Raw genomic sequence first — 70905 nt, 5'->3', positions numbered from 1 at the left:
AGCAGTCAAAGCAGCAGCCTTCAGCGAAAGCTCGTGAGAGCTGCAACGACCGCGTGAGCTGCAACGAAGAGCCTTCGGTCTTCACGCTTCATACCGGAATGAAGCACGTCAATGGCGATAAAAGCAAGGCGGCCACAGCCACAGCGGAAGCAGTAGGAAAAAGCAAGCCGTCGACTACGAGCAGCAGGAAGCCCTCGACGACGGGCGTCAGGAAGCCCTCGACGACGGGCGTCAGAAAGCCCTCGACGACGGGCGTCAGAAAGCCCTCGACGACGGGCGTCAGAAAGCCCTCGACGACGGGCGTCAGAAAGCCCTCGACGACGGGCGTCAGAAAGCCCTCGACGACGGGCGTCAGAAAGCCCTCGACGACGGGCGTCAGAAAGCCCTCGACGACGGGCGTCAGAAAGCCCTCGACGACGGGCGTCAGAAAGCCCTCGACGACGGGCGTCAGAAAGCCCTCGACGACGGGCGTCAGAAAGCCCTCGACGACGGGCGTCAGAAAGCCCTCGACGACGGGCGTCAGAAAGCCCTCGACGACGGGCGTCAGAAAGCCCTCGACGACGGGCGTCAGAAAGCCCTCGACGACGGGCGTCAGAAAGCCCTCGACGACGGGCGTCAGAAAGCCCTCGACGACGGGCGTCAGAAAGCCCTCGACGACGGGCGTCAGAAAGCCCTCGACGACGGGCGTCAGGAAGCCCTCGACGAACCATCTGTATTCAAACCCTCTGCAGCCCTCCGCAGCCCTCTGTATTCACCGCCGTGTAGTAGTACACGGCGGTGAATACAGGTCGCTCGCCCGAGGTTTGGTCGCGTTTGCAAAGGGCTTGCTGGTGCTCGCCTACGGCTTACTTGTGAAGCAAGCCGTGAAGCAGATTGCGAACATGGAGGCCTCCATGTCGAAGGCCAGCAAGCCCTCGGAACAAAAGTCTGACACTGGAACGGGCCGCCCAGCTTTGAAGGATCTGGGGAACGCCCCCCAAGTGAAAGGTGCTGGTTCGACGGCACCGAAGAAAGCCCCAACTTCTCGGCAGGAGCGAGCACAGCCGGGCTTGCACTCGAGCGCGCAGCAGGGGACGAGTACAGCTCCGTCCAAGGGGCCCAAGGGACCGAAAAAAAGTTCAGCTGAAGGTGAGTGCTTCCGACTGGGGCAAACGGGCCTTAACTTTTACAGATTTGGGGAGGCACTTATGAGTGCGAGAGCACTCATGCGCTCACCAACACAGACCAGGAATCTTGGACCTGTAGCTCTTTTGTCACCGTACGCTTTCGGTCTTGTGCTGTTGCCTAGCAACCCGAGTTGCCCCGAGGGCAATACCAGTAAGCTCAGGTATAGTTCGGAGGAGCGTCGCGCCGGCTGCGCGAGAGGGTGCTCGGGAAGACCAACATGGGTCGCACAATCCCTATAGGGGTGGCTGTGACAAGAACAGCCACCTGCCAGTGCAGAGGCGCGTCGCTTAACCGCTGCGCTGGTAGCAGTATGAGGACTTGCCAACAACCAATTCTACATACATGCGCATTATTAACCCGATATGAAAATATCGCGTCATACCCTCAGGGCGGAGCTTGTGTCCCGTCCAATTGAAGAATGAACACCTGCTTTCGCATGTATATGTGGTTTAAATACGTTAAACCCCTACCAACTTTCAGTTATAAAGTTTAGATATGATAGCGTGCCGTCGTGTACACTGTAGCTATACGCTTGTGTGTGGCACCCCACTGCATGGCCCCTGCGCATAGAAAAAAAATCAGTCTTCACAATTTAAGCCGTGTCCAATACAATTGGTGGCTGATTTTGCGCTTCGGTGAACGTTGCACGGTTAAATCGTTTTCTAGCCTACTTAAAAAAAAAATGTAGAGCTAGACCGCAGCCCTCGCTCCTGCGCGTGACGCACAGCTCGCCAGAAGGCAAATGACTTTGCAGCGGAATGGATGGAATTCGTGGGATTCATGAGGGAGTGTACGAGTGCACCTCAGGTCCAGATTACCACGTTCCCTGCAGCAGCGAGAGTCTAATCTGTGCGCCGTGGCCGGCCCAACGGCGGCCCACCTTTAATTTTCTTCGGTGCATTGCGTGGCGACCATGAACAGGGAGTCAAGGCGAAGCCAACTTTTTGAAACTGCCGATAAATAGCAGTTTAGCTACCTGGCGTGTGAGCTTGATATGATCTCAGGCTTGATCTCAGGCTTGATAGCGTGACTCGGTATTCGTTGCCACACGACGTGATACACCGCGGTAACCCACTTCGCAGTGAACACCAAACGGCGAGATCTCGAGACCAACTGTACAATCGTTTGCTTCAGCAGATTCACTTGCAAGCGCTTTAACTGCTGTCCTCCCAGTCATCTGCACGGTGCCCTACCGACAGCTTCTAGATTGGGGAAGAGCTGTGTTTTAACGTCAGTGATGTTGTATTAACCTAACCGCATGCTTTCCTCCACACTCTTCAGGTGCCGTCCAAAACTGGCAATTGACTCCATCAGGTCCAAGTGAAGGTTCCCTCGCCGTGGGAACTACTAAAAATAGGCGCAACTTTCTCCGGGAGCAGTCATCTGTCAGTGACAAGACAGCCACAACTCACTCATTATTTTAGCTCTTCCTTTTAAATGTGACTCGCCTGGTGTGTGGATGGCGAATAAAATTTTTTTTAGTGCTGAGAAGTTGGGGGCGAGTTGTTTGTGCCCATTTCGTTTTTTTATTGCGAATGCAATACTGCTTGCACTGTTTTGGCATCGATGGTCGTGGCGCCTCCTTACACAGCGGCGCACCTTGTATTGCGCTCCTATCAGTGCGCTATGTCGGATGATGTGTACAAGGCGAGGCTGGAACGATCTGCTGCGGCCAAGCGACGGCGCCGCGCCGAAGAAACAGACGAAGAACGGGAAGAACGGCTAGCTAAACAACGTGCGTATGCAGCAGCCTGGCGAGCACGCCGGTCATCATCGCTTGATGCGGGTGCATCTACAAGTGCAGGGCCAAGTTTAACCCCTTAACCGTTTTGGACGAGCTGGGCTCGTCCCTGCCAAGCTGTCCCCAAACTGTTTTGGACGACTGTAGCTCGTCCTCGCTGAATATATGTTCTTCCCTTCAGCGTTTCGGACGATCAGCGCTCGTGCGTGGCTTAGATGGCATTTTGGTCGACAGATGGCAGCACTGTCCTGTTTATTTTAAAGCCCCTCGATAATTTGAAAGTAGCGTCTTTCTGTGAACTATGCCGCCGCGCCGCGCACCCTCGCCGATCCTCCTCTCTCACCTCTCCCATCGGCGCTTTTCTCAACGGTGATTGGCTCCGCGGGCGGTCTCCGGGAAAAGCGCGCGGAAAGTTCGCTCTTTTTGTGTTTTCATTTTTCGTCGGCGCCATATTTTGGCCAGCCGCCGCTGCTGCGACCGAGCTCCCTGGCATTGCGCGCTTGCACTTCGCGTTATTCGCGCTCTTTTAGTGCAGCACTATGCCGAGTTGCTGCGCATTTCAGTGCACAAGCCGGCCTGAAAAAGCCTTTGTTCTTTTCGCGATTCCGAGCGGCAAGAAAGACAGCATTAGAAGAAAAAAGCGGCTGCGCAACATCGGCCGCAAGAACTTGACCCTGACGAAGACTGCCCACCTCTGCGAGCAACTGTGCATTTCTTCCAAGCGACTGTGTATACTGAAACTGCATGCATGCGCATCACAAAGCCAACAACCTCACTTAATTCACTGATCATTTTTCGTCGTTATACGTGTTATAGTTGTCACTTCATGGTTACGCTCAACGTGCTATAATAGCGGCGGCTGATGCATACAATGTGTGTGCATGTGTTAGCAAGTGTGGAAGCAAAAGTGCTGGTATGCGTGCAGCGGTATCCGCGGTGCGGTAAATTTTCCGAACCTCTGGTAATGGTGCACATCGCAGTAATGCGGCGCATGTCCCGAGCGAGATTTAACCTAGATTTTTTTTATTTATGCAACTTGTCTAACGATCTACGCTTATTTCTTGTTTTGCTGAACCGTTACGCTTCTACCAGGTGAGATTATCAATGCCACATTCTAGGAAAAGACCTCATATTGCATTCACATAAATAATTCGTTTTTTAATCACTTCAGCGCTTTGCATTGTTACCTGAATGTACTCAAGTATTGTAAATATGTAATGCATGCCATTTTTCTATATTCATTGCTACAGTTTGTGATCTTTTGCTTTAGCAGAGCATGGTCGCGTAGCCTTTTGTTGAATACATCACCCGCTCAAAAACTATAGGCCTACATCTGAGCTGTTTCATTTCCCTAAGTATGTTTTTGTTTTCTGTGTTTTGTTTTGAGGACTGCACCCAACGGGTGACAGATGTCCACAGCTGGCTTATTCGTGTTTTTTATGTGTATTTTTGGCGTAAAACTGCACGACTCCTCTGTAATAAACATTGCATCTGAAAAACTGTGTGTCATATTGTGACTGTATTTATACTCAAGACTTATATTAGTCAGGCACTTGCTTTGGCATAGCCTTGACTGTGGCTGACCAAATTGCTAAGACCCTATAACTTTCTCTTGGGTTTTTTCACGGTCGTTGCTATCAGTTTTTTTTCTTTCCTAACGTAACATCTCTTTAAGCGGATTTAAAAAGGAATAGAATGTGGGCGGAAAATGCCCCAGTGTGCCAAACTTTGGGGGTGGTCTACCTAAATTTTTAAGTCAACACTGAGTTTCCCATAGTCAAATTAGGTTGGACCCCAATGTTGGTCAAGTATGGACGACGTCAAATTTATGGGTTCCAGAGAGACAAATTTTGGGGATAGCCCACCTAATTTTGGATCTCACCATTGAATTGGTCATATTAAAATTACGCTTCACACCAATTTTGATGAAATTCGGACAAGGTCAAATTTCGGTGGTTGAGAGGGCCAAATTTTGGGGTGCGGACACTTTCCTTGGATGACGGAAAATCGGTGCGCGGATCTTTGGCTCTCGGCTCGACATCACCTCAAGGTCGCCGACAGCGGGAGCTGAAGTCGTTTCATGCTTAATAGAAAAAGTTCGTATTCGTTTTCAAAACGATTAGGCCGTTGCATGTGCACTGCGCGGTGCCAAACTCAGACTGAACCTTAATAAAAAAATTTAGGACGGCCATCGAAGTAAATGGCCCAGCTTGTTCCCAGCAACCATCCCACTTCTGAAACTTCACTCGTGAACAACTTCATAAACTGTGCTTCCGCAATAATTAGTTCGAAGTGAATCTACATTTAACTAAACATTGGTATGCTGAAAATATTCAGGAATGTTCAAACATATTGTAAATATTACGCTTCATATACTATGCCGTGTTGAGAATGACGGTATTGAAAAGTCAAAAAGAATGTGAGATGTATGCAGCAAGTGGTTTTGTGTGCCGCAAGCGCTCGTAATTGGCACTTTCATTGCGCGTACGAGACGCTAATTTATGTGGCTCGTGGTAGTCACGCGTTCGCATGTCTTTCTCGTGTTTTTATTCAATAACAGAGCGTGGAAAAAGCGCGAACTTCAGAGCGCGCGCATCTGTCAACCAACTGCCCGGACGACGAGCGAGCGACGCCCAAAAAAGCGTGCCGTGTGCAGCGCGCGCAGCCGGCGGGCGAGGATATTCGAGGAGGAAAACGCCGGAGTGGAGGAGAGTGTCGCTACTTTCAAATTATCTAGGGGCTTTAGTTTATTTCGTTTTCTACCGCATAAACGTTTTTTTCGTATGGCAACCTGGGTTTTAAAAATGGCACCCAGCGGAGGCGACGCGTGTATTCCTGGCCCGTCTTCGCGGAAAAGACGCTTTTCTTCGTCGTCATCTTCTTCAGACGATGGTGACTTAGACACCGAAGTGTACATTGTTTCAGGGAGCGAGGACGACAGTGATGACGTTATGCTGAGAAGTTTTTCCGATGAAGTTTTTCCGATGATGAGCAGTTTTTCCAGGATCAACAGTGGGTTCTGGCTTGCCATATCGCTGGCTTGTTTGAACAGTTCGTGTATTCTGGGGTTCTTTTGTTTTGTATACAGCCCCCAAAACAAAAGAACCCCAGAATACACGAACTGTTCAAACAAGCCAGCGATATGGCAGGCCAGAACCCACTGTTGATCCTAGGAGACTTTAATGCGGCAAACCCCATTTGGGGGTACCAAAAACTCAATGCCAAAGGTAAAAGCATAGCAGAAAGCGCAGAAAAATACTGCATGGAGCTAGCTAACGACCCCACAACTACGACGAGGATAGGAAACAGCGTCTGCAAAGACACCACGCCTGACCTAGCCTTCTCAAAAAACAACGAGAATATCCAATGGGAAAATACAATGGAAACCTTAGGGAGCGACCACTTCATCCTTAACTTAGAAATAGCCGCAGGAGAAATGAAGAGATGCCTAGGGACTGCCAAAATCACAGACTGGGAAGCCTTCAGAAACCACAGCGACGAAATAATAAAACCGATAACCAACATAGAAGAGTGGTGCACGGAGCTTATGAAGGTCAGACAAAAATACACGAAGATGATCGTTCGCACGGAACAACACCCAGACGTAGACAGCCACCTTCTTCACCTATGGGAAGCACGAAGAAGCCTTATCAGGAGATGGAGGCAGCAAAAATACAACAGGAAACTCAAGCTGAAGATCGCAGAACTGACTAAGAAGGCATCAGAACACGCAGACAACATCGCCACGCAAAACTGGCAACAGTTCACGGAAACACTTAGAGGAACACTAGGCACGGCCCGAACTTGGAATATACTAAGAGCTTTGATAGACCCCACAAAAACCAAAACGGAAAGCGGCAAGTCCATGAAAAGACTACTACACACCTTCCCTGGAACGGAAGACCAACTAACACAAGCACTGAGGGAAAAATGCTACGGCACAATCATGCACCCAAAACAAGACCAAGTATACACCGGCGAAAACAACCCCGCGATGGATAGGCCAATCACCGAGGAGGAAGTAAGGGCAGCCATAGGGGAAGCAAAAAAGAATACGGCAGCTGGAAAGGACAAAATAAATAACGCTACCATTAGAAACATGGGAGACACGGCCATCGCCGAGCTTACGAAGTACCTAAACGCTATCTGGGAAAAAGGAATCGTGCCGGCGGAATGGAAACATGCAGAGGTAATTATGATACCCAAGCCGGGTAAAAGACTTCAAATTGAAAACCTAAGACCAATCTCCCTAACCTCCTGTCTAGGGAAGATATACGAGAGGGTGATTAATGAAAGGATCACAAACTACATGGAGGACAAGGGATATTACCCTAATGCCATGTTTGGCTTCAGAAGGGGACTGTCCACGCAAGACGTACTCCTACAATTAAAGGAGGATGTCCTCACTGAAATACCAAGAAGCGGCGAACACATAGTGCTAGCACTCGACATAAAGGGAGCCTTCGATAGCGTGGGACATGCGGCCATCATGGAAGGTCTCAATAACATAAACTGTGGAAGCAGAGCCTTCCGTTATGTCAAAGCCTTCCTCACGGAACGAACAGCTACGATAGGCATCGGAGATACAAGATCGGAGAGCTTCACGGTGCCAAACAAGGGTACCCCGCAAGGCTCAGTAATATCACCGCTACTATTCAACATAGCGATGATAGGACTCACGAAAGTACTGGACGAAATAGAAAACATCAGCTACGCAATGTATGCAGATGACATAACAATATGGACAACCACAGGCTCCCTAGCAGCTAAACAAGAGCGGCTACAAAAAGCGATTGACCATACTGAACAATACGCCAGGTTTCTTGGTGGGTACAGCCGAAATAACAAGACGCAGACACAGAAAGGAACACGTAGAACGTAGACGAAGGGCCAGAGGATTATCGTGCTCAGCAGAAAAATCAGAATACGTAAGAATCAAAAAAGGTACACGAAAATACGACTCCCAAATCATCCTGAAACTCGGAAACGAGACAATACCTGAGAAAACGGAAGTCAGGGTACTTGGAATGTGGCTGCAAAACACAGGCCGATGTAGCAAAACCATTGCCTCTATTAAGAATACAACAGAGCAAGTCGCCAGAATCGTGCGAAGAATCAGCAGTAGAAAGAAGGGGATGAGAGAACAGGACACCCTAAGACTCATTGACAGCCTCGTCACGAGCAGGGTTACGTACAGCCTCCCCTACCACGAACTAAACAAGCAAGAGACTCTACAAATCGACACCATACTACGCAAAGCGTACAAAACGGCGCTCAAACTTCCAATGTCCACACCAACCGAAAAACTAATGGCCCTGGGAGTATCAAACACCTTCGACGAACTACGAGAAGCGCAACGTAGTGCGCAATTAGATAGACTCACTCAAACCAGAACGGGAAGACACCTACTGGAGAAATTACGGCTACCTCTAGGCACACAAAGAAACAAGGAACAGATTAATAATTAAGACAGAAACAACATCCGGGTAAGACCAATACCACGACATATGGATCCGAATTTACATCATGAAAGACGACAAGCCAGAGTCCGAGCACTCACCAGGGAACTAAGCGACAATCCCAACGTAGTCTACACGGACGCAGCAAAGTACCGATACCAACGCAAAACAATCGCCGTTGTAACAGACGAAGGAGGGCAAGAAATAACCAGCGCAACGATAAACAACCCAAACATAGAAGCAGCTGAAGAAGCCGCCATTGCTCTGGCAATATCGCACGGCAACGCAACAGGACACAACCTCACTATAGTGACGGACTCCAAACAAGCATGTAGAAACTACACAAGAGGCAGGATCGACAGCATCGCCAACCATATTCTACACACGACGAGAAGACACAAAAACACTAAACATAGTATAGTGTGGGTTCCGGGACATGAGGGGATGAGGGGCAACGTGGCAGCAGACGAGTTAGCTCGAGGATACGTCAACCGAGCAGACTCAGCACTTTGCACCACAGGCACCTTTGACCCAGTTACCCCCACGTACTCAGATATACTCGATCATTACAGGGGTGAGCGGAAACGCTACCCAGCCCCGCACAATAGGCTCACCAAAGAGGAGGCGGTAGACTGGCGCAGACTACAAACCGGTACCTACCCACACCTTCACAAACTACACAAGATTTTCCCTACACAATATGCAGACGAATGTCCGTGGTGTCAGGGTAAACCTACACTAGAACATATCACATGGACCTGCCCTAAGGCAGACTTAGAGCCAAGAATAAACCCGAGTGTGATGCAGTGGGAGCACTTGCTGGCCAGCGAGGACGAGGAAGCGCAACGATTCCTAGTGCGCCGAGCCAAGATGGCAGCAGTCAAGTGCGGCATCCTGGACCAAGGATCGACCACGGCGCCCAGTGACCCGTAAGGGTCACGAACACCAATTTATTGACAATAAAGTTTTTTCCATCCATCCATCCATCCATCCGATAAAGAAGAGGAGAGCTCAGAAGCGAACTTTGTGGGCGCGCGTCAGTAGATGAAGATCAACGCCAGTAGCATTCCAACGCAACCCCCTCAGTTTCCTTTTCTGGCAGTTCTGGTAAGACGTTCACTGTAAGCTAGCCTGATGATGGTCATTCTTTAATTTTTATCGCTCATTACCAACCACAAGTTGGTTTTCTGTATTGTGAGGAATAATAAACTTCAATATGCTAATTTGACTTTGTGTTTGCTCCAAATATTTTTCAAAGATCGAATGCATTCTTTATATTGCAATAATAATCGAAATCAGGAATAAAAAAATAAGCAGTTTTGTTATGAAATTCGTTGATATAAAAAAACGGTGAAGGGGTTTTAAGGAGCGGTGTTAACGGTAGCGAAACTATGGAGATAGCCAGTTTGGAGACAAGTTTCATGGACGCTCTTAATGCCGAATATACTTCAATGGGTGAAAAATCTATGAATAGCATGGAACGACACAATTTCAACATACCTGTTCTATAAACCGAGCTCCAGCTCGTGCCGTCGGCGCAGAGCGGCGGTAGACACGGCGGATGCGGGCTGAAGAAACGGATGAAGTTGCTTTCGCAATTTCCGGGCTTAACCAAGCTGATCCTCTGCCTTTTTTGTTCCTTTACCACCGTGGTGACAGTGGTGTTCGAAGATAGTCAATGGTTATGCAGGTATCTAGGGATTTTGAAAAAAAAAGAAAAAACACCACGGAAAGCGCTGGCAGTGTTTCGAAGTGTACACTGCCCTGACACACGGATTTCATGCAATCCGAGCCGTGTGTTTGCTTCTGACGACTTCACGACGTAACAAAAAAAAAAGTTGGCAGTGGCTTAGCTCTGCTATGCCCCCAGTAAACCATCGCACGTCACATGGACATCAGCGAGATATTTACGCTGGACATTAGACACCTCCACTAGACATCCATTTTAGTACCGTTTATGAAAAATCTACGTACCTACAACACGAAAATTGGGATCCAGTCCACGGTATAAGTACGTAGTGCAGACATCCAGCTCGACATTTATCAGATATTTGTGAACTGTGTAAGTACGCCCAGTCTACGTAGTCTAGACGTCTATATAAAGAGAATATGACTATGCATAGATCAATACCCAGGTGAAAATTTCTAACCGGTTGCAGTCCAACTGTTTTAAGCGACACATTTCCAGTTGCTGCAACTGGAAATTTGTTCCTTAAACCAGTCGCAATACGAGATGCAGCTGACACCTGTTGCAATTCCAGATGGAACGGAGACCCACTGCATCCCAGCCACATACTTCCCTATGGAGTCGTCGGGACGTTCAATAAGCACTCCAGCTAGCTCAAATACAGTTGAGTAAGCGAGTACATGGCCACCACTGGAGCCCAAACTGTTTTATTGCGCTCGGCGCTTTCACTGAATCTTGAATAATCTCGTTGAGCATAATCGTCAGGTTTACAGCTGCGGTGGCATCAATACTCTTCAGCCGAGCCCAAGAAGTCAGGGTTGCTGCAAAGGAAAGCATAGCCCAGCAACCACAACATTACCGACGCAAGTATATGAAGCGTCAAAGGTTGCCCTTGCGGCCCTAAAAGGCAGAAGTGGTGAGCCTAGTGTGCTTGCACACGCACTTCGGCACACCATCCGAACGCATGCCCACATTTCGGTAGTAGAGGCCAGTTGCATACATCACCAGCCTTTGTTTCAATACACAGCGAGTTTGGCAAAACAGCCAAACGAGTGAGCGTAAAAATATAACTTGCCAATAAATGCGTTAGATTTTTTTCATTACGAACGCAAAAACAGCATAAAATACACTTCAATAAGTGAACTGAGACTGAATACGCACCAGGAAAGGTCACGATTCCAGCCGGTGAAAACGACTTGTAGTCCTAATTCGTACTGACTGGTCCACTTCGCCGAGTAGTAAAAGCAAGCAAACTGTCTTCCTTCAGCTCCATCAAGGAAAGAACTGTTGAACAATCTCGCCAGCAATAATAGGCGAATAATTAATTCTATGTCGAGGTTCTTCAAACACAACGTTCCCACGGAACACGATGAGAAATCGCTCACGCCGTGCGCTCAACCCTGGCTCAACCACTGCCGCATTTCCTTCTTTCCTCCATGCACTGCCGCCATGGCTGGCTGATCCTCATGCCGAATGTGCGAAACTGACGCATGTTTGTATCGTCTCTTTTTTATACTTAGTAGTCTGCTTGCTGTGGCGCAAAAAGTAAGCTAATAATTTTTAAATTGTAGCATATTACTTTTTTCACAACTTCAATTGCCATGCGCAGTTCGCGCTATTATTGATAAAATACGATACGAACGTCAACGCGATGGCGGCGTTGACAATTTCACCGCGGTTTCCGAACCGCCGCCGGTCCGCAGCAGTCACGGCATGTCTCGGTGTCTCAGCATTAGAAGTTCGTTTCGGTGGTTGGGCAGTTATAAATAAATAATTATAATGTAACCCTGCCCGAAACGCCTGTCACAACTGGCTGGAGATAGAAAGAGAGCGGCTTAATAAAAAGAAGAAAATAGCATTGCTATTAACGCGGGCACACGATATGTTCGCTGCAGTGCGACCCACGCTAAACTCGCAATGCAGAGTTTTGAGGGAAGTGGCGTTATCCGCCAAGAGAGCGCCTACCGGCATTTTCGCATGTAGTGCACGCAGTGCTATCGGATTGATATTCGCCGATAAGCCAGCTTCAATCTAATTTCACAGTACGTTCATTTCTGCACCTAATGACTGCTGAGCCACAGCAGCATTTATTTCCTTCTCATCGTCCCTCCAAGCCGTAAAAAAACTTCCCATTTGGTTTTTACCCACGACTAGTTCTGCCCAGTTGGCCCTCAATTGGGAATTTTTGCTTCCCACTTGACCCACAAATGGAACCACTTACTTTCCAGTTGGTCCCCAGTTCCTCCCATTTGGCCGCCTACTGGGGAACGATGTTTCCCAACCCTGTTTTCCGATGTTTCTCAGTTTCCAGCAAGTGGAAAACGATGTTTCCCAGTTGCTGGAAAACGAACAATTTGCCTCCCCCTTGGCCCCAATTGGGACCCCAGTTGAATTCCCACCGAGTTTCAAACGGGTACCATGTTGGCTTCCAATTGCGTTGTTTTCCTTGACCCATGCCGGCTTTGTTATTTCAACTACGATGTTATCAACCTAAGTTAAAAACATCATAGTCGAAATATGGGCAGCGCATGTAACAAGAAGGCAAGGCAACTAATTATCATTAGGGTAACGGGCTGGATTCAGAGAGAATGCAAGCGCAGCAGAGGGGATCAGGTCAGGTGGGCAGATGAGGTTCGGAAGTTTGCTGGGATAAGGTGGCCGCCGCTGGCAACGTAACGTTGGCCGCTGGCACAGGACAGGGTTAACTGGAGAAATTTTTGGCCACCAGTGGACATAGGCTGGTGATGATAAAAAGTCGGACTCAAGAAGTTTATTCCCAAAAAATATGAGGTCACACATTCAGATACACAAATGCCAAGCAAAGCTTTCCTCAGTTCAACATTCCAATAGTTAGTTTTATTTGCTACATCGATTAGCAGATTTAACACATTTTTGAGAAAAATTAACTCCCAAAAAGTTGAACTGAACCAATTTTTGTACTTTAAATAGTTGGATAAGTTGAATAAAACATGCTTAATCAGAAAAAATGGTTCTTATAGTCCTGGCTGCTCAATAACAACAAAGTTTTTCAGTGTGTCCTCACTTTTCAGTGTGGTTGAGATAGCTTGCATTGGCTGTAGCACAAGGTATAAATTGAATGTAAGAATAGTAATGAAATAACAATGCGAATCCTCCCCAAAGTGACTGACATTTTAAACCAACTGCGTACAGTTGAGCCAGAAACCTGATGGGTGTCATTCAGATTTGTCTTTACTACTTCCCGTATTTTTCTTCTTTTTAGGTAGGATAATGCTGCCGTGAAGCGAGCACGAAAACACACAAAAACACAGGCAGCGCTGGTCATGCCTCCAATTTGTACTCAACAGCAATTTCCAACTTTAAATGCAGTAAGGCAACACGAAATATCGAACGATTGAAAAATATGGAATTCTTAAATTACACCTCACTTACATTCCCAGGACGTGACAAGTAATATCTACGAGGAGTCTAGGTTAAGGCAGATATAATGTCGTGGGTACATCTCCAGCTTTTCCACGAAAAAAGGTTGGTAAATAAGACGTCTGAGAGATTGTGCCTCGGTACATATACAGGGTGTCCCAGCTAAATGTAACCAAGGTTTTAAAAAATACGGGGTGTCCTAGCCGTGTGAAACCAAATGAGGGTTGTTTAGAGTCGCGTGACCTAGTCTGCAGTATTTTTTTCGTTCTTCAAGGTTGAATAATTAGTGAAGCTTAATTAACTAACTTTTTAATTATTGACATGAGGAACAAAGTGTCAATCGAAAAGTTGTAGATCGCTTTGAGAAACAGCTTACTGAGACATTTGCAGCAAAGTAATACTTACGTATAGTAGTTTTTTTACCGGCCTTTAGCCATAACCCGCACAATAAGAAAAAGCTTCCACATGACAACTGTGCCACTTCAACGTCCCAAGACGCGCCTTAAAGAACAAAATCCATTTTTTCTGAAGTCCTCTCCTCGATGAGACTTTGGGTGCACATCGGGGCAGAGAAGTGAGCGAGCAGCTGGTCACGTGACAACTTTCTTCTAAGGCCAATAAATGAAGCTACGTAAATCGTAACTTCACGGAAATAGCACTACTAGCGGTTTTTCGAGGTGATCTAAAACTTTTGCATTGACACTTTCTTCCTGAAGTGAATAATTAAAAAGTTAGCTAATTAAACTTAAATAATTAATTAACTTTGAAGAGCGAAAAAAATACTCAAGACTAGGCCACGCGACTATGAACAACTCTGAGTTGGTTTTACTGGACTAGGACACTTCGCATCTTTTAAAAGTTTGGTTACATTTAGCTGGGACACCCTGTATACGTTCAGACTTAATCTGGACATATCTCTGGGAGGTTTGTGGTTTGCTGGGCCAGGATATGCGTAGCGTGAGCAGTGACGTCACGTGGCTCTGCACCGGCGGCAGCGGCGAGCGCGCGCGGCGAGGCGCCAGCTTTTCGCAGTGACGTCACTCGCTCCTCGCGCATGCGCAGTGTGCTCGACGGAGGGAGCACGCCATGGAGCACGCGAAAAGGCGAGACTGTGGCCAATAATGTAGCTCATGCTACAAAAAAAAAATATGCCGCGCACTGACGGATATAGCCTTATTACTGAAGAAAATTTAGTTTTCCTTCCTCCATGTCGGCGCTCCTCCCACGGCCCCGCCGCGGGAATTCCCCGGGAGGCGGAGCTTCCTGACCCACCGGAGCGACGCTGCTGACTGGCCCGCGGCCATGGTAGCTGCGTAACGCTTGAAAGAATCCAACCAACAGCCATCTTCGGACAGAATTACGCAGCAGCGTACGACGGTGGAGGGCGCCCGAGCATAAAAAATTCGGCGGAAAGGACTCAACTTTCGCGCGTGTTTGTGGGTTATCTGCTGCCCGTAGAAGTGTATTCTTTGGCTCAAGTGTTCATGACGTGAGAATGTAGTGATTGATCGAGTTTATGTACTCTCCTCAGAATGTGTTTCAAGCTGCCACAGTGGGCGGTTTGCTCACAATCCGGCGTACAGTGGCTATGCGGTTGGCGGGTTGTGACGACACCACACGGTCACGTGACCTAGGAGGCCCATCTACCCAGGTAGCACCAAAACATTACAATAATGTCACTTTTTTGTTTTGGGGAAACGTTATATTTCAACGTTCGTAATGTCCTTTTTATTGCGAAAGCAATACTACGCCAGGTCTAACCGCTCGACGCGTGGTCCGTGGACCCCCCATGCTCCTCGAGGAGCCGCCGCCGCGCCTAACAGAAGGTGTGACGTGAGCCTCTCCTTTCCAATGTCGTCGCGTGACGTCAGCTTGCTCTCTTTACCGCAGCAAAGGGCAACTGAGGAGGTTCAGGTAGATGACTCCCAAGATAGAATGGACAGCAGGCTCTTCAGCATGTACAAAAGGAAGGAACAGCTAAATAACCAGCTGAAGCGCCAAAGGTGGAACAGAAACCTAAGGAGGGAAATAGCTAGACACAATGTAGAATTAGAAAGGTATGCTCGACAGTTGGAATCTCAGAGATGGGATAATAGATGCGAGGAAATGGAGAAAAGCATGGGAAAATCTAGTACATGGCAGTTGCTCAAATTTCTTATAGACCCAAATAAATCTAAGACGGCTACGAGAACTGAGCAAATAAAAGCTAGGTATAAGTTTAATGGCACAGATGAGCAACTTATTGACACGCTCAAGTCACTGTATATTGCTCCCCATGGGGCCGCTAAATATGACGACTATAAGGGACAACCAGATGAGGAGTTGGATGCCCCCATATTAAGAGCCGAGGTCAGAATGGAACTGCTGAAGCTAAAACGAAGGTCAGCCCCGGGGCTCGACAGAGTAGAAAACAGAATGTTGAGAAATCTGGATGAAGAATCAATAAAAAGCCTCACTAGGTATCTCAACCAAGTGTGGAAAGCAGGCGCTGTCCCCGAGGACTGGAAGAAGGCCAAGATCACGCTTATACACAAGCAGGGCAAACCTCCGAGCTTGGAGAACCTCAGGCCGATCTCACTAACATCATGTGTAGGGAAACTGCTTGAGAAGGTCATCCTGACCAGACTGACCAAATACATGGAGGATAACGGCCTCTGGCCAGATGAAATGGTCGGATTTAGGCCTGGGCTCACCACCCAAGATACAATGCTAAGACTCTATGGAGATATAGTAGATCAGCTGGACCTCGGCAACCTGAAGGCGATCTTAGGTATAGATCTTAAGAAAGCCTTTGACAATGTCAGCCATGACGCCATCCTTGATGGGTTAAATGAGATAGCTGTAGGAAAAAACACCTATAACTACATCCGATCGTTCCTAAGGGACAGGACTGCTATCATTACCTTTCAGGGCATCATATCCGATGAGTTCCCCATGGGATGCAGAGGAACCCCACAAGGGGCTGTCCTCTCCCCATTTCTCTTTAATCTGGTAATGAGGGACCTTCCCCGCAAGCTTAGAGAGATAGAAGGCTTAAACATCAGCCTCTACGCAGATGATGTAAATGTCTGGCTAAACAAAGGAGGCGAATCAGAAATGAAAGAAAAGCTACAGAAGGCAGCGGATATCCTTAACGAGCATGCGAAATGCGTGGGTCTCAGCTGCTCTCCGCAAAAGTCTGAGCTATTTGTAGCAATGAGCAAGCGCAGTCAAAGGATACCGGCAATCGAGGTTACACTTGAAAATAGAACGATACCAATTGTCGAGGAAATAAGAATCCTAGGCATGTATATTAACAGAAAAGGGAAAAACAAAAGTACGCTAGACAAGCTCAAAGCGCAAGCTGAACTTGTCGTCAGAGCCTTCAGAAAGGTATCTAGAAGGGGGGAAGGACTCTCAGAGTCCAGCAAACTAAGACTCACGCAGGCCTTCATCGTTAGCAGGATATGTTACGCAACCCCATTCCTGAAAATAAACAAAACCGAAGAAAAGGCATTAGACACAATCATCAGAAAATGTGTCAAACGAGCGCTAGGGCTGCCCATTTCCACGTCCAATGATATACTGGAGAAAATGGGCCTGCATAACAATTGGAGAGAACTGACTGAAGCGGTTAGAACATCGCAAATCGAAAGGCTAACATCCACACCCGCAGGAAGGAAATACCTAGAGCTAGCGAAATGGGCAACCGTAGATAGCACAGTGAACACCAGAACAGATCTGGGAAGAGAAATAAGAGAGCATCTTATTATCGCTCCCATACCTAGAAACATGCATCCCATCCACGACAAAGGCAGAAGGAAAAGCAGGGTCGCACAGCTGACTGCTAAGCTAGGCAAGATGCCACAGGGAACCGTGGCCTACACTGATGCCGCGGTAGGCACGCTAGGAGACACCGTCTCCGTAGCCGTCGGGGACTCAGGCAGAACGTTACGCGTTGTAAGACACCTTGACTTAAAACCCCTTGTGGCGGAGGAGGTTGCAATAGCGATCGCTCTAACTCAGCCAGGTACCAAATACGTAGTAAGCGACTGCAAAGCCGCAATTAGAAATTACAGCAAGGGACGCATCCACGAAATGGCGGCTAAATATCTAAAAGACTTTATCCCAGCCCACAATATTCTAATTATCTGGACCCCAGCCCACTCGGGTCTGGTTGGAAACGAGGCCGCCCACAGGCTCGCCCGCTCCTCTTTACCTCGGGGAGCCGTGGACACCTCATACGAATTCAGCACTAAAGAGGAAACCAATACCTTTAATAGCATCACAGACATTCAGAAAAAGAACAAAAGGATCTATCCTCCTCCGGATAGATCGCTTAGCTCGGCTGAGGCCTATGACTGGAGAAGACTCCAAGCTAGAAACTTCGCATCCCCGCTCTGGAGGAGCTGGACAGGAGGTGACACGAGGGAGGATGCGGAGGTGTGCGAGTTCTGCGGGCATACCGCTACACTCGAACACATACTATGGAGATGCCCCAGTGCCCCAGGATATGGCAGAATCAATAATGCAGAGGAATGGGAGACCATACTCAGAAGTGCCGACCTTAGCATACAACGATACGCTACCCGCCTGGCAGCAGAAGCTGCGCGACTATACCGTTGCTAGTCTTCCAGCTGCGACGCTGCCCCTCCCCGGACGCCTGCGTGCGGACCCGGAGGAGCACGGGTCTTCTTCTGGCGGAAATAAAGTTTCTTCGCTCGCTCGCTCGCAGCCAGGAGGAGCCGGTCGTGCTGCGCTCCCCGAGGAGTCTCGCCACGGAGGTCACCGACGAAGAGTCTATATCTGAATCTAGTTGCTCTACTGCTTCTGCATTGTATTGCTTTCGCAACCAACCAGGTTTAACCAGAGCTAAAACAAACCAATGTTTTGTAACATTTGTGCAGTGTTACAAATAAATGTCCAAATAACCTTTTCCTAACATTAATTAAACGTTTAAACAACATCAATGTGATATTCTCGAAGTCAGTGTTTACTTTGAATGTTAATTTAATATTTTAATATAACATCACGTTATGTGTTAATTTTTAACGTTAATGTAGCATGCCATTGTAACGTTACTGCAACGTTACTGCATTTTTCGTGGACATTTCGCTGCAAACGCCGACGTCGACGCTGGCTTTCTGCGACACGGGCTTTTTAACGCTGTCGCGTTAAAAGCAACGCCCAGAAGCTAAAAGATGTAGTCGTCATGACAAAAAAAGCAAGTACACGAAAACACGCGTAAAATATAGATCTGAACTGCGCCAAAACTCGGAATTTAGCTGCCAGTCACGCCACCTACTGCTGAGATTGAAAACATGACAACAGTAAACGAAAAAAAAAAGTTAATAGTCGGCGTCAGTATCTACTAATTTTCAAATATTGGCTGCAGGTTATTTAATTTCTATTTGGAGTCCCATGACTACTGGACTTACAGAACTCGCGGATTCGGGGCCTCGGGCTACCTCGGGGGACTAGGTGAAATCCAGGGTGGAGCACTACATCCATGGCGTGAAATAACCATGGAGGAAGAAACGCGTCTGTGTTTTGTTGCGAGATGAGCAGGTTTAATGAATAAGGAGTTCGATCTGATTAAGGACATGGATTCGGATCGTAATAAAGCGCTTCACGAAGCTTTGGAGCAGTATGAGGAACAAGTAAGGGTGTGTAATTTCTGTGCAACCTTTCGCTGCTAAGAGCCCCATTCATTACAGCTTGCCGCAGTCGAACTTTCGTTAGCGTCAAGCACCTGTCAGTCCCAAGTAGCCGAACTTTTGGAGTTAAAACAGAATTTGGAAGAAGTGATTAGTCTTACAAAAGGTACGTATCACAAAATGCTCGATCGGAAGCAAGTGGTCTTGAAATGTGTTTCTGTATTCACCAGCGACGTTGCATGGAGTGGTGGACGAAGCATCCACAACTGGCCAAGAGCAAGTTCGCAATGCCACAAATGATAACATCGACGAAGAGTTCGCAAAATTTCAAGTGAGTGCTTTTATATAATGAACTGAGATTGTGTTTATTGTTTTGGAGGCTGCTGCCATCGAGAGGTCATAGTGGCAGGAACATCCAGAACGCTGCAGCGCATTTTCCACAGATCTCCACGAAAGACCAGCAGATATTGTTAGTGTGCTGCGTTTCCTGCCAGCAACTGTGCATATGCTGGGCGTGAATTCCTGTTTGTATTTCTTTGGTATACCTTTCTGTAGTGCAATGAAATGGGCTGACGCGCGCAGCGCTTTCGCCGTGCGTCTTGACCCGCCAGTAAATTTTGGCGTAAGCGCAAGCAGAGTACGTTATGTGTAGTTTCCTTTTAAAGTAGCGCAAAATCAAAATTTTAACGTTCTTAACGTTGACAGTTCGTCTTATTGGAGTCACCACTTACTACCGATTGTTGTGAAGTTGTGAAGGGTGCTCAGATTCTGAGTAGAAGTCCAATTTTTGCACCATAACAACAGCATCACTTACCGTTATTTTCGGGCTGTTTCAATGACTGACATTTTGATTACTTCCCATCAAGTTTCAGTGAAGTCCGTAAAGAGGATGGATGCGTGTAGGGCATTTCATGCTTCTCAACCAAGTTCTTTACTGAACCTGATCTGAACGAAAAAACATAGCGTTGAAACAGGACACAGAAAGATGAGGACAGGACGGGGCTACGTACTGCCAGTGGACTTTACTTTTACGGGGCTTTACTGAAGTATGAAAAAAAAAAAAAGCCTCTGAGATGCACTTTGCAGCAGCGTGTGCTGTGCATTGCGTGACTCCTGGTGCACCTCAGCGTTGCTACCAATATGATTTTTACCAAATCATGTTTGACACGAGTGCCGGCAACCAAAAAATTGGGTTTGTGTGCCACTGCTGCATTGTTGAAGTATCCAGCTAGTGTTTGCACCGGCACCTGAGTGGTGGCACCCACCTAGCGGGCGTCAAACAGACTTCCCTATTTTTATTTTTACTAAAGCGTGTTGAGTCAGTAAATCTGGGTGTGTAAACTAATGGTGCACTACCTTCTCTGGCATTTTCCCACGAACTCAAGACTTGAGGTGGCTGTTGTTTCCTGCCTCATTTGCAAAGAGCCTCAGAATTTTTTACTAAAGTACGGGTGCATTATCAGATAGTGCATCACGGTCCAATTATTCTTTCTGTTTAGGCACAGTACTACTTCATCAGACCATTGACCATGACTTTCATGTTTTGTTACTGGCTGTACTTTGACTGCTGGCTGCAAGTGTAGAGCTCAGTACTGAAATATTACGTTTTGGTATTAATTTCAATTTTGTCAAACAGTTTATTCTCAGTATGATTTGATATGAACTACTCCATGCTGTCATCTCACTGAGGTGACTCTTAGTAATACTAACTAGCTGATCTGCACTGATTTACCCACAGCATTTATAGGTGTGGGCAGTGAAGTTTGAAAAGTTTTTGAAGTTTTTACTGGAAATTTGACTGTGTTAATATGTTGGGTACCTGGGTTAAATTAGTGTCCAGGTTAAATTTACTGGCGCTTAGATTATTTTAGGTAATATTCCGACTGAAGTCAGCTGGAAAACTTGTACATGAGCATTTTTGTGGGATGGTCCGTTGTAGTTTTCAGTTACGTCACATTTTTTTGTTACTGTAACACATTTTGTTTGGTTTGATGCGTTTTATTCTGCCCATTGTGTTCACCTTTTTTGTGAAGATGAAAAACCATTATTATCTGACGAAACAATTCACCAGATTTCTTTATTGCAAAATGCAAAAGGCGCCTGTGCACGTGGGATATCAGTGCATGTTAAAGAACCCTGCGTGGTCTAAATTAAACTGGAGCGCTCCACTCTGCATTCCTCGTAGCCCATGTGTCACATGGGGACGTTAAACCCTTCAATTTACATTTCTTTTTGTATTTGTGTCTTTTATAGGCAGAAATGGCTAGCCTTGGGGCTTCATCAGAACCTCAGGCTGCAGCCCTTTCTGCTGCCGAGGACCATTCTAAAGAGCTTGCTGAACTTGTGGACCACTTAGAAGGGTCTAAGGTGCGGGCACCTTTCTCAAAAGACTGGGGACAAATGTCGTACCACAGTGCCATTGTTCTCTCCGTGGACGCTTCAGACATCATGCACATCGATGATATTAAAGTCAACGTAAGTCTGTATTTGAAACTCCATAGTTCATTGCCAGACTCTTATAGACCTTTTTCAGATGCGCGCGGCCATCTTTCGACAGCAGCGCCGTCTTGCGTCTGGCCGATTTCTCCGCCATGTTGGCTTGGGCGGCCGCCGCTGCGATACAGGCAGCGAGTACTCGCCGCGCTGTTCAGCCTTATCCGAGTGTTGATTTTTGCATGATTTTGGCCTGCAAAGTGTTGCACTGTATGCACTGAACAACTGTGAACAAAATGGCCCGTGTTTCGGCAAGCGGCGACGCGGATGTTTCCCTGCAAGTTGTGCCGAAAATCGGCATTGGAGGTGCGCTTCTACGCAAGTGTGCGCAATTTCTTTAACGGCTTTCTGGTATCTATAATGGAGACATTTATTAATGCGAGCACGGAGCTTGCTGAGCGCTTCTATGTTGTAGTTATAATTATAAAAGAAAAACTGCTCCCTTCCGAGCTAACAGCAGTGTTGCTGTCAAGCGCTCAAGCGGTCTGATCTGCGTTGCGCCGGTGACACGAACTGATTGAAATTGCGCTCGACCGCGTCTTTCACTACATTTTCCCTCCGCACTGTCCTAAAAAACGGTACTTTCTGTAGTGCTACATGGAGAAGGCAGCGCTGGAGCGCATAAGCGCACAGAATTCTGTTCCGGCTTTTGGCTTTGCATAAATTCCTTGATTACTTCGTACTAACGGTAAAATAACTGGTGAAGCGTGCACATGTAGGGTGGTCCACTCTTAGCGTGGACATGCGAGTGTGTGGCAGCGCTCTTCGGAGCACCAGTGCATCCGTCGGCGGCGTGCGTCGAAGCGAAGTGTCGCAGGAACAGAGGAAACTGGATTTGGAGCTTCGCGTCGTCTGACATTTCGCTAAACTCAGAAAAAGAAGTAGTAGAGAGTCGTGGCCTTTGAACGCGATGTAATTTATACACTTGAAACTGGTGCACCTGCTGTGACAGTTATTGAGGAGCATATCTGCTTGGTCAGTCTCGGGTGCGGCCGCTGATTAATGCCGAAAGAGCGAGAAAGCGCGTGCGTGTGGTCGGGTGGGCACTGCGTGCCTGCTGATTGCACGTCCCTAATAGACACATTTTTTTTAAACAATCGGGACTTTGCATTATGGCGTCAGTTGAAAAAAAGAATTTGGTCGAAGCATCAGGTGTCACGATGCAAGGTGGACACGCCAAAGCTGCGGCCTTCAGTTTTTTAAGTCCTGCTGGTTTATCGGATGTTTACTGCAAGCAAACAGCTGTGGCATTTGCGCAATGCATCATGGCTTTCAAGTACTGTCAAATAGCTATGTTTACAGTGCCGTTGTCTTTATGTAATCAGTCGCCAGTATCGGCAGTTATAACAGAAATGTTTCACGTAACCCGCCGTGCTGCTGCATCATTTACCCAAGTTATTACTTATGTTTTGATTTTGCAAGGGTTACAGACAACACATATCTTAGCGACATCAGCAGTAGGTGCTCGCGTGTAAGGTATGTGTAGCTGAAAAAGCCCGCAACCGCACTGCCGCCGTGGCTCTCTGTGTTCTTCACACTGCTCCGCTTCAAGCCGCCTTCGCTTAATGTAGTTGTTTGAACAGCAGACGACTGCGCAGTGGTTTCCCGAAGACCTCGTTGCAGCTTTAATCGCACATACACCCAAATCGGGCTAATACAGCTAGGCAACCGCATACAGTAAACACGGAGAACCGCAGAGAACGCACGGGACGCAAGGACACCGCCTTTCCGAACCAGCCAGAGAGGAGGAAAGCAACATGGCGGTGTTCGGCGCGCTGGGAGCGAGGCTAAAACTGAAAAAGGTCTATAAAATGTGTATGAAAAGGTGCTCTCAAAGTGAGGTTGCAACATGACGTGTAGCTGTGATGTCAGTACTGATTACATTATTTTCCGGTGTGTATCGTGGGTTTTTTGTTTCCTGTGTTTTTTTCGGGTGTAAAAGTGCAAAGCCACCAAAAATTATTTTTAAAGTTATATTTGATGTGAACTTCTCGAGGTATGGTTTTCATGGACTTAATGAAAGGCTTTTTTCCATGTTTTGCAGTAAGCGTTTGTTAAAGGGTCCCTGAAAAGGGTGTTCCAGGTTGCCTATAATACGCTTGCATCACGTAGGGTACAGGACACCGAGTGTTCGTGCCGCCTATTGGACCTCAAAAACGAACCGATCATTTACAGTATAATTGTAAAAACCCGTACTTCCACGCCTTGCGGCGACCTGCAGTGCCGAGCTTTTGCCCGAATCCGCGCGCAACGAGTCATGCTGCGCTCGTTACGTCAGCAGCGAAGGGCTGCCATTGGTTCGCCGTGACACTTCATGGCTGCGGCTGCAAGCTCCGCCCCCTCCACCCCTCCTCCCGCGCACGTCGGCAGCCGGTGGAGGGACTGAGTGGTTGGTGAAGGCGCCAACATGTCAGCATGCAAAAAGTGACGAGAGGAGAAAGGCGCAAAGACGCGTAAATTCAAATTTTGACGGAAGATAACTCAGCTTCCACAAAACGCATTAAGAAAATTCTTGCTGGAGCATATTTGTGAAGCGGCGTCCATTAACATCCTAGGCATACCGCAACATTATTGGGAGGCCCTTCAGAGCCCCTTTAAATAATTGTTATGGCTGCTGATTGAAGACGAGAAACGACAGCAGCTGCTTTTTTTAGGCGACTGCTGTGTCGTAGCATTTGACTGGCTGGGCATTAAGACCCTGGTGCCATTTGCCCCCGACAATCTCTTCGAAACCCTTGTATTGTTCTTCAATCTGCCGAGCATGTTTGTTTATAGTATTCCGTAATTTGACGTTAAGTATGCTTCACTTTGTCTACACGTTCGTGCATGCATCTTGTTGTATGCATTGGGCATGTGTGTACTGGCACAAAATGAAAAACTGGCTTCCACTCATGTATGTTTCCCAACTAAATTGCACACACTGTACATATTTATCAATTCACTTGCATTATGTGAACTGTGTAGGGAAGTTTAACTTATTTATGAAACATTCTGGAAGGAAAGGTAGCATATGAGGCGTTAAGACTTGCGTAAAGATGTGACTTATAGGCTGGAAAAAATAGTCAAATCGAGCTTGATTGGACTTTGCTGGTGCTGGCATGTTGCTGGTTGTATAAGCATAGCATATCTGCACTGTTCAATGGCAGTGGGAGTGCCGGATGATTTCTTCTTGAAAGAGCTCTGCAGTTATTGGTCTCCATGATATGGGAAAATGCAGTGCAATGTTTAGCATTTATTTCAAATAAGTAATGTGGCAAAACTTCAGCCTCTGAGTCTTCTTATTTCTAGCGGTGACTCTCTATTTTACGTAGCTACATAATCTCATCACAAAGAGGCTGGAGTGCCAAGAATTCTGCTTCATCCGAAAAAAGCAAATACATAGACTCTTTTTATGCACTTTTGCAGCAGTCTAATCTTTCGGTCTTTAATGCCATACTGTCACCTCACTAACTGTAGGTGCTTGAAAGTGCAGATGTTTTTGCTTTTTCCTGTTGTACGAGTACAGTGCACTTATGGAACTTGTGTCCAGTAGGAGAACTGTTTAAGCCATGTTTTCAGCCTCATGTAGTGCGTGCTTCCTATGAGGATGTGCTCTGCAATGGGATAAGGACTCTTTCGCTTGTGTTCTAAAGCGAGTAGAGTGCCAGGAGCACCACACAATCCTACGTTGTCACTTTGGTGATTCTTCCTATCTCGTCCAAAGTGATGTGAATACTTTTGATAAATGTGTGCAAAATTGACATATGGCACTGGTTTTGCTGAGCTTACCTTGTACAGCAGAAAAATGCATTCCACTTCTAAATGTTCTCACTGCTCAAAAGGGAGTGCTCATTTTGTGATATCTTTTGGAAATAATTACGCATTGGAATGCCTCCCAGAAATGTTTTATTTATTGCTCAGCTGCTAATGTATTGGTTGAATGTTCTTGCATCTTTTTTTGGCTTGAGTGTTAAATGTGTAAGCTTAGTATGACTGTTTCCATGCATGAGGTAAAAATTTACGTGGTTATTAGCACAGCTTTTGTACTATTGGCCTGTAAAGGATATTGTGGGAGGTGAGGTTTTGTATGCTGTGTGTGCTGCATAAATGTAGCATTGTTGTTTCGATATCGCCTGCTCTTTTCAAACCGGCAAGAAATTGTCCATATTTTTTGAGAGAGTTTCATATTGTTGATTCCAACATATAAATTATCAGTTTGACTTATTGCTGCTGCTCTCATTGCTTGGTCCTTTTGCATGCTGCTTTGTTTCTTTTCTGTATGCCTCATCTGCTGCCTTCTCCTGTTTTAGTGTCTGTTTTGCAAATATTGCAGGTCATGTTCACGCACCCAACTGCACCAGCCATGAAGCCATGTTCGTTCTTCCTAGAAGGTCGTTGCAAATTTAGCCCAGAACGATGCCGCTTCTCTCATGGCCATGCCGTTGCACTCTCTGACATTCGCGAGTATTCTGAGCCTAGCTTCAGCAACTTGAAACCTGGCTCACCGTGTCTTGTGCGGGTTGAGGCTGATGGCTTGTGGCAGCTGGCTGCCATGGATTGTATTGGGCAGGAGCCAGGCAAGATCGTGGTTCGGCTTTCTCACTCTGGGAAGACAGCATCTGTCAGTGTTGAGGATGTATTCCCCTTGGACGATGATGGAGCAGAGGAAAGTTCAGATGTGGAAGATGACTCTGCATTAGCAGCAGAGCCTCCACCCATCACTAATGGCTGTGAAGATGAGGAGGACAATGTCCCTGTGGTTGCTTGGTCTCCAAGCACTGCCGCTGGCCTTCCTCTTGGTGCGTGGGAGAAGCACACAAAGGTCAGTGGTTTGTTCTGGCTTTTTGTTTCAGCTCTGCAGACCCTAAAGCAGGGAACTTAATATGCTTGCTTCACTGTGTCTGATTTGCAGGGCATTGGTTCCAAGCTAATGGAGAAAATGGGCTACGTCTGGGGGTAAGTTGGCTTATGTGTATGTGTTTAGACTTCTGTTATGGCATTTGGTGCATTTGTAATGGGTTAGAAACAGTAACTTGTGTGTTGAACATGGGGCTACTGCAACCAAGTTTGTTGTTTGTGGGTGGAGGGTATAGGTGAGCAGATTGAGTGGATTGAAGGGTATCTCCTGTAGCACTACACTATAATATATGAGAGAATGAAGTTCTGTGGTTAGTCTGTACAATTCAGATGTACATATCTGGCAGTGTGAACTTCTTATACCCATGCCCGAGCCCACAGTGCACATAGAATGTGCCTAATGTTCTCAGTTTTAATCACATTTGTGTGGTTGCCACACTAATGAACTTAGTTATTTCATTTACTCTAATGCCAATCAAAATCTAATGAATTCGCTACAACTCATTCATGCATAAAATGCATACTTTCAGTTCCGTGCACTGAACAGCATATCACTTTGTTAGAAACAAGTGTTTGTCACTGTGGTAAATGGTTTATTCGTAACTTTCAGGCAAATACTGTATTTACTCACATAATGGACGCGCTTGCATTATGAATGTGTGCACAACGTGGGCTTTCAAAAAATGAATTTTTTTCCCCCTCGCATAATAAATGTACCCCTTTGTTTTGGTGTGCATTCAGCAGGTGATGATAGTAAATTCTATCAGGTGCCCTTTTTTTTATGCTGAAACAGTTACGAAATAACATGAAGCATCATCTGTTGAATATCAAGGCTGCTATACCTCATCCAAAGGGACAAGCAGCTATTAAGAATGTTTGGTGAGGAATCTGCGAACCAGTAGAAACTATACCTTTCCATAAAGGGTTTCTCTGTTCGATCTGCCATATTGTCATGTGGTGACGGCGCCATGGACAACAGATGAGCAGGCTTAATGTGCAGCTTGGTGCCGCGTTATTACAAAGGGGACTATTCTTCACAGTGCATCTGGAATTATAGCTCTCAAATAGTTTTGGTGCGCTTGGGAGATGTTCTGGTGTGCTGTGTTAGAATGAATTAATTTTTTTGCATTAGCGTGTGTGTCACTTTGGCTAGAAAACCTCCAATTAAAATCAGTACTACAGACCGTTCATTGCGGAGCATAACCACACGATGATCACAAGCAAGCAGTGATGCAGCAGTTGATAAAAATAATGTTATATTTTTTAGTTTTCCGTGACATTGCAGGAAAAAAAAACAAGCATGTAATTGATAGCACTGTTACAGGTTTTGCTTTGATGTATTTATTTTTGTCATGCTATTTTTTACTTGTCATGATAAAAAATGTTCTGTTATGCTAAACGTTTTCTACCAGTAAGTCACTTCAATTCTGATATTCTAGTATTTCAAGTAGCATGTTTTCACTTGAAGAACCAACAAGTGTGAACTGCTTTGAGTTATTTTCCTGTACTCCGTTTCATACATGAAGTGCAACGCTGTCAAAGCTAGCATTCTTGTTTGCGCTGCCTATATCTGTGATCAAAAAGTAGTGGGTTCCTTGTGGTGAGTGAAAAATAATAAATGCTTTGCCTGCAGGCTTATTACATGATAAATTTGTCATGAGCTTGATTAAATGTGTTCTTATTGCTGATGACAGGCTGCCGCTTTCTCGTGCCTTGGACCACTTGGCCATAGGACAAGCACAGAGTAGCACGCCTGCCTTCATTTTTTATGCTCATGACTTCCATACCTTTCACAGCATTGCATTTGATGTATGAAATGGAGTATAGTCATAGATAGCTGTTTAACATATTTTGTTTACAAATAGATCCTGATCCTGCCATTTCCTTTTAGCTTTTCATGTGTCTGATAATCCTTAAAATAATTTTACTTTGTCAGGCAAGGCCTTGGAATTAGAGGCAATGGTCGGACTGAGCCAGTTGAAGCTGTTGTACTGCCTGCTGGTAAGATGGAAGTCAGTCCTTTTTCCTTTTTGATGTAGGAAGTGTTCTGAGCATTATTCTGTGTAATGTTGTCGTCATACTGCTTATTTAAGACATGTACAGCGCTGCACATCGAGCCTTGTGTTGAGAGCTTTTGGAGAGATTTCACTGGTGTGGCCAGCATATAGTCCTACTTACAGTTGCAGTACTTCATCTAAAACAGAGTCTAGTAAAAGTAGGCTTGAAAGTCAGAAAGGCTTCTGGCTGTGTAGCAAGCCTTTCCCTCCATGAGCCCCTTGTAGATGATGGCAAGTACTGCCTGTCATAAAATGATTCTGAGGGCTTAATTCAAACTTTCAGCATAGAAAGGTGGTTCATATGAATAGGAGTTCTAACTAAATTGAGCCTCTTTTAATTATGGGGTGGCATTTTTCGTGGGTCAGCATACGGTGACCAGGTCATGCGTGCACTTGTGCATGCGTGATCTCGAGCTTGTGTCCTTGCCAGACATCTTCTGCCACATGAGTTTGAATTATGCTGTGGTGCAAAGGTCAAACTGAGTCTCTTCGTTAAAAATGCTTGAAGAGGAAGCAGCTAAGCACATGAGAAGCACAAAACAACGCTGAACCCATCAGTGAAGGAAAATAGCGGTGCTCCTTAAGACAAGGACCTGCATGCTTGGCAAAACGGTTTGTTGCGAGAGGTGTGGCCATGTTGGATTTCAAGAAGCCAGTGCTATGGCATGAAATGACGATGGCGTGGCCGCCCTCATCCTGCGTCAATTCCTGTGACTGGTGGCCTTTTTATTCATTCTGTTTTTCCCCAACAGAGTTCCTTCAATAGGAGTGCCTTTGGAGCACCTTTGAGAGCGCTAGCATTGCAACGCAGGAGTGCAGTCGCGTGCCAGTTCTTAAATCTTGCGGTTTTAAAAAAGAAGCTGTGCTAAAGCGACATGGAAGAAAACAACTGAAATGGGCATTTCTCAACATTCTCTGCGAATTTCACGCAGAAACATTTCACAGATTTGTTTTTTTTTTGTTGAACAGTAAGTAAATTTGGGTGCATTAAAAAAAATGTACGCAGACCTTGCTAAGACAGCCCTGCTCCAGTCAAATCTTTGCACAGCACGTTGCCATTTTTTAGACTATGGTATAAGATACAAGCGCTTTTGATATTTGCATTGTTATCTTATTCCTCAGTATCAGGCTTCTGCTACAAAACTTGAGCTGCTCCAGATTGAATTTTCGCCTGCTACAAAGCCTGCTCCAAAGTACTCTTGGCCATTCCCACCACTGGATTAACAATGTCATGACAATTGTTCTGATGCCATAGGCTGGAGGGCCTCCTTAGAAGATTTCTGAGAAAGTGTAGCACACCTTCTCTAAAATAATTAAAGGTGAACCTTTCCATAACGACATAACACCTTGTATTGTAAACTGTAGACTGTTCAGCTGTACCAAACACAACTGGTACGATGTTATGATGAAGCTGGTGGACCTTAAGTGCATTGTACATTTTAGCTTTACTGCATAATGAGAGAAACGAAGGCTTTTGTACAGAATGAATGACTTATTCTTAACCTGTTATGTTTCAGGAAAATCGCTGGACAAGTGCATGGAACTAAAAGAGCTGGGCATGGAACAGGATTCAGCCAAAGTACAAAGAAAGATGCTGCTTAAGATGAAGAGAGAGGAAGAGAAGATTGAAAGGCGGTATCATAAGTCTGCAAAGTCTGAATCAGTCTTCGACTTTTTGAATGGCCGCATATTTATGAAGCAAAGTGAGTGCATTTATTTCGGCTGAGCCTTTGGAAGCATTGGTTCATGGCATTTTACAAGGTGTATTTAATACAAAACTGTAGTTATATATCTTCAGCATTTTTATAGAAAACACTGCAATAGCTACACTTTTGCTGTTCAGAGTGATCCGCTTCTGTCTTAACTCTTCACTTACTGTGGAAAACAGGCGAGTTCAGGGTGATGTACGTAAGAAATTTATTCGACTATAAATATAAAAGCTTGCTTTATTACAACACATCACAGTGTAGCTCAAAGAGCTGTTTTTTAATAATGTAATGATAAAAGCAGGGTATATACTGCTCAAGAAAAAAGCAATATCTTTGATTGGCAAAATTTGAGACTTGCACAAAAATTCACAGTGTTAAATATATTGAGTCAGAAGTAGGAGAATAGAAAATCTAGAATACTATACGTTCTGTGTGTTACTACGCCAGAAAGGAGTATTTAATGTTGCACAACTCTTCATGTAAATTTTCCATAAAAAAATTGCTTGCACAAAGTGCTTTGGGCTACTCCGCAGTGCAGTGGGCTAAGGTCAATCCTGGACCGTCTTGGAGAAAACTCAATCTGCCACACTGCTACTGGCATGGGATCATTCAGAATATGCCCGGTACCTTCAGAGAGTATTGGAAAGCAGCAAATCCCCCCGGTAACGGTGAAAACGAAAGTTACAGACTTGCGCCTGTCAATAATCTGGGCTAGGCGGAGTAGTCATCCCTCTCCGAACTAAAATCGGATGAATAAACATCTTTTGACACAAAGCTGTCGCTTGCGTCTGCAAAGTCAACTGTCAATGCTGGAGAATTGTGAGAACACCACCGTTGCTGAGCAGCATCAGCACAATGTGAGGACACCACCTTGGACACATTGATCGCTCTGCATTGGCAGGTATTGCTGGAAGTTTAAAAAACTTGAGGGTCACTTAAAGGGGCTCTCATTAAAGTTGCGATATGCTGGGATGTTAAAGGACGCCTCATGAATATTCTCCAGCAAGAATTTTTTTAATGCACTTGTCAGAAGCTGAGTTATCGGTAGTCAAAATTTGAATTTCAGCTGGATTTTCTGCATAGTGAGAGCCTTAACTTTGTTGTGTTAAAATACTCCTTCGTGGCTGGTGAAAAAACTGTACCTGAAACTAAAGTGTAGTTGTTTTACAACCCACTGGATAGTGTTACTTGTCCAGAAGCGGTCTGGATCATACAGAGTGGGCAGTTTTACACAGTCATTCAGATTGGACAGTTTGAATAGGCATGGTAAGGAAAGAGTTAATGCGCTTAGTTTAGCACTTGACTACAGCATAAATTCTGCAGGGAAAGAAAAAAAAATTTATGATCAGTGCACTGCCACTCGTTCACCAATTGACAAAAACCTCACCATCATTCTAGACGTATTGGTACTTAATGCGTTTTTCAGATGTCCAAAGTCTGTCTGTGATTGGTGAGGCAAGTATGGAGGGTTCTGGGCACAATTTTTCAGGCTGGATCACACATGTATACAGTTTCAGTATTTAGGGCATTTGCCGCTGCATTATCTTTCAGTGACTTCAATGTTTGGGCCATTTCCAGCACCGGCGGCTATTCTGAACAGCTGTTAACTGTAACCGCCTAGGGTTTTGCTTTCATGTAACAGTTTCTTACAGGCTGCCTGTACTGCAGTTGTTGGTTTATGTTCCTTGCTTGCCACTGTTCTCAGTAAATGCAGTGAGCTCTGCTTTTTAGTATATATTTCTAGTTTAAAGAGGTGGAGACACCAAATTTTGAAGCTATAAAAAGCCTGCTATGGGATTTCTATGTATGCAAGGACACTTACCGCTAGGTGTTGGGCACAACAAACATTTCAAAAATATTTTAATTTGGTTCCAAAGATTACCTAAATGCTCACTCTCTCGATCTAGACCCATCGCTAGCGCCATCAATGCTGACGTCACAACACTGGTAGAAAAACCAAAGTTTTAGTGACATCATTCCAAAATACAGTAACGTATGATGAGCGGGTCACAGTCACAGCCGCAGCCACGTGAGTGCAGTTGACGCACCAGCGAGTCGCATTTGCTGCGAACCGCCACTCGCTCAGTTAGTTTTTGTCAACATATTGCCGATCTAGCCATGCTTAAAGACACATGTGCGAAAAGTGAGTGCGATTCACTGCGGCGTGCCGTTGCGAACGCTGTCGCAACGTCCGATGGCAGCTCGTCGCCTGCGTCCATAATGCAACGACGGGAAGCGGCAGCCAATGCGAGCGCCGAGAGCCGCAGCGTCATGACGACGTAGGGCGCGCTCCTCAGAAACGGGCCGGCCTGCCAGCCTTCTTGCCGACCGCCGTCGCTGAAAAACGTGATAGTGTTGTTTGTTCGCGTTCATAGCAAGCCCTGGGATATATGACTGTCAAAAAAGCATTGTTTCTGGCGATCGTTGGCCAATGCCGAGTTGCTGGTAGAAGTGTATGGGGTTTAATTGGGGAGAGATAAATCCGTTTTCCCCTTTAACCGCGGCTGACCCAGTTCAAAGCCGCGCAGACCCCACCCCGTGGTCGCGAACACTACCGAGTGCACGCCGACCACGGCGGGCCTTGCTCTGCGGGAACAAAGGAACGACACACTGGCTGACACAAACAAGGCATTTATTGCTATAACAACAATAACGCCAGCTAGCAACAAAATACACTGAGGAATCGAGGATGTCAGACTCGCCAGCACGGTTACGAGCGAACGTTCGCCCACGGTAGGGCAAGAGGGAAGCTCTGAGGCCCGACGGGACGAGCTGAGGGGAACATGTTTCCGCACGAGGTCGCCCGCGGCGAAGAGCGGAGCTTTGCGCGTGAACGTCCACACGCTTCCCGGTCCCGAGCAAAAGAGAGCCCGTCTCTCCCCGTGTGCGCGCAGCAAAACGCCATCCGTGGCGCTGGTGTCGCTGCGACGCGAGCGCCCTCCCCTGTTAGTTAGAGTAACGCAACTGAGAAGGGTGCGTTGCGGGGGAGCTAACCACAGTAGGGGGTGCAATGCGGGAAAGTGAACGCAGGGGGCGAAGGCTTCCCCACAAGTGATAACTGCGATGCGCGCAAATTTCATCCCATAGCCGCTTTTGTGCTGCTGCTACCTGGTGCAGTTCACCTGCCGTCTGCTAGCTCCGTTGCTGAAGGCATCGTGGAAATCGAACATATCTTTTATTATGGGACGAGTTCACAGTAAAGGGGTGCCGAGCAAAGCACTTTTCTGAGTGCTGGTCAGTCCCGAAGCGCCCTCAGCTGCGGCGTCGATGTGAAACCAGCTAGGCCTAGTCATGACTAGGGCAGTCTGGGACCAGCATGCAGGTTGTCGCCCGGCATTGCCGCAGGCGGTGTCGTTGCCGAAAGATCCACTTTTGCACAGGCATGCTGTCGTTGCTCGAATCTAGGAAGCATCCTTTCTGGTAGCATGACTGTTTTGTATTTGCTTGTGCGGACGTGAAGTACGCCGAGCCTGCCGGTCGACCAGGCAGCCTGGATCCCGTCTGCCGACGTCATAAAAATGAGCTAAAGAGTGTTCTTGACGTAAATAATGAACTCTGGGGTAAGAAATGTGAAAAAAGTGTCATTTTTGAGGATTGCTGAACAATACTGAGCTGCTGGTAGTGGTAGCAACTCTGAAATGAGCAAATTTCTTGTCACAACTGCCTCGCAGCTGTCGCTGGCCCGACGTTGCGGTCTGGCCCTGGCGCCCGCTAGCTCCGCTGCCGAAGGCGTCGCGGAGATTGACCATACTGTTATTTTATTGTGAGATGATGCTGCTGACACTAAAGCTATATGTGAGAGTAGGCCTTTTATTATAGCGCAGGTGACTTCCGAAGTGCCGGCCGCTGCGGCTTCGATGCGAAACGGGCTATAGGCCTAGCGACGACCACGGCAGCCAGGCAGCAGTAGAGCTCGTCGCCCGGAGCGCCCGCGAGCGGTGCCGTTGCCGAAAGCTCCCAATATATAAACAGACATGCTTTGTCGCTGCTCGAGTATAGCTGGCAGTCCTTCTGATAACAAGGCGATCTTGTCTTTTCTTGTGATATTTGTACACCATCCGAAGCAGCGCTCAGGTACTGCTGCACGGTGGCAAAGTGTGACACCGGTTGTGGGCGGAGCTTGGGTAGAGCGGTGCAACGATGCTTAGTGGCATTTTGCAAAGGGCTTCGCATCCTCACGCGAACCTGCGAAGGTGATATTAGCGGGCGATTGTGCGATCGAAAAAAGTTGATGTGCTCATTGGAATCATATTCGTCAAAATCCAAGCTGCTGGGACTAGCCATGCCGTTGTTTGTTTTCATGCGCTGGTCGGCACATGGGTGAGAAAGCAGACGATGCAGCAGTAGGTGCGTCGCAGCTTTCAAGGCCTACATGACCAGGCAAAGTAGTTGAGCATCCTAGATTGTGACGTCGCTGTCCAACTCGGTGTTTAGTAACCGAAACTGAAAGTCGTTTACCTAAAAATGCGATATTAAATTATTCACTGTGACTATATGAATCTTTGAGTGTGTATCATGCTTCCTGGAGCAATAAGAAACATTTGACACAAAGAACGCGCCAACCACAAATTTGGTATCTCCACACCTTTAAATGGTTCGAGGATAAATTTTGTGTTTTTTGAATTGGACTACTTGGACAATGAGGCTGATACATTTTTTTTTAGTGTAAATCTGCTTGCCCCTTCCCTTTCCTTTTATGCACGGATGTTCAGGGTTCTGCCAACATGAAGCCAGCATGTGGCTTCTCTCTAATGTGTAAAAGAATAAAAAGAAGTGCACCATTGAAAAGGGTTTTTATTTCTCTACTTATACTGGGTGTTGCCTTTTTCCTTCTTATGTGCAGCTGCTAAAAGCACTGGCGCACAGGGTAACCTTCAAAAGGAAAAAAATGACAGTGAGGCCCTGAAATCGGTGTCTTTAAGAAGCCTAGGCATTGAGGTATGTTCTTTTGTTTTTGTTTTTCACGTTACAGGCATTGACACTTTCTTTTGTCTTCCTTTGTTTCTGCCATGTTTAACCACAGCATGTTCTGTTTGCTCATGCTTATAGGCTCTTCAAGTCACAGAAGCTATTAAGAAAGCAGAGCGTGAGATTATAAAGCTGGGGCATTCTTCTGCCAGGAACAAGGACAGGTGAGGAAATCTGGAAGAAGTTACTGGTAAATCTTTGATTGCTATGCCTTGGGTGCACTGCAAGCATTGCAGCATGCACTCACAGTGTGACAGTGGCACTGCAGTTGTGGTAACCTTAACAATTACTCCAGTAGGGTATGTCCAGTGTGTAGTGTTTGTTCGTGAAAGACTTGAGAGCGCAAAACGGGGACACGGACGAGGAAGGGAACAGGACGAGCGCTGCACTTTCAACAGGATTTATTCAGGGAAGAACGTTTAAATAGCCTTATCTCTTATCCATGCTCTTGATCGCAGACAATCGCCTCTCACAGATACGCTGAAGGGCAGCAAGGAAAACAACCGACCTCAAGAGGAAAAAAGCAGGCAAGGCCGGAAGTTGTACCTTACGTACACCACACTTCTCATAACCTCAAGAAGGTGGCCAATAAGTATGGCGTCGATGTGGTATTTTCAGCGCCGCGAAAACTCGCCGGAATGTGTTCACGCATTGGAAGAAAAAAAGTACAAGAGTGCACCATCAGACACCGAATGCCACATGTTGGCTGCAAGAAAGCAGTAGTCTATGAGTTCCCGCTTACATGCGGCAAGGTGTACGTTGGACAAACCGGACGCTGTCTTAATGAGCGCCTGCTTGAACACAAGAATTCTTTAAACAAGAGAGGACATCTTCCAGACCACTGCCAAGCCTGCTCGAAAGAGAAGCGTGTAGCCTGCAAGCCTCGACTATATTATTGCAAAGTGCTATTGAAAAGCCGAGATAGGACTGAACGTGAGCTTGTGGAAGCCTTCTATATCAAGAAGTGAGGTGATAGTTGTATTAGTGACACGTCAGTTGTTCTTCGCCACAGTGAAATGCTGTTTCTTGATGCGTATCTGTAAGAGGCGATTGTCTGCGATCAAGAGCATGGATAAAAGCAAAGGCTATTTAAACGTTCTTCCCTGAATAAATCCTGCTGAAAGTGCAGCGCTCGTCCTGTTCCCTTCCTCGTCCGTGTCCCCGTTTTGCGCTCTCATGTTTTTCACGAATATGCACCAACAAGCCCAGCTTCAAGTACTTCTTAGTGTTTGTATTTCTACTTCATTGAAAACCATTGGTTACAAGCACTTGGGTAAAATGCTTACAGCCAGCTTTGGTTAGGTGGGATAAAATTAAAAGGGTAGAAAAAGACAAGTTGCAGTTATTTCTCCCCAAAACAAAAAATAGGTTGTGTTGAGAACGTGACCTATGGCAGCTCACATCTCGGGCATGTTGGCACCTGTTCTTTCCTCAGTGCCACATTTCAGAAAAAGAGCACGTGAATAGCATAGTTACAATTGTTTTATGTTTATTACCGTATTTACTCGCATAATAGGCGCACTTTTTTTCCAGAAAATCCGGCTCAAAGTTCGGGGTGCACCTATTACGCGGGGTAAAATTTCCGGAAATTTTTCGACTCTCAAAATTGAACACACCGCGTAAACGCACTCGTGTACGGGCCGCACCCCGTTTTCCCGAAGAAAATATTAAAAAAAAAAGATCCGTGTAAGGGCCGCACCGAAACTTTCCACTACCCACGCGGGAATAGCCTTTGGAATGCACGCGCCGAGGCCTCTGCGATCGGCTCCGGCTGCGCGCAACGGGCGCTTGATCGCGGAGGCCACACACGCGCACAGGAGCTTCCAGACGCCACCCACGGAGGGCGCCCGAGGTAGAGCTTATCATCATCATCAACGTTTTCCTCCGCCGCGAGCTTTCGCTATTCATATCGCCATCAGCATCTCCAGCTCGTTTTTTTTTTTTTTGTTGCTGTCAAGTGCCGGGATCTGCGGTAGCGCGATAGTTCATCGTGGTTTATGGCTTTGCCGCGGAGCGTTGCTGTTTTAGCTCGACGGCCAAGCACCTTAACAGCTACACGGCTGGGAGTTTGCTCTCGAACACGGCTAGCGTGCGGCAGGTCGGAAAATACGACGTGACCGAGAAGTGCGGCAGTTGCGACTGAGGCGTCCCTAAATTTTCGTACGCACTCCAAGCGCACTCCAAGCGCAGAGGTTTTCGCGGACCTAAGTCGGGAACGTTTCCGGCTGGAGATGAAGCTTTCCAAAGAGATGTTTAAAGTGAGCATCCCTGAAAACTGTGTGCGGCTGTTCTACGCGATGTCGTTGTACGTGCTGTGGGTCCGCAGCAGCACTAGTGAGGACTAGTAGTCAGTTCAGCGAAAACTTTGTTATAATAAAGATTGGGGAGCGGGGGGTGGCGAGGTGTCGCCTTGCAATCGTGTAAATACAGTATTGATCACAGTGCCAAGTTCGGGGTGCGCCTTTTATGCGCGGAAATAAAAAAAATCTGATTTTTCGCGCCCAAACTAGGGGTGCGCCTATTATGCGAGTGCGCCTATTATGCGAGTAAATACGGTACTTTAATTAGCTGTTATTCCTCGTGCGTGTCTTGCTTAAGAGACAGGCGTGTTTTTTTACTTATGCATTTCGCACCTTGGCTGCTGTTATCAGTCTGGGGGAATGGAAACAAAATAGAATCAAAACAGATGGTTTTATTGCAGTGGCAAGCAGTTATGCTGCTTGATTTTTCTGAAGGACACACAGCGTTTTCAAGTCTAGTGATATATCATGAGAAATCCTGCTATTAACGAGTCAATTATAGCACTACAGATAAGCTTTTCTGTAATGCGTACCACTCCATTATTCAGTTAGCCTTAGACTGCATGGAATTTCATGACGTAAAGTGCGCAGTGCAGGCCTCCTTGTTGTGAAAGTGGAGTGTTTGGTGCATGCCATAGAGTTTCTCAATATTGGAAAGCTGGCGCCACCATCTATGCAAGTAGCTGCGATGTGGTGCCCTCCTCTGTGTGCAGATTACGTTATTTTAATACTGCATTTTTTACTTTATTAAATTTAATGCAAGTGAAAGTTCGATGTTATACTGTTTTGGAAACTTTTCCAGCATTTCTTCGAGGTTTGCCTCGAGAAGAGTCGTATTGCTATGGCTTAATCCATGTTGATGCCCAACGATACCCAAACCAAACAAGAAACCTCGTCTTCCCAGCATTCTTGCGCCTCTCCTTGGTGGGTGAACTATCGTAGCACCAGCTTTCCGTCTATATATAGTTACATTGAGAAACTCATTGGTGCATGCCAGTGTGTGTGATTTTTTTACCATAACGATATTTACAAAAGCATCATTTGATGTATGTAATGTCGTCTTGCAATTATGATTATGTCTTGGGATGTTATTTCTGTTGTTTTGCAACCGATTTTTATGTTATTTGAATGTTGCCAGTGCAATACTCTCACACTTGTTTTGCTGCCACTTCTGCTGTAGTGTGGCTGAAAGCTTATCAGGACGCCAGTAAACTTTTTTGCTTTGTCTTGTGAGAAACCCTGGAATCGGCCAGACAGTGAGGTGAAGGAAAGTTAAAAAATTTCAGAGCATTTGTGGTCATGACATGGTGTACCTTTCACCGCTAGATTAGGGACGGCACTGCTGAGTAGGAAGTAAGCAAAATATATTGTGAAACAACTGTGTTGAGAAAATGTTGACACTATTTGTGCATTGTCTCCATTTTTGCAGAGACAGGGTAATGCACGCACAAGTGGAGAAAAAAATAGAAGAACAGAGGCAGCTGATCCGCAATTTGCGGTCCAGAGAACGGTCTATTGCAGCAGAACAGCAGCATCGAAAGGGTAATGACAAGCTGAGGATCTTTTGATAACATGGTAAGTGGCTTGTGCTTTGAGATAGGTTGCTCATGAAATTGTGCTGCTGCATATAAGTTAATAGCGGCTGCCTATTAATGTAAGTAAAATGCAAAAAACACTTGCATGCTGAGATTTCTGTGCATCCTAAGGAAGCCCATGTGGATGAAATCAGTCCAGAGTCCTCCACTATAACAGATCTCATAGCCCTAGTGCACCTTTAGCCACATGCAAATGCGTTAATTTTCTGAAGTACGGTGAATGAATTGTTTTTTTTCTTCTATAGTCCAAAAGGCCAACAGCGTGCTGGGTAACTTTACTTGTGGTCTGAAAAAAATTCCTTACTAATAAACACACGTAAAACAAAGGGGATATTTTTTAGAGCCAAAAATGTGAAGTGGGTTGTACATACAGATTTAGTCTTGGGTGGTGATAGGATAGAAATAACTAATGTTGCAAAAACACTTGGTGTTCACTTTAATGAATTTATGTTATGGGATAACAACATCGAGCAATTGGAGGGTAAACTAGCTCGCATTGTCGGCATACTCAGAAGGTTAAAGTGCATGGTACCTATACTATGGCAAATTTTGTAATCTACGTACCACGCTCTCTTTGACTCGTATGTTAAATATTGTCATTTGGTTTAGTGTACAACAATGCAAACTAAAATTCAGAAGGTTTTAATATTGTAAAAAAATACAGTGAGAGCAATAGTAGGTACTGATCAATTCGCGCTAAAAGGCACATACACACGAAAACACAAACATAGTATTTTTCCCGTAGTATTTTCTTCCCGCAGAAAGCTTATCGGAATGTGCGCAAAAACGAACAACATCGACAGAAAAAAACCGCCGTGCGAAATCGCACACGAAGTAAGATTTGTTGAATGCGACAAGGAAGTCATCTATGACGTGCCGCTCCAATGCGGTAAGAGATACATTGGACAAACTGGTAGGTGCATCAACACTAGACTGAGGGAACACGCCAACTCATGCGGCCAGATAACGCACCCTGGCAATCTGGCTTCCCACTGTCACCATTGCAAATGGAACCCTCATCATAATGACCCAGCCACCGAAGGCCACGCAAAAACAAAACCAAAAGAAGGATGCAAGCCTCATCTGGATGACACCACCATATTAGGTCACGGGAAAACAAAAACTGAACGTGAAATCATTGAAGCCTTCAAGATCAGGACTTGTGGAACAGAAAACTGCGTCAGCATACCGTCAATAGCTCTCGAAGATAAAGAATTTGACTGGTTAAGGCCACTGGCCAGATTATAGACAGGAAGGTGAAGGCAGCTTTTCAGATGCAAATTGATTATCTGGTTTGTAGATCTTTTTTTTGCCATCCTGCTCTGTATAAAAGTGACACGTTTTGTGAAGTAAACTAGTTGGAAGTACGCGCTTCGTCCGTTTGTGTTTTCGTGTGTATATGTTCCTTGTAGCGCGAATTGATCAGTATGAAGCACCAACTAGCCCCCGCTCTTGCATTGTTAATAGCAGGTGCTACATATTTAGCTCCTACAAGTTCTTTATTTTTAAAGTACCGCATTATGGATGCAAGGGTCATCCATCAGTATCATGTGATTCAGCTGTATAAATCTCAAGTACACAGTGACACTACATTTTTAACTGACCTTGCAAATCTACAGGAAAGTACCGTTCTTCATAATACAAGACACTGTGAATACTGGTATGTATCCTGTCCACGCACAAATTGCGGACTTCAAACACTAAGATATGTATTATCGTCGTTCCTGAACAGATACACTTTCACTAATCCATCCATTATCTCCATTTCATATAACAGTGTCAGAAATATGTTCCTACAAAACAGTGAATAGTATTCAACCGTGAAATATACAAAGTATCCATGTGATGAGATTAATCTGCTATCCTTTGCCCATGTATAACAGTACAAAGACTATGCTGGTGATCTGTTATGTAAATATTGTACATATTTGTTATTTCATGTATTTCTTGTTTTTGTTTTTACTGCTATCTGCCATCGCCGTGTCGAACCACTACGGGAGATGGGAGCTTTGTCAAGCCGCGTGCGCGGCTTTTTTTTCCTTTCTCCTCAGCCGTTGTACATGACTGAAATAAACGGAACTGAACTGAACTGAGATGTTGCTTTCCTGGCAGAAATTATGCAAGGATCACTACGCTGATTCTTCTTCCACTAAAATGTTTTGCGCCGGGTAATTTGGCCTGTGTTGCCACTATATGCCAAAAAACATATAAATAAATTTATTTATTGCAATACTTCAGCTTTTAAAGAAATATTACCATTCCTTGTTCTTTGCAGATAAGCAGAACTTTATCATGCTCTGGTCCTTGTGACTGGTGCCTGTTCATGTGGCTCTGCCAGGTTTTGAGCCAGCGACACTGAATGCTTCATGCTTGAAGTCTTCGAAGTCTTTGAGACCTTAAAGTGAAAATGTAAATGCACAATTTGTAAATAAATTGAAGGAGAAGCTCCACAAATGCAAATTCTATTTTCTTTTCATGTTTCCTGTAAAAAAGTTCAAGAGAAGTATGGATGTGCACTGTTAGGTGTACATGTATAACACTCATTGTAGTAGTTCGAAGCTTGATTTGGCTGTCATTTTGTCTGGTATGTACGTAATATGTGCAGTCTAAAATAGAAAGCAGAAAGTTGGGAATAGGTATAGAATGCTTACCGTCACAGTATGAGATTTTCATATCTTGTGCAAACTGGGAGATTATTCAAATGGCTTTCGTGTATTGCATAGGTCAGACGGATTTCTAGTTCCAAATGTTACATTATGTGAAGCATTAACTCCTAAACCATGGCAAAACTCAGAGTGAAATTACTGTTACTGGAAAATAAGTTACCTTTTGTAGAGTAAACACTTTACTGAAATAAAGTTACTGAAAAGTAAACAAGAGCGGCAGTAAGCAAAAACTTCTTGCTCTGCCACTGTGTGAGCATTGCTGTTGATTATTCTTGATGTTGCTTTCAGTATTTGTACTTGCAGTATCCTGAAGTCCAGGTTGGGAATAGTTTAAACCTCACTTTATACAAATTGTCCTCTAGACTTTGTAGTGCTTTGGTGCATGCTGTGTGTTTTTAATTGAAAAGACTTATCATTTTTCCACATTACTGTGCTCATGAGGCTTGTCCTAGGTATTTGCTTTTAAAATTTATGTTTTAAAGACATCTGGCCAGTGTTTGAACCTAGTTGTTCTACTGTAAACCATGGAAGGATATTTTTAGATTGCCCTAGGTAAACCATCCTTTGGGAAATATTCTTTGGATATCCACTAAATGCATATAGAAAGCAAATGAATAGCAAAAAGGAAAGGGTTAGGAGATGATAAGGAATAGATATTCATTATTTTTTTTGGCACTCACTTTATGCTTTGCAGAGCAGTTCTGATTTTCCTGTTAATTAGCCTTAGTTTATATTCATTTCTAGAAACACTGTGCACCATACAATGCTCTGCTGGATAGTGCTGGTTTCTCTGCCAGTTCACCTTAGTTTATATTAATGTCTTGAAACATTGTGCAGCGCACAATCCTCTTTTGGTATACTGATGTAGAAAACATCCACACTGCTAACACTGTGGTGTAATCTATACTCATGCTGTTTGTTCATTAATACTTTGACATACAAAAAATTATATTTAAGCCTATAATGCTTCCCTTTTTATCTGTGATGAAGTCTAAAAATGTGAATAATTTTCATTTCTGCCTGCGGAACTGCATGAATTTCTAACATACTTGCACAAACGGTCTTTTCTGATGTATTAATCAAAGCAAGCTCAATGTGTCAGCTGCCCAAGACTCAGGAGGCCTACTGAAAGATTCATGCAAAAGCTAATCCTAATGGCAAAACGGCCTAAAATTTCTGCAGTCGTTGTGCTGTATTGGCAGGTGATGCAGCAGGTTTGAATTTTGCTCTAGGTTTACTGCATGCACTCGTGTATTTGTGCTCAATTTTATCATCTTTAGACATTTGGAAATGGTCTGAATTAACTAAAGTTAAGTATACGGTAACAATCTTTTCCTTGATAAATCTACTGGTTCTTTAGGTTTTTGCAATGAAGGAACCATTTTTGAAGAAATCTTTTAAGTTAATAATTTTTATCCAAAACTTCCAATGTGTGGCCATTACAGGGTTAAATCCATTTATTTGTGTATCTATAAATTCCATCAATAGCACCAAAATTTTTGTGCATAACTAATTGCAGCCATCAACTGACTGCCAATGAGCAGTCAGTGAATTTCCTTTTGTCAAAAAAGATAGAGGCGGCATGACATGGCAACTTATAACCAAAGATAGCACAAGTTACATGACCATCGCAAGCTGTTCATTTGTTTTATCCTGTTACTGTGTGCCAGGGCCATGGCAAAGGCAGTCGCAGTGTTGAAATGCTGCTGCTACATTTGGGCATCATGAGTTCTGGTCATTTCTAGCTCTTAAAACGTTTTAGTTTTCCCAGCCTCTGCTTAGGGGTACCTATTATCTTTTCACTTTACAGCATTTGGTGCTGCTGTCAACATGCCTTTACTGTGTTGAAATTTACCACCCTGCCTGCAAATATGCTGTGGTCGCCAAAACATATAGATAGGGGACCATGCTAATCGCAATCACTATGGCACCCATGGCCTGTGTCTGTGTCAGTGAAACACTGTCTTGCAGCTGCCGATGTGTTCAGGAATGATAGAAATTACTTGATCATCTGCCGTAACAGTTTTGCTTGACATTTAATGTGCACTTTAGTCTCATGAATGATGTGTGAGGTTGATCAGGCATACTATTTGCTGGTTGCGTGCTTGGTGGGCTCCATGATCCCCGGTCAGGTGTGAAACTTGACTGCGCTATGGCCATGTGCAGTACCTAAGGCTGAATTTCTTACAGAAGCCAAAAACTCTAGCATGCCATCTGAAATGTTTTGAAAATAATGTGCTGTTAGTTTCTTTTTGCATATCAACTGTAGTGAACTAACTGTAGTGCTGAATTGTGGTGCATGCTACATATGTTGTACTCTTTTATGCTAAAAGGAATAGAAAAGGGAAGAGAAAAATGGACATTTTTTTACTTAACCTTCTCAGGTTTTTTTCTGTAAGTGTATGGCAGATCTGATGTTTTCTTTAAACCTTAAGCAAGCTGTTCGTGAATACACCAGACAGTCATCTGTGCTAGACCTATTCTTTGTTAGCCAAACCTTTTTTGATGGAGTGCTTGACATTGAACCGGGAATATCAGATCATTGTCTTTTATACTTTTGTTGTGCTTCGCCTGGTGCTTCGGGGGTGCTTCCAGCTAAAGTGATAAAGGACTTCGTTCGTGCTGATGATAATGCAGTCATCGACGCCTTACAGTCGCTGTTAAGCAGCTCTTCCGGGAATGATGTTCATAGTTTGTGGCATCACTTTAAAGATGCAGTGCAGTACTGTACCGAACATTTTATTCCACTTAGAAAAGTTCATGTCAACCGTCGCAATCCTTGGATAAGTCGAGAAATTCTTCAACTGAAACGCAAAGTGAAGCGATTTAGGAAGAAAAAGATATCTTCATTACAACAGTTCCAACTACCCAAACAGAAACTTGCCTTAAAGTTAAAATCAGCAAATTTTCATTATTTTAACATGACGCTCCCCGAATTCATCAGAAGTAATCCCCAAAAGTTTTGGAATTTTTTAGGTCGAAAGAATGAGCAGTTCAGTAAGGTTCGAATTAATGACGACATTGTGACCGACTGCACAGTGATTGCAGAAGGTTTGAACTCTTTACTTTCAAACCGTATTTCTGACGGAGAGTGCAACCACAGCTAGAATTCGAGGTGAAGATCTTCGTAACGTACTGGCTATTTCTGTGAATGTTGTTCTGTCGATGCTGCGTAAACTTGATAAGAAATGTTCTTGTCCTGATGGGCTTGCAAATGCTCTTCTTAAACGTTTTGCAACACAATTATCCGAGTTTTTAACACAGGTATTCCAAGTCTCTTTAATTTCTGGTGATGTGCCGGAGGACTGGAAAATGGCCCGCGTTGTACCAATCCATAAAAAAGGAGATAAGCTAAATATTTCTAACTACAGACCGATTTCAATTACTTCTTCTTGTTGTAAGTTAATAGAACACATAGTCTCTGGGTACCTTAATTCGTTTCTAGCTGAAAATAACATTTTATCCCCTTTGCAACACGGCTTCAGAAAGGGTATGTCCACCGTGACGCAGTTGGTTTCTACGGTTAATGAATTCCAAGTTCTTGATAAATCCGGTCAGGTTGATGTTCTTTTTTTAGACTTCAGCAAAGCTTTTGACACTGTTTGTCATGGCAAACTCATTTCTAAATTAGATAGTATTGGCGTCCCTACTTATCTTGTCAACTGGATTCATGCTTATCTTAAACATAGGAAACAATACGTAGACGTTAATGGCTGCAGATCTAACGATCTTCCAATTACTTCAGATGTACCTCAAGGCAGCGTCTTAGGGCCACTGCTTTTCCTAATCTATATAAACGATCTGTCTGCTTCCATCCCCAGAAATGTCTCTTTAAAGCTTTTTGCAGATGATTGCATACTTTTTAAGACCATAAATAACCGGAAAATGCGCTTTGTGGGGACGCCTTCGTCCCCTGCGTTCGCTTTCCCTCAACGCACTAGTTCCCTGTGGTTAGCTTCCCCACAACGCACTCCCCTTAGTTGTGTTTAACTAACAGGGGAGGGCGCTCGCGTCGCAGCGACACCAGCGCCACAGATGGCGTTTTGCTGCGCGCGCGCGGGGAGCGACGGGGTCTCTTCTCCCTGGGACCGGGATAGCGAGCGGATGTTTAGCTCGCGGCTCCGCTCTTCGTCGACGGGCGCCTCGTGGTCGGAACTTGCTCCCGCCACCCCGTCCCGTCTGGCCTCGGAGTTTTCCCTCTTGCCCTACCGTGGGCGAACGTTCGCTCGTAACTGTGCTGGCGAGTCGGACATCCTCGATTCCTCAGTGTATTTTGTTGCTAGCTGGCGTTATTGTTGTTATAGCAATAAATGCCTTGTTTGTGTCAACCAGTGTGTCGTTCCTTTGTTCCCACGAGCACGGCCCGCCGTGGCCGGCGAGCGCTACCGAGCGCTCGCGACCACGGGGTGGGGTCCGCACGGTTTTGAACTAGGTCAGCCGCGCTTAAACGGGGAGAACGGATTTATCTCCCCAATTTTCAACCCCATAGCTTCTAGCTGTTCATCAGTGGTGCGTAAAATGGGATATGCAACTAAACCTTGATAAAACTGTTCTCTTACGCATTTCGCGCAAAATACATTTTAGTTCTTTCTCTTACATCCTGCAAAATCATGTAATCCACGAGGTTACACAATATAAATATTTAGGGGTAACGTTAACTCATGACTTCACATGGATTTCACACATTGCAGACATTTGCTCCTTGTCTTTTTCTAAGCTTTGCTACTTAAGGCGGAAGCTTAAAGATGCCCCAAGTAAAGTTAAATTCCTTGCATACTCAACATTCATTAGGTCCAAATTAGAGTACGCTTCGGTATTATGGAATCCATTCATAAAGAAAGACATATACAAGATAGAGATTGTGCAAAGGAAAGCGGTTAGGTTTATTTTTAACAAATACAGGAGGTTAGATTCACCTACAACACTAATGAAAACCAACCATATTCCATTACTTGCAGTACGCAGAAAAATTTCCCGTCTGTTGTTTATGCATAACCTTTTAACACATAAACTAAACATACCCCGCCCTGTAATTCTCAAACAATTGTCGCGCCGAACACACCGTTCACGAATTAATTTGCTGGAACCCATTTTTGCAAAGACTGACTTATTCAAGCACAGTTTTTTTCCACGGACTGTTTCCGACTGGAGCTCTCTTCCCGAGGCCATTTTCCAGTCCTCAAATTTTAGTAAAGCTCTTGAGAAGCATTTTCTCGAGTGAATGAGCGTTGTATTTCGTTATTCTGCTCATTGTTTGTAACCCCATGTATTTTCTTAGTATTTGTCATTTTCAATGCCTTGTATAGCCCCTCCTGCATGGGCCAATCTATTGGCCTGCAGTATTTTGAAATAAATAAATAAATAAATTTCCATCCTGCAGGACTTTTGCCGTGTGTACGGCGGTGGTCTTGTGTTTGAAAGTTCATGCTATAGTGAAAATATGTGCTCACCGGGAGGTGCTGCCAGCTCCTGGTACTTGCAAGAAGTGTTAGGAAAACTGTTTGTGCTACTTTCTTGCAGAGACACAGAGAACGGTGTAGTTTACGATGACGTGCTTATGTAGTTTTGGTTTCTCCGCGTGCTCTGTATGGTCTTGTGGAGGGGCACGAAAGTAGAATTTTATTTTGATTGGCGCTGTCCATGGATTGTTATTACTGACACTCACGGAGTGTTATTGCTCTCCGCTTTGTTTACTCAGTTATCTTCAAGCTGTTCAGGTGCATGGCCGAGTTGCATTATGGCCACACGCGCCGTCTTCTCTTCTGGCGGTGACAGCAATAGCTCTTCCAACTCGGATTACTATCAATTATCGAGTTTGAATCAGAGAGGGAGAGCTCGTCTTCAAACGAGGCATTACTTTCCACCTGTACTATCACACGGTGAAAAATACTAAACATTTTTGCAGTTTTTAGTGATGCTGTGACTGAAATACTAGCACTAAAATTTTCATCTGGTTTGTTCAAAATCACCAATTAAAAAATTTGACCCAGGGGAAAATTTTTATTAAAATCAACCCTCAAACGGTCCAGGGGCATTGAGAACAACTCCATCCAGTTACTGTTCTCAGTAAATATTTATTCTCTTGCTCTTTCTGGTTTCGTTGAAATTTGTCTGGCAGCAAAAGGCGTGTTTATTCCCGCGAAAATTGGATTAAAAAATCTTCCCGCCAGTCGATCCAAACTCGTGATGTCGTTACCGAAAAGAACGGGTTGCCACTATTTTGAAATTAATGGGGGTGCAGCCTAGCCTCTGGGATCTGCGCCCCAAAATTTCTGCTGACACATGCATTTTACTTGTGAAATCGGTGGTGGCAACACTTGTATTTCGTTTTTACAGTGAAAACCGTTTTACAGAGCTCACCCTGAGCTAAGCTTCAGTGTAATCCAACGACACAGCTGGTGCAGTGCCCGAGCTTGTCCTATGGTAGGTTGGAAATTAGAAGGCTCAGATGCCTGAGATAACTTAGGAGAACCTGATGGAGGGAGCCAGACTTGGCGCGACACAAAAAACTTTCGCACAGCCTGGCACCAAAACCACCGCACAGCTTAAGATAACAAAAAGGAGACTGTGAGAGTGAGAGTTGGTGCAACCCCACAGCCATCACATGGCCAGTGTTAGAGATATGGTATGGTATGGTATGGTGTGGTGAAGCTGTGATGTTAATAATAACAGGAGCGGGTGGTTTCTGATTGGCGTGAGATGAACACTGCTCGTGAAACATTTTGATAAATTTTTGCTGTTTGTTTGCCTGAAGGCGTGGTGATGGCTTGCAGTTACTTCTGAGTGGTCCCAGATAATATCAACCGAAGGGTGGCTTTTAAACTAAAGCCTCTTAAATTTACTTGATATTTTTTTATGTTGTTTCTTGATGACTAGAATAACGAGTTTTGCATTCTGTTTGGGCCCCAAAGTTTTTTTCAAAGCACAGAAAATTTTTGCTCATGAAGAGGTGGGGTGCTGTACTTGCGCGCTCTGCAGTATTGGCCAACTTTGGTTATAAATAGTTAGTTATATAGAGTTTTTTGGTGCAAAAACAACTAGGTTTATGATGTGCCAAACACAGGGTTGGAGTGTCTTGTGTTAAAGGCAAAGCTTTTGGTACCTATAGTTTGTTTAAAATGCTGGCTTCTTTGAGAAACTTAAAAATACATGAAAAATCAAGTGCTTGATCACTTGAAAGCAACATGGCGTGTAATAGGATGTATTTATTGTAAAATGTTTTTTTTTTTAGTTCAAGTTTTTTACATGAAAGTAAAATGTGGTTTATTGTGATTCACCCCGGCACATTTTGTAGAGTGGTTTGTTTTGTTTTGTCAGTTAGGAGTAGTGTGTAAGGTGTGTGTGTCCAATGTGTAGCCGACATAAAATAACCTCTGTGAAACGTTCTTGATGTCTACATGATTTCTATTCTCCTAAAATAGGCTTTACAGAATGAAATTTGTTGTTTACCTGGCCTTCCCATGTAGCCTTCCACTTATTTCTCAGTTTACTGTTTGAAACAATTCCTATGCGGCATGTTCACATGTTTTATTTGTTCAAATCGGGCTTGTGCAGCGCATGCATCTGCTTTCTCATTACCCACAATTCCGACATGGTTTGGTTATAAATGAATTAAAATATAATAACAATATGTACCTGAAATTTTTTGAGTGAAACTATGGATACCTTAGTCTGCACTTTGTTTTTTGTCTGCTTCAAGGGCTCAGTCATTTTTCTAGAATTTGTCAAACTTAGCCGAAGTAAATTTTTTCTACTTTGAAGGTCTGTATCAAGAAAGGAGTGTGCCAGAGCCGCCATAATTATGCATTGTGTTGTACACAAGCATGCCTGTCGAAGTGAACAAGGTCATGCTTGTTTGGTTTATGGATAAGATATGATCACGCAAAATTAAAAAAAACGGAGCAACTAACTTCTGAAGACAATTAAAAAAATCTATTTTTAATATTTTGATAACTTTGGCCACATATTCTGTATGCTAACATTCATAATCATCAAAAAATGTCAGTCAATGTGGATAATTAGGCCAAATGCTGATATGTGCGTGAGCATGATGTGTTTCGGCGCTGCGCTACTCTGCTAGGTTAAGGTGATTGTTGGTGTGGTGGGACGCAATCTTCCTAATGACCAAATCACGTCAACTGTCGGTTGGAGCTACGACCTACTAGGCGGTGCCAGGCAGCTGCGCTCTCCGCGGTCGCCGCGGCCGCTGCGTGCTGCCTATCCAGTGTCTTGCTATGGACGAAGCAAGTCGGCCGGAGCCGATGTCCTCGAGAGGTTACTCGCAGTCGTCAGGCCGAGTCTGATCCATCCGGTGGACATTGCCAACCGTGCGAGGGATTTAGCAATCGATAGGGAGCGCAAACGCGCTGAACAAGCAGCCGAAATTGATGAAGAGCGCAGGAGCTTCGAAAGTAAAGGAATGGCGCATGACTGGCCCCCTGGGACAGTGGACACCTCAGTCGTGCTTTAAGCTGGTAGTGGCAGATGTGCGCTGCATGCGTTGGCATTGACAACGTTGTGGCAGAAACTTGGCACTGAAGCTATAGCCCGCCGGCGTTCATTGTGTTCATTGGCGTTGGCGTTGACAATGTTCTAGGCTCCGATGATTTTGAGGAAAGGAAGGGCGCATAACTGGCTCCCTGGGTCAATGGATGCCTCACTCTCGCTTTGAGGTACATTGCAGTGGTGAGAGAGACGTGGGCTGCTTGCCTTAGCGCTGACAACGCTGTGGCAGACGCGGCACTCTAGCAATAGGCCGCAGCATGACTTCACGCTGGTTATGCAAGCGTGACTTTCGCTTGCTTAACCAGGGTTAGCTGAGCCAAGCCGCAGCCATTTTTTTTACTGGGAAGATGCGTTTTTAGCAGCTTTAGCTTAGGCGGTACTTCAAAATATTGCGTCTAGATTGGGAATTCTATTAAATATTTTGCTCAGCTACTGTCCTAGTATTGCTCGCATTCTAAGTAGTCGCACACAAGGAGCCTCTTTAGAGCTCTTGGTGTGTCGAGCCTTGCGAAAGCGTCTGCTACTGTGTTAACATTATTCAACATGTTTCTGGCGATCATGACCGTTGATATAAAGCAGAGTACGTGGACAAAGTTTTAAGAATATCAGATAGTTTTTTTAATTGTCAGAAGCTTTTTTTATTTTGCGCGATCATATTCATAAACCATACAACTTTGATAGGCATGCTTGTGTAGAACACAATGCATAATGATGGCAGCTCTGGCACACTCCTTTCTTGACATACAGACCTTCAAAGTAGACAAAAAAAAACGTTACTTGGACGAAGTTTGACAAATTTTAGAAAAAAACACTGAGCTTTTGAAACAGACAAAAATAACAAGGCACAAACTAAAGTATCCATAGTTTCGCTATAAAAAATTTCAGGTACATATTATTATCATAATGTATTCTTTACCAAAGGTGGCCAAAACAACAGCGCTTAAGCGCAGCACCCTACCTCTTCGTGGTCAAAAATTTTCTGGCCTTGGAAAAAAGTTTTTTGGGCAAAACTAATTGCAGAACTCTTTATTCTTGTCATCAGGCAATTCTTGTCATCGGGCAATGGCATATAAAAATTGGAGGGGACGCTCTGTCTAGAGGGTATGATTCGATAGCAGTAATGGGTTAATGCCCATATATGTGGAATTGGCCATTTTCGACTGTAGTAGTGCATTCATAGATTCGTGGGAGTCCTCATACCACTCCTGGCGCAGTGGTGCAGCGCGGTTAAGCGATGCGCCACTGCCCGCGATGGCAGCTGCTGCCACCGGTGGAGCTTGTGCAACCCATGTCGCTCTTCCCGAGCGACGAATAAGTAATTTAACTGCCACCTGCCACGGTGGTCAGTTTTCTCGCAATCCGGTGGGCAGGTGGCCCACCTTGGTTGCTTCTCCAGGGATGCCGACGACACCGCATTTTCTGCAAAACGGGACCCTTAAAGCTATCGCGTTAAAAATATTGAGTAAATTTAAGAGGTCGACCAGCCACCCTTTGGTTGACCTTATCTGGAACCAGCCTTCTCATCATCTGCACCCGCAACGAGCCCACTGAGCACAGAATATCTTGTAGATGTCTTGAAACGTCTGGAATGGTCGTAGACATCTTGGGCTACAAAATATGTATACAAGGCGCTTTTTGATACTTGTCTAGAAGACATCTGGACAAGATGTTCGGAAGCTGTCTCAAGAAGGATTTTTACGCCTTCAGCAACTACGCAGACTGTGCGCTTCATCCGGGGCTAGCTGCAGTTGTACGTGAGCAACCCGCTAATTCTTGTGGGCGACGCGCGTTTCGTACAAGAGATGTGCGACTGCAGCTCGTTTCGGACGCAGCAGAACCAACGACGAACAGAAAGACGTGTATTGACTTAGTCTTTCACACTCTCAGCCTTGTACGAGAGCTGATTAGTAGGCTCTTTAGTGACCACAAGGCTGTGCTTGTGCCCTGTGAAAAGCAATAAAGACATGAAAGAAGTTGCAAAATATCGCCTGTCTTTTTGTACGTACAGGCGCGGCCATAAGTAAACGGAGCACGTTATTGCGTTCGAAAAGCAATCACGCTTTCTCCATTGGGAACGAAGAAGCGTTATTTGTCTACAAGAAAGCCCACCAACCTCCGCTACCAGCATGCGCGTACCACTGCTGGAAATTTCAATTAGGTGACGTGTGAAAAATATTCGAAGGCAGTTGCGTGCTCCGTTTACTTTTGTCCGCGCCTGTACTTGCCGCAACATAGCACACCTTTTTAGTAAGCAAAAAACCAGAGGAAAACAGCAAAGCGCGCCGTAAACAGGCTCTCGCCGAGAATTAGAAATGCAACTAATCTTTCCTTTTGTCTCTTGTAGCTTACAAATTTTTCGGTGAGAGTGGTCTCTGTGATTAGAACGTAGTAGCCTACCGACACTGGTCAATCTCTCTTTTTCCTCAGTGTTCTTTTGATGCTTTCGAAGCCTTTATAGACTGTAGCCTGAAATGCTTATGGAATGCCAAGCAGCCCTAATATTAGAAAGGTTTGATGGATGCTATTGTACCAAGAAAAGGAAATGTTCTTATACCATACATTTTTAACATGACAGCCAGGTTTGAGTAAGATGATTTGGGGATGTCAGTGGCACACACACAAGTTTTAATGGTGCCGTGTCATATGTATACTGTGTCATGTTTTAATCATGAGGCATGCACACTGATCTCCACTAGGTGGCTGGATGCCGCATTCCCGCTTTCCGAGACGAGCGCAAGTGAAGCCACTGGAAGTTGGACGGCTTGTCCCGGAAGTCGGGTGACTGCTGTGTATTTCAATGCAAAACGTCGCGTCTTTCGCCCTTTCGTTCTCCGTTTTTTGCGTTGTTCTCGTGATGTCTGCTGCTGTATGAAAGGAACAAGCAAGCTGAACGCGAGAAATATGAGCATTGTGTACAGAACCCTGTAATTTCAGAGAAACAGAAGAAAACAGGCATGCAGGTCTCACCCTGCCGCGGTAAACGAGTACGTGCATTCAACACTATCTTCTTGTCTGGTTCTTGCCTTCCCAGCGTAAAGGAGAAGTAGTGGAATGACGACGAGGCTAGATCATCTTAAAACCGAATTTTCATGTAGCAAAGAAAAGGCACAGCGCGAGAGGAACGACTGACAAGAAAGACGAATGCTGCAGTGTGCATGAGAAGCGCTGTTAGAAGTCAACTGCTCCAAGCACCACGAATAAAAGCCCATTCCGGCTTAACTTGCTACTATACGAAACAGTACATGACACGCTCCATCGAAAAAGCAGTACCACACCTTTTGGAGCCTAGCCCTCGCTCCGGTTTTAATTCATTAAAAAGGTCACTGCAACAGCACCTCGCGACGCTTACAGACACAGAAGTTAGCCAACGCACCGCCACAATCTTTCTGTCTGTCCAAGGCGCTCCATTACGTTGATGTGCAACACTAACCCGGCGATTAAGATTCTCCTGATTTGGTGCTGTTGATCTTGTTTACAATAAATTGTGGTAATTCGCTCATATCCAGACTTGCATCGATGACAGCAAGCATACACAAGTTCTGCAGCGTCGGTGCTAAGTGCAACACGTGCAGGTCCGTCAGATCCTGTTCTATCTCAGAAATGCCCTCGAGATACTCTTCCTCCTCAAGGCTATGTGGAGGCCCGAAGCCACCGAAGACCAACACCCTCTCACCAAGCACACAGCAGCCGAGCGAGCGCCTGGCAGACGGGCCTGATCCAGTTGGCGTCACTTTTGTCCAGCACGACTTTTCAACGTCATACTTGTGCATATCTGCAAAGTAGGTGTTCAGCATTCCGTTGTAGCCACCGAAGATATACAGCTCTCTCTCGTACACGAATGCACAGTGACTCTCGCGCCCCTCCGGGGCCAAGCCTTGCACTTGTGGGCGCACCCACGTCGCAGTGCTCGTTTCCAGATAATATAAGCATTTGTCGTAAGGGTCGTCGGGTCGTGAGCCTTCTAGGTTGCCACCCCAAACGTACATGCGGGTTCCAATTGCGGTCGCCGTGTGGCAGTAACGCCCGAGGGGGGCCTCTCCGCTCGTCGGGACACGATGCCACTCTAGGGTCTCCAGGTCCAGAAAGCGTACAAAGTTCGATGAATCGCTGTACATTCCACCGAAAATGTACATCCGGTGACCAAGCACGCACGCCGAGTGGTTAACATCCGCTCTCGGTACTTCGCCCCTTACCTCTGGACGGCTCCATGTCATGTCATCGGTATCGAAGCGGTAGAGGCCGGTAACCTCTGGGCTGATGCGCTGTCCGCCCCACATGTAGGCGCAGTGGCCGTAGGCTACAACGCTGCGGCCCCCGATAACAATCGGCACATCTTCTGGAAGTGACCGAGTGTGTATCCTATCCCACCGGTACGAGACGGGGTCGAAGGTGAACACGTCGACGGGATAGCGTGAGGTTTCATCACTGTCCGGGTAGAAACACTCGAACGAGTAAACCTTCCCTTCGATGGTGACCGCCGTTTCGTTCTCTGGTAGTGGAAGACGGTTGAGCCGAGCCGTCCACATCGTTCGATGGGAACCAGTTCTTCTTCCTCTTTAAGGATCTTTTTCTTCTTCGCCACAGTAAACACGGCACATACCAGCGCGGAAAGGATATCGGGCCGCTTTCTTTGTTTACAGCTAACGGCCACGCGCTGAAATCAAAATGGTGCGCGTTATTTACTTTTTTTCGTGCTTTGTTTCAGAGAGCGAGCTGCTGGAGCGCCGCCTTCCGGAAACACTGCGTGGTCGGTTATGCTCATAGATGGACGCAAAAGAAGAGAGGAGGAAGACGGGATAGGATAGGATAGGATAGGATAGGATAGGATAGGATAGGATAGGATAGGATAGGATAGGATAGGATACACTTTATTTGCTCTATTTTACAAGTTATTACGGTCGACAGAGGTCGGCGCCCCTATTCCAGGGCATCGCTGAGCTTGGCTGCTCGCTGGGCATGGATGACCAGTTCTCTCTGGAGAACCGGGTTGCCGCTGGAGAGCAAACTCACCCACTGTTCCGCACTCGGATTTTGTATTCTATGGAAAGCCTCGTTTCTTTTTGCATTCCCACGTGATATGATATAGGGTGGGTTTGGCCCCACACCATGGGCATATGTCCCTGTACGGGATAGAAGGCTGTCGTCCGAAATTGTACGAGGCGGGGGGTTACGCGCTGCACAGCGGACGCAACACTTTTCGTCTTTCCTTTTAACTTTCTGAAGAAAGGTAAACCAGCGCTGAACACTGGACGAAGGAAGAAAACGAGAGAAAATGCGCTAATCAGCAACTCAAGTTTAATCAGCCAGGAGCGAAATATCTTTGTTTAGAAGGTCGTAGAAACTTGCCCGAGCTTCCTCATTTACCTTTGTTGAAGGCACCGTTCGGTGTGATGACGTCACACACCAGAGGTCGATTCACTAATAAACACCTCGTCGGATTGCTGCGCATGCCACAGATATTGCGGACCATGTACTGTACGTGCTGAAGGCCTGTAGGAGGACGGAAATTTTCGACCGGAGGTGGAGAGTCCCCGAAGATCTAGCTCGACGCGCGTAACAGGCCAGAAGAAAATACGAACATCGAAGCTAGGCTTTGAGTGTAGATCCTGAGTGTATATGCTGGCGATTTCGTGTTTAGTAATTGGTTGATCGCTGCGCGGAGCCTATCCCATCTGTCCTCAAGGAGTCAGGCGAGCGCACAGCTCGAGCCTCGTAGTCCGCTTGTCTTCTGCTTGCGGCGTTTGCTGAAACACAAGGAGCAGCCGTGTCTCTGCAGATGACGCACCGTCTGCAGAAACTCCGCCTTTGGAAAAAGGTAGCAACGAATGCTGTCCACGAGGATAGGAAACAACCGGGGAACATGAGCGCTACTGTTTCAGTTTTCTGTCAAGAACTACAAGCACTAAGCAACTAGGCAGCGGAGAAGCGCGTCAGAAGTCGGTGTCGGTACGAATGGCAGCGGTGTGCAAGCTGCGAAGGTATAGTCGCGTTCGTCGCTAAACGTTGGTATTTTCTTTGTTTATACTACATATGGACAAATTGCTTGTGAAAAGTGATTAAATTACATTACTAATTATCCTAAAATCGCGCGAATGCAAGTGAATTACACTAGCATTTGGTGATGCTAAAATAATGGAAATACACTAAATACTTCACGAAAATGATTAATTACTTTAAAATTACTTATGAAGCTTAATTTAACACTGAATAACGGAAAGTTGGGCTAGCTGGATTGAACTATACATCGTAGCACTAAACATTGAAGACAAGAGAGAATAGGTCAAGACAGGCGGTATCGTTCAACTGAAGGTTTATTCACGCGAAAAATGAAATATATACAAACAGGAATAAAAGAAAAAGATTCAAAGGCAAGATCACACAAGACTATCTAACATTGGAAATTCGCTCTCCTCTAGTGCGATAGTGGGAGTGCTGACGGACGGGCCGCCTGTCTAGTGCTCCTGTCTTGTCCTTTTCTCCCTTGTCTACGTCGTTTAGCGCTATGATGTAAAGCTTAATGTGAAGCTTATCACATTATGAAAAAAAAACTGCAGTGAATGTTTACTCCATTCGAATCGGAGCGAAAGCACGGATTTCTGCTACGTAGAAGACGACGGTGAGCAGGCAGTGCCGCGGGACGGAGCAGATGGAAGTTTATGAAGACGACGCTCTCCAATGCACAGCGTGAGGGTGTGGTGCAGTTTAACAGGGGACGTGTTGGCTGCGACTATAGCCAAGTGGTGCGGCCGGGTTCGACTCCCAGTCGTAGATATTGATTCAATTTCTTTTTTCTTTTCCATGGTTTGACCTCTAACTGGCCAACGGTATATGTATGCGTGGTTTTAGGAAGAATAGAGCACTTGCTAATGTAGCAGCTGTCATTGTGTTTGTCTCTTCTTCGCCGATTGTCTATAGTAGGATACAACTTAAAACAGCAGTTGCTAACACTGGGCCGTGGTCCGCGGCGTCCTGTATTACTCCGCTGGCCAATCGCAACAGTAAACAAAATCAGCTTTTTAATATTTGACTATATCAAACAATTCGCGTATTAAAATTCTAGAGCCCATAATTTTTTTCTTGTGATAGGCTGCTGTTTAGATAACAAGAAACGTTTAAGCAGCGGGCTACTTTTTTGTCGTGGAAGAATTCTGTGCGCGGAGGCTCAATGTGGGCGGAGCTTCACTGCAGACTTACTATAGTGTTTGGGCTGATCGCTCACCATACGAATTGTTCACAATCACACATTTGTCACAGCCATCAAAGCACAATTTCCGTATTCTTGTTCCTGAAATTTTCGACATTGCAGTTTACGCTTACAATTTTACTCTAATTAATATCTCACTCATTGGCTTGTCCCTAGTTGAATCTTTTAATTCCAAATTAACAAATTAACAGCTCGAGCCTCGTAGTCCGCTTGTCTACGAGGCTCGTTCCTCCATGGTGCGCGTTCCTCCATGGTTGTCTACGAGGTTCCTCCATGGTGCGCGTCCGAGGGGGCAGCGCATCGCTTCCGGCTTATATTCCAGCTGCGCGGCGCGACTCTGTGCATGCGCAGTGAGCTATTGCCATGGTAACGGCGCATGCGCAGTAGTGGCGTTTGGCGGGCACCGCGAAATGCCTTTCTGCAAGACTGGTGTAGCTTTCGCTGCAAAGGTGTTTCGTGCCTAAAAGCAGCTTCGAACCACACGTCTACATATTGTAGAAGAAGGACGTCGGAGACGGCATCGAGGTCGGCGATGGAGCGGGGCGACCATGACCAAGACGATATGCGCGATGGCAATCCCACAACCGCTTCTTCTTCATCGGCGTCCAGCGAAGGGGTCCATCTTCTTCTTACAATGCCCCCCAGAGAAAAAGGAGCCATCCTGGCGACTTAAGGGGACGGAGTTACAATGGGGTCGTAGAACGGCTTAAGGCGCTGCACATGTACAGTTTCACGGCCACGGCGCCGAAAATCAGAAGGTGGCGTAAGAGGTTCAACGACGTAATTTACTGGCGAAGTGCGCTCGACGACACGGTAGGGCCCATGGTACTTGGAGAGCAGTTTTGTTGAGAGGCCGGGGCTGCCGGATGGAACCCATAGCCACACGAGTGAGCCGGGCTCGAAGTGTAGTGCATTCTTCCGATTGGTGTCATGGTGATGTTTTTGGCGCCATTGAGAGTCGGTCGTGAACGACCGGGCAATCTGGCGGCATTCTTCGGCGTGCTGTGCAGCTTCGGTAACTGTGGTACATTCAGATGCATCAGGGTTGTAGGGGAGCACAGTATCAAGGGGAGCAGATGGATGCCGACCGTAAAGCAAAAAGAACGGAGAGAAACCCGTGCTGGATTGCGTAGCAGTGTTGTATGCATAGGTGATATAAGGAAGGACAATGTCCCAGTTGGTGTGATCGGATCCGACGTACTTTGCCAACATGTCACCGAGGGTGCGATTAAATCGTTCAGTAAGGCCGTTTGTTTGCGGGTGGTAGGGGGTGCAAGTGCGGTGAATGATTTTGCACTGAGCGAGCAGGGCTTGAAAGACGTCAGATAAGAAAGCACGGCCTCTGTCGCTGAGCAATTCGCGAGGGGCACCGTGACGGAGAATGAAGTGCGTCAATAAGAAACCAGCCACATCACGGGCTGTTGCAGCTGGGAGCGCGGTGGTTTCGGCATATCTCATCAAATGGTCGACCGCGACAATGACCCAGCGATTGCCGGCAGCTGTATACGGAAGAGGGCCGTAGAGGTCAATGCCAATGCGGTCGAAGGGACGAAGCGGACATATGAGAGGCTGTAACTCACCAGCCGAACGGTGAGAGGCAGGTTTGCGGCGTTGACAAGCCAGGCACGATCGAACGTACCGAAGAACCGAGTTGTACAGGCTTTGTCAAAAGTTTGGAGCCCAGGAGGTTTGCTTTTGAAGCACACTGTGTGGTTCGTAATGCATCTCCAGCGCTCCAAATTTGCTGAAGGTAAGAAGATTTCTGGTCCTGCCTCCTCCAATGGGTAGGACTACCACGAATGTTACAGGAGTCCCACTGCGAGGCTTAGAAGCAAACCCCCTGGGCTCTAAACTTTTGACAAAGACTGTACATACCGCGCCAATAGTAGCGAAGACGGATTCTAGTGTACGTCGTGAAAACTCCGGCGTGACCGCACTGCGGATTTGCGTGGAAAGCTGTACATATTTCGCTCCGTAGATGGCGCGGGATCACGAGGAGCCATTTCCGTCCACTTGAATTGTAGTTGCGCCGGTAAAGGAGGTTATTCTGAATCTCATAGTGCGAAGCTTGGTTGCGAAGGGCGCGTGAGCTGGTAATCTTCGAATGGTGGGAGAGGTAGTCAATAAGGGAGGCGATCCATGGGTCCTTTCGTTGTTCAGCGGTCATTTCGCTGACGTCGAGCGTAAACGCCGCGGGGTCCAAGACGGAGAGGCTGGCAAGGTCGGCTGGAAGCGGAGAGCGAGACAAAGCGTCGGCGTCTGTATGCTTGTGACTAGATCGGTAAACGACACGGATATCATGTTCTTGGAGGCGAAGAGCCCATCGTGCCAACCGGCCGGAGGGATCTCTGAGCGATGAAAGCCAGCAGAGGGCATGATGGTCAGTGACTACATCAAAAGGACGGCCGTAAAGGTAAGGTCGAAACTTTGTGAGTGCCTAGACAATGGCCAAGCACTCCTTTTCCGTTACTGAGTAGTTAGTTTCGGCTTTCGTCAGGGTACGGCTGGCGTAAGCGACCACGTATTCGCCGAAGCCAGAGGGGCGCTGAGCAAGCACAGCGCCGAGGCCGACACCACTGGCGTCTGCGTGCACTTCGGTGGGCGCCTGGTGGTCAAAATGGCGCAGGATGGGCGAAGCTGTGAGGAGGCGGCGCAAGGTATTGTAATTTGTAGGCGGCGTCGCATGCTGGTGACCACAGCGAAAAGTTATTGCCAAGGAGCTGAGTCAGCGTGGCGACAATGGAAGCAAAGTTCCGTATAAAACGCCGAAAGTATGAGCACAGGCCCAAGAAGCTCCTGAGTTGCTTAATGGTAGTAGGTTTCGGGAAGGCACTCACAGCGCGAAGTTTGGCGGGATCAGGGCGAATACCCTCCTTGGACACAACGTGGCCTAAAATAGTCAGCTCACGAGCAGCGAAACGACACTTCAAGTTGAGCTGCAAACCGGCGTTCGCAAGACAGGTCAAGACCTGCTTCAGGCGAGAGAGGTGGGTCGCAAAGTCCGGCGAGAACACCACGATGTCATCAAGATAACACAGGCACGTCTTCCACTTCAGGCCACGCAGAATAGTGTCCATCATACGCTCGAATGTAGCAGGGGCATTACAGGGGCCGAAAGGCATGACGGTAAATTCAAACAGGCCATCGGGGGTGACAAATGCGGTTTTAGGGTGATCTTCCGCAGCCATTGGTACCTGCCAGTAACCGGATCGTAAATCGAGCGAAGAAAAGAGTTCAGCGCCTTGTAAACAGTCCAATGCATCATCTATACGTGGTAGAGGGTAGACGTCTTTCCGCGTGATTTTATTTAGGCGACGGTAGTCAACGCAGAAGCGAATAGAACCGTCTTTCTTCCTCACCAGGACTGCAGGAGAGGACCACGGACTGTTAGAAGGCTCGATCACGCCATTCTGAAGCATAGTGTGAACTTGGTCTTCAATAACTCGGCGCTCGGTGGCAGAGACACGATAGGGGCGCTGACGCAGAGGAGCATGGGATCCGGTGTCAATGGGGTGGGCGACAGTCGATGTGCGGCTCAAAGCAGACTGATGAGAATCGAATGAAGAACGGAACTGATGAAGCAGTGGGAGAAGTTCAGATCGCTGAGGGCCAAGGAGATTCGCATCGATGCAGCGGAGAAAAACGTCGGGAGATGACTGGTCCAGCGCCACAGCAGGTGGTGTGAGTGCAGCTAAGTCATCAGGCTGTGAAGCGGGTATTGCGTCACCGGTGAGAATGGAATCAATGAGCTGTACGGTGCCGAGGCATTCACCGCGACGCAAGGACACGGGAAATGAGAACGGATTAGAAATCCAGAGCGCGGTGAGGCCAGCTGATAGCGAAAGTACGGCATAAGGCAGTGCAAGACTTTTGCGGTTTAGAAAGATGGGCGAAGGTGTGAAAAAGACATCGGTACTGCGGGGAAAATCACAGGCGGTGGGCACAAGAACGAAAGAGCACGCAGGGAGGTCAATATCTTCGGCAACGACGACTTTCGGAGAAGGAACGTTCGGCAACGGTACGTCAAGCGCAAAAAACTCCAGTTCGGCACGAGCACAGTTGATCACCGCATTATGGCGCGACAGAAAATCCCAGCCCAAGATAAGATCATGAGAGCAGGAAGGCAAAACGACGAACTCTATTGCGTACACAACTTCCTGAATGACGACTCGTGCTGTTGACAGGCTGGGCACTTGCCGTGCAAAATGAGAATCCTGAAATGTCGTTACTTTGCGCAATGAACGGCAAAGACTTGCAGCCATGGCAGAAACAGCAGCGCCGGTGTCGACCAGAGCCAGTACTATAACGCCCTTAACAGAAACTTCAAGCAGATTTGCGGGAGATACGTGAGGCCTTTGACAGTTCGCTCGTTGCGCAGTTCTCGCCTCAGGAACTGCGGCAATCAGTTTTCCTCTTGCGCAAGATTGGGACGCCGTCGCAGAGGAGATAGGGAGCGGCGACGCGGCGAGGTTGAGCGGCGAGGAGAAAAGGAGCCACGGTCATTCGCGACGGAACTTGCAGATGGATCGGCGGCTGCGTACTGATTTCGGGGCGGCTGCCAGGAAGCTGACATTCGGCGCGGTACAAAATCGTCGTGAGTGCGATTTCTGCAGTACCGGGCAACATGGCCAGCAAACCCACAGGAATAACAGATGCGACGGTTGTCACTTGTTCGCCATGGATTGCGGCGCTGCGGAGGAGGTGGAATAAAAGGCTGTGGCGCCGGAAGAAATTCCTGTACAGGTCCTGGAGGCGTAGCGTAGACCAAGGGTAGCTAGCTGGCCGTGGTCGGGCAGCGACGGCAGCGTACGTCAGCGGTGCGACAGGAGCGGGCGTCATTGGCGAAGCGACAGGGACGTCGGCGTATGCGATGGGCTCAACGGCTGGTGCGGGCTGAGGCATGGAAGCTGGCGGAGCGACAGAGGGAAGGGCCTCTGCCACGCGGTCGGTGATGACCTGTCGAAGGGGCACCAAATTTTGGGACAGCTCGCAGTTCGTCGGAAGTAAAGATATCTGGCGAGCAACTTCCTCCCGGATGAAGTCTTTGAGCTGCTGCAGCAGCGTGGAGCTCCCAGATGTAGAGGAGAGACCAGAAAGTGGTTCCACAGGCCCGGAAGGCGGTGGAGTGATGAGGCGCTGCTTGCGCAACTCATCGTAGCTCTGGCAAAGGTTGACAACTTGGGCAACAGTTTAACATTTGAAAGGCGCCATGTTCGATGCCCTTCAGGATGTGCTTTATCTTGTCTTTCTCGGACATCTGTGCGTTGACGCGACTGCAGAGATGGACCACATCTTCAATGCAACTTGTGAATGTTTCGCCGAGCCGCTGTGATCGATCGTGCAGGCGTTGTTCGGCGCGGAGCTTGCGTACAGCAGGACGACCAAACACGGTGGTAAGGTTAGCCTTGAATGTGTCCCATGTCGTTTGGTTTGGTTTGGTTTATTGGGGTTTAACGTCCCAAAGCGACAGAGGCTATGAGAGACGCCGTAGTGAAGGGCTCCGGAAATTTCGACCACCTGGGGTTCTTTAACGTGCACTGACATCGCACAGCACACGGACCTCTAGAATTTCGCCTTCAAGAAATTCAGCCGCCGCGGCCGGGATCGAACCCGCGTCATTCGGGTCAAGCAAGGCTGCCTTGCTTGGCAGTTGGTGTTTTTTGCTGGTTGAGTGCACATGGGTTTGCATGTCATGCCTCTGATAATTGATTATTTTGGTATATAAGCAGCTGGTGTCTCGGAAATAAAAACTAGTTGGAAGTTTGCGCGCTGTCCTGTCCTCACGCCCCACCATTGGCAGCACCTGCCATCGCAGGGCCATCGCTTAACCGCTGCAGCACTGCTCCAGGAGTGGTACGAGTACTCCCAGAGACATATGAATGTCAATATGAATACTGCGCATATATATATGAATATTCCGCATATATGGGCGTTAACCCACTAAAACCAGTGCGTTATACTATTAAGGCGGAGCTGAAGTGTCGCCTCTAATTTTTTACCTTTCATCTGCCACCCCTTGCGATTGCACGCTAGCAAGTCCAAGGGGATCAATCGAGGGGAAGGGAGGGGGGGAGGGGAGAATCAGTCGGCCCCATTGGCTGGAGGGGCTCCTTTAAGGGGCATTTGGCGCTTCGTTCTTGAGTTGTATCCGACTATAGCATCGAATCAGTGCGCAACTATGAGTTGGTGCGCAAGGTTCTCATACGTGATAATACTTCCCTTCCCTCCAGCGCATACAGCGCCAGTTTTCAGTGCAGCTGCTGACAACCTTCACTAGGAAATGTGAAAGAAATTAGCGACAACATCGAAAAACAACTGCTCTTGAAAAATTAACATATAACAAAATATCAAGCAAGCCGCAGTAGTTCATTGTTGTGCGAGTAAATTTGTGTTATGGCAATAAAAGTTGGAGGAAATTAAGGCAATAGTAATCGGTTGCTTTTCTGTAATCGTTCAGTTACTTTCCTGGGGCTGTAATTGACCACTGTAATAGTTACATTTCAGATGGAGTAATTGTAATCAGTTACTTATTTTCTGTAACGTACGTGTACAAGACTGGATGAAGCCTACTTTCGGGGACGGCGTCGTTTGGCTTACTTCAGACAGCGGACCATGCGTCGTGTTACAACTCTGGGAAGTGCGGCGCATATTCCACCGCTGCCCGTACCGCAGAATAGGATTGCAAAGATTGTCGCCGGATGCACGTCGACCACGCCACCGCGAAAGACGATGCGACAGGAGTAAGCTGCTCGCGTGTTTCCTTCGCCTTCGCAGCGACGCCGGCCTAGGTTTCTTCACCACGACGGTTTTCTTCACCTAATACTCCCTAGTCCCCTGGGCGTTGGAAGAGCACCTCAATTGATTTCGCACAGCGCTGGAAGTAATTCGTTCAGCCTGTCTGTCCCATAAAACTGCAAAATGTCGTTTTATGTTTCAACAACTGCAGCTTCTTGGGCACATCGTGAGTGCCAGCCCGGCTCCGACTGAGAAACAAGCTGTACGTCGATTCCTTGGACTGGCTTCTATTTATTGAAGCTTTGTAAAGCGCTTCTTGAAAGTTGCAGAGCCCTTAACTCACTTGTGAAAATACGCCTAGCTTCTTTAGGGCCAGCAACAATATAGGGCACAGGCAGAGCAGCTTGCAAGCAATGTCGGCCTTGGTGCAGTTCTGGTGCAGTGGCTGGACGACGGTGTCGAACGTGGGATTGCTTACGGAAGCCACACATTATCGTAATCGGATGTGAGTTGTCATCATCATCATCAGCTTGACTACGCCCACTGCAGGACAAAAGCCTCTCCCATGTCTCTCCAATTAACCCTGTCCTGTGCAAGCTGCTGTCACCCTATCCATGAAAACTTAACCTCATCCGCCCACCTAACTTTCTGCCGTCCCCTGCTACGCTTCCTTCTCTTGGAATCCCCTCCGTTACTCTTAAAGGGCCCCTGCCCACCCCCAGGCCGCAGACACTCTCTACCTCTCTTTGAGCGAGCCTCCTCTCCTTCCATTCCCACCTCGAAATTCTTCTCTCCCGCTCCTCGTCGAGTAGGCTCGGCAAGGCAAAATCACCCCTTCTTTCTCCGACGTAAGCCGGAGGCGTGGTGTCTGTGGAGTGCGTCACAGGGTACGTCATGGCCCCGCCTTCAATAGAATTCTTTTCTTGGTTTTTGCTGCTGGGTCTGTTCGAGGGGAGGGGGGGGGGCGCTGCGGGCGCGCACACTGAACGATCGAGAGGCGCGATCGGCTCGACCACCTAGACTTGTTAGCGAGCGCATCCTTTCATACATATGTTTGTCATTCCCAGTTAGCGAGCCACCTTTTCATTTTTTTTAGGCCTCCCCACCGCTTCACGAGCGGAGGGGCGGAAGTCGGTTCTGTTCGAAACACACGGGGAAGTGCGGGCCCGGCAACCGCCCGTTTGCTTTTCTTCATGTGTGTTTGTGTTCTGTGTGTTTGTGTCTTTTCTCCGCTCCGAAGCCCATGTCGTTCATTGGAGTCAAGGCGTACGCAAGATGTATGAAGGATAAGCGGTGTCTGTGCGGAGCGGTCAAGTGGGCGAGCGAGGGAAAGGCTCTGCTGCTCTACTAATTAAAACCTTGTTTTGGGGGGCTTGCATAGAAGAAAAAAAACTGAGAAGGGAGCGCGCACGCAGAGCGTCTCGTGACGTGATCACTGCAAGGGGGGGGGGGGGGGGGCGAACCAACTCCCTCAGTTTTACTATTTTTTTACTTTTTATGGCTAGGGTTCAAGGCTGTCGCCGCACGCTCCCTCCGCAGTTTTTTTTTTGTTCCTTCATGCGGGTTTGTAGGCATGAGCCAGAACAGAAGGCGCTGGGGAAAGCGTTGTGCAGACGACGCGACGCCAAGGCTACGCCCAACCTTGTCCCGTCAGTCAGAACGATGCACCAATGGAGTGCCTTTAGCGAAAGTAACCCCCCATGACGTCAACGGGGTTCAGAGTAGTGGGGCGGGCCGTTTTTGTTGAAGGAAAGAACGAGCGGGCTTTGATTTGAATTTTCGCAGCTTTTCGGGGCGCGCATGGCTCTAGTATTTTGCAGAGGTTATCTTCGATGCCTCATCTATGCAGTGGGCTTGTTTTTCAAAAATGTCCGGACCCTGGGCAGTGGCCCTTTAAGGACCATCAGTTATCTTGCCTTCGCATTACATGCCCTGCCCAAGCCCATTTCTTCCTTTTGACTTCGACTAGGATGTCATTAACCCGCACTTGTTCCCTGACCCACTCTGCCCTCTTTCCGTCTGTTAACTTTACGCCTATCATTGTCCTTTCCATAGCTCGCTGCGCTGTCCTCAACTTAAGCTGAACCCTTTTCGTTAGCCTCCACGTTTCTGCCTCATAGGTGAGTACCGGTAAGATACATCTATTATGTACTTTTCTCTTGAGGGATATTGGTAAACTGCCATTCACGATCTGAGATAACCTGCCAAATGTGCTCTACCCCATTCTTATTATTCTAATTATTTCACTCCCGTGATCCGGATCTGCGGTCACTACCTGCCCCACGTAGACTTATTCCCTTACCACTTTCAGTACTTTGCTACCAATTGTAAACTGCTGTTCCCTTCTGAGACTGTTGGATATTACTGAGGTTTTCTGCATATTTATATTTAGTCCAACCGCTCTGCTGTGCCTGTCTGAGTCATTAATCATGCTTTGCAGTTTATCTCCTGAGTGACTTAGCAAAGGAATGCCATCAGCGAATAGCAGATTGCTAGGTATCTCCATTGATTCCTGTCCCCAACTGTTCCCAATCCAGGCCTCTGAATACCTTTTGTAAAAAGGAAGGGAATAGCATTGGCGAGATCGTGTCTCCTTGCCTGACACCCTTCCTTATTGGAATTTTATTGCTGACTTTATGAAGGACTAGTACCTGTGCAGTCGTTATAGGTATCTTCCAGTATTTTCACATAAGGCTCTTCTACACCCTGATTCCGCAATTCCTGCATGACTGCTGAGGTTTGAGTGAAATGCTTTTTCATAACCCATGAAGGCTATATACCGAGGTTGGTTATGTTCTGCACATTTATCTATCACCTGTTTGTTAGTGTGAATATGGTCTCTTGTCGAGTATCGTGTAGAAAAGCCTGCCTGACCATTTGATTGATTGAAGCCTAAGGCTGTCCTGACTCTATTAGAGATTACCTTAGTAAATACCCAATAGGCAACGGACAGTAAGCTGATTGGTCTGTTCTTTTTCAAGTCCTTGACGTCACTTCTCTTATTGATTAAGATAGTGTTAGCGTTCTTCCAAGCTTCTGGTACGCTCGAGGTCATAAGACATTGCGTGTACAGGGTGTTACAGGGAAGCCTAGGTAATTTAAAAAAAATAGGCTTTCTAAGGTAAAATTGTTTTTCTTGCGCGAAGTGATCAGGGGCCGTAGTGGGCGTTATAAAACTGGATCCAAGGGCTATTTAGAGAATAAAATAATAATGAAATTTGTTCATTAACTTTTTAGCTATTGCAGTTGTGTGTGTTTGTAATTAGAAAATTGTAGAGGATCATCAGTCAATCCGATATCCGTCGTTAGATTTAGGAAAATGTAATTGCGCGCAGTACTAGAGCGCTCAGAATCTCCGCTCTCGAGTCGCGCGCAACTGGCTCCATGCGGCAGCTGAGCGCCGCAAAGTCACGCCTCCGTGTTGCGGCGGAACAACTAAGGCGAGACAGTGGAGACACAAGCGATCTCCGACATGACAGCGCTGGCCAACGTGTCTTCCCACGCTAAAAGACGACAGGGAGAAGCTCTGACTTGGCGACTGAACAAGTTCTACTCCGCAGCCCCTTCATCCTCCTGATGAAGGCGGCCATACCAACTGAACTGCATGTAAGCCTGGGCACCCGAGCTTCCCCAAACTATTCGATGAATGTCTTTTCTGAATATATGCCTTTTGTTAAAGATGCGACTTGCGGTGTCTTCGTGCCTCTCCATCCCGTGTGGACCCGTCCGTTATGTGAGGTCGTCACAGTAGCACGACGAAAGGCCGCGCGCATGCATAATCTGCTTATCGCCACTTGATTCTACCTTCACCTTTGCAGGTGGCTACATGCAGATTAAGCATGAGCAAGGTGTGTTGCTGGGCGAGTTGGTTGGGGTACATCTTGAGAAAAAACAGCGCTTTCAGACAAAGGACTAGAACAAGAAGGACACACAACTGCGCTGACTAACAACTTTTATTTCGGAAGGGGGCCGATCCGCACCTTTTATACAGAACTGGAGTTGTGTGTGTGTCCTTGTGTGTCCTTCTTGTTCTGGTCCTTTGTCTGCAAGCGCTGTTTTTTCTCAAGATTAAGCATGCGTGTGGTCTTTCGCACTGTGCTTAGTTCATCTGTTGATTTTATGCTGACCACTGTAACCTGATAACAGCTCTGCTATATGTATTTTTTTCCTTTGTTATCTGTATTTCCTGTATTTTCTTTTTTTTTCGTGTGTGTGAAAAAAAAAAAACCAAACCACTGCATTGCTGTCAAAGTGGGGGCCCGTGGCCTTGTCAAGCTGTCAAACGGCAGCTTTTACTACGGGTCCCCGCCATCATCTGTACCATGGTGGCAAAATAAAATTTGAATTTGAATTTGAATTTGAATCAACAAGGCGGCCAAATGTCTACGGGTCAGGAGTGAACCTTACGGACCGGAAGTAGGACGTCACGTGACGCCCAATCCCACTACAGACGTAACTTGACGTCTGTGGTGGCGATGCGGGAAAAAAAAAGGGGGGGGGGTCAATTTTTAGATAGGCATGGTGCTCCTGCTGTAAGGTCCTTCATAAAGTAAAAGATTGGAGCCTTAATGGTATGACGTGATAGCGTTAATGGGTTAATGTACATTTATGCGGAGTTGTGCATTCTCTACTTTACATATCATAGATCCCTGGTAGTCCTCATACCACTCCTGGCGCAGTGGTGCGGCAGTTAGGCGATGATCCTGCGATGGCAGGTGCTGCCACCGGCGGGGCTTGCGCGACCTGGGTTGCTCTTCCCGAGCGACTTCTCTTGACCAATCACTAATTTTATTGCCACCTACGACGGTGGGTAGTCTTCTCACAATCCGGTGGCCAGGTTGTGATGACGCCGAAGGTGGCCACCTTTCTCTGGGGATTTTTTCGTGGATTTTTCGCTCATGATCGAACAACGATGCCGACGACGACGCCGGCTTTTCTGCGACACGGACTCCTTGAACAAAATCCAGCAGCAAGAGCTTCGCATACTCGCTTATCATTGATGAGGGTTTCTAATATGGGTTGTATTACCAGGAAATGGCCTCCTGGCTAGGTCTGAAGGAAGCTCAGAAGAGTGGAGAGTTGGGCTTTTTGTTTTAAAACAGCGCTGACACAGGACGGACACACCACAGACGCTGGTGTGTTCTGTTTGGTGGTGTGTTCTTGCTTCGTCCTGTGTCAGCGCTGTTTCTACAATGATCTGAAGGAAGCACTCTGCAAAATTTTTGGTGCGCCTGGAAAAATGTTGGAGGCGGCTGCCGCCACGTCTCGCCTCCCCTTGGCGCCGTCACGGATCACCATGCAAGCATGCCGCAATAAAACATAGTCATACACAAAACTCATGTCGCTTCAAATATGCCCTTAGACGGGCGCAGAGTGGTGAGGGGATCAGTGATCTCCCCTAGTAGGCATGTAGCAGAGGGGCACAAATTTTATGTGAGAAGTCTCACCGGAGCCAAAAGCCGGCTGTGACCTCCTTGCGGTGACCATCCGGCGTCGTCCAAAATATCTTGATTGGCTGGCAGTGACGTCATCATTGCCGTCACCAGAACACAGAAATCCAATTGGCTGGAGGGACGTGGCGTCACCAGCCGGGTAGTGACGTCACCAGACCGGAGAATGCCCAATAGCTGGAGGAAAGTGACATCACCATGACCAGGTTCGTATGTGTGAAGCCTCCACCTGCCAACAGTGGCAGGTGGTGTACGGGAATATCTCGGGAGGAGGACACAAGCCCCTCCACTCACTTCCGGCAAAGGCATCGACAGCTTCGAATGATATCGCATTGCCAACGCATAATGGTATTAGGTGTCCCTGTGCTTTTTTTCCCGTATTGTTCCCGGCAACCCAGCAGACAAATTTAAAAGTGCGGAGTTCAACGTCCCGAAGGGACGCTGCAGTAGAGGGCTGCGGATTAATTTACACCACCTGGGGAATAAATACCGTGCGCTGACACCCCACATGCAACACAGGGGCATTTTTGTATTTCGCTCCCATCGAAACACGGCTGCCGCGGCCGGAATCGAACCTGTGACCTTGAGATATCAGCATTCGATCGCCAAAGCCACTCGGCGTTGAGCCAGGCAAATTTCATGGTACCCGCCTCATGAGACGGGTACCATAAATTCTCACCTCCTTACGGAGAGACCCGCAAACGCCTATGAAAATTCCCGTTAGTTATGTATGCTCCGCGATGTTTCTGAACGAACAGCACCTAGTATTTACATAACCTCTTCTAATCCAGGGAAATCATCTGTTTGCAGAAATATATGCCGGGTGCCTGAAAACAACTCACGGTTATCGATATTGTTATCGTGCGGACATTCATGCGGCACCGCTCCTAAGATAATTTTTTACAGCAAAATTGTGACATTATCCGAGTTTTGCTGACTGACAACATCTGAATATGCCAGCGAAACACTTAATCGACGGAGCAAGCAAACGACGTGGCTGCGCGCGCGCGCCGATCCTTATTGATCTGGTTCGCGGCGCTGCCGCAGCGAGGCGTCGGTTTTGTGAAAATCTCTACAGAGTCGAACATAATTAAGGACCTGACCCGTTGTGGAGCTAAGCACAGTTTTCGAGCGTATATAAGCGGTTAGCCCAGTGCACGTGGAGGTATCGTGCAATTAACACTTTCTTACGCCTGCGACTGCCGAATTGGCAGCGTACAGCCGCTTCTTGCACGCACCGTACGTCACGAGTCTTTCTGGCGGCTCCGTGACAACTCTCTACGGCTACGTTTGTCTAC

The 70905-nt window shown here is 46.5% G+C and overlaps 3 protein-coding genes across 4 annotated transcripts; 2 read left to right on the top strand and 1 right to left on the bottom strand.

Moving 5' to 3' along the window:
• Positions 1-801: 801 nt before the first annotated feature.
• On the top strand, positions 802-4367 carry LOC149351668 (uncharacterized). The gene is made up of 2 exons (XM_089577072.1): positions 802-1128; positions 2449-4367. Exons 1-2 carry the CDS (start codon positions 882-884, stop codon positions 2589-2591), a joined length of 390 nt encoding a protein of 129 aa, XP_089433198.1. The 5' UTR covers positions 802-881; the 3' UTR covers positions 2592-4367.
• Positions 4368-18782: 14415 nt separating this feature from the next.
• LOC149351667 (zinc finger CCCH-type with G patch domain-containing protein) lies at positions 18783-41507 on the top strand. Of its 2 annotated transcripts, none has more exons than XR_016290619.1 (12): positions 18783-19092; positions 19150-19255; positions 19320-19420; positions 21343-21564; positions 25895-26383; positions 26474-26517; positions 28355-28419; positions 29993-30178; positions 35028-35122; positions 35234-35316; positions 38255-38376; positions 38882-39021. XR_016290619.1 is itself a non-coding variant. In XM_089581010.1 (12 exons), the coding sequence occupies exons 1-11, from the start codon at positions 19006-19008 to the stop codon at positions 39018-39020; spliced, it is 1617 nt and encodes a 538-aa protein (XP_089437136.1). In that variant the 5' UTR covers positions 18785-19005; the 3' UTR covers positions 39021-39027; positions 41323-41507. The 2 variants fall into 2 exon arrangements, 1 of the variants encoding a protein (XP_089437136.1); XM_089581010.1 differs by lacking the exon at positions 38255-38376 and adding an exon at positions 41323-41507 and having other exon boundaries at positions 18785-19092; positions 38882-39027.
• Positions 41508-52093: 10586 nt separating this feature from the next.
• Positions 52094-54744, bottom strand: LOC149351666 (kelch domain-containing protein 3-like). The gene is made up of 2 exons (XM_089575625.1): positions 54412-54744; positions 52094-52162 (listed from the first exon to the last, which is right to left on the bottom strand). The coding sequence occupies exons 1-2, from the start codon at positions 54742-54744 to the stop codon at positions 52094-52096; spliced, it is 402 nt and encodes a 133-aa protein (XP_089431751.1).
• Between the last annotated feature and the right edge of the window lie 16161 nt (positions 54745-70905).

This window comes from Amblyomma mixtum, chromosome 3 (genome assembly GCF_055824585.1).
Source record: "Amblyomma mixtum isolate Tamu chromosome 3, ASM5582458v1, whole genome shotgun sequence".
NCBI lineage: Eukaryota > Metazoa > Arthropoda > Arachnida > Ixodida > Ixodidae > Amblyomma > Amblyomma mixtum.
Note: the sequence above shows the minus strand (reverse complement) of the source record. Positions and strands in the feature narration are given on the sequence as shown.

Excerpts from the sequence above, each read along its gene's own strand:
- LOC149351668 (XM_089577072.1), top strand. The coding sequence starts at position 882 with ATGGAGGCCTCCATGTCGAAGGCCAGCAAGCCCTCGGAACAAAAGTCT. Across the intron at positions 1,129-2,448 it reads GAAAAAAAGTTCAGCTGAAG|GTGCCGTCCAAAACTGGCAA; the intron begins GTGAGTGCTTCC and ends CACACTCTTCAG.
- LOC149351667 (XM_089581010.1), top strand. The coding sequence starts at position 19,006 with ATGAATAAGGAGTTCGATCTGATTAAGGACATGGATTCGGATCGTAAT. Across the intron at positions 19,421-21,342 it reads AAGAGTTCGCAAAATTTCAA|GCAGAAATGGCTAGCCTTGG; the intron begins GTGAGTGCTTTT and ends TGTCTTTTATAG. Across the intron at positions 35,123-35,233 it reads TAAGAAGCCTAGGCATTGAG|GCTCTTCAAGTCACAGAAGC; the intron begins GTATGTTCTTTT and ends TCATGCTTATAG.
- LOC149351666 (XM_089575625.1), bottom strand. The coding sequence starts at position 54,744 with ATGTGGACGGCTCGGCTCAACCGTCTTCCACTACCAGAGAACGAAACG. Across the intron at positions 52,163-54,411 it reads TGACATGGAGCCGTCCAGAG|GGCACAAGCACAGCCTTGTG; the intron begins GTAAGGGGCGAA and ends TGCTTTTCACAG.